This window comes from Semicossyphus pulcher, unplaced genomic scaffold (assembly GCF_022749685.1).
Source record: "Semicossyphus pulcher isolate SPU_LCO1_2020_fin unplaced genomic scaffold, fSemPul1.0.p SCAF_19, whole genome shotgun sequence".
Lineage (NCBI taxonomy): Eukaryota > Metazoa > Chordata > Actinopteri > Labriformes > Labridae > Semicossyphus > Semicossyphus pulcher.
This window is the reverse complement of record NW_027211692.1, coordinates 21,821,207-21,893,295: the sequence shown is the minus strand read 5'-3', so window position 1 is coordinate 21,893,295 and position 72,089 is coordinate 21,821,207. Positions and strand designations below refer to the sequence as shown.

Genomic DNA, 72,089 nt, shown 5'->3' with positions numbered 1-72,089 from the left:
GTTGTGTCTGTACTCAAGCAGAGATACCCAGATATGACTGAGGTGCATTTGGCAAAGAATGTGTCTTGCAATGGTATAAGTTACAGTGAGGGGATGCATATTGTGCATGGATCTGCAGATGGACTCCCTGCATTTCACAAGATCATTCAACTGTGCATTCTGAAGGAGCAGTTGTGTTTTCTTGTGAAAGATGAATGTGCCTGGTATAGGGAACATTTTGGTGCTTTTGAACTTTCTGCCTCAACCACTACAGATGTTGGCCTCATTCAGCTTGGTAACCTGAAGGACCCATATCCCCTTGTGGAGTATATGGTCAGGGGGTTGCGCATGCTAATGTTGAAAAGGTTCATCATTGTCAAAGGTTGGTGCCACTGTTTAAACTTAACTGTCTGAGCACTGTACGTCAGGGTCTTAGGAAATAGAATTTGAATACAAAACATTTAGGTAGCAGTTTATAGTATGGTAATAAGATGGTCAAAGTGGGTGATAGTGTAAAAACAAAGATGAATGGGTAATAACATGTAATTTCCAACGTAATATCTAGGTAATTGCTTGGTAATAACAATAGGTACATCTGCGTAATTACACTAAAATGTATTTAACAGGACAGTAATGGCCCTAAAAGTAAGGGTAATGATAAGAAAACAAATTTAAAGATGGACACAAGATGAAACTATTTGGTACAGTAATTATTTTGCTAACATGCTAACAATAAAATGTTTATATCAGTTAAATATTACTACCACAAGTGTTTCCAGGTAATCTCTGCACCTCTGGATGTTTGGTTTAATCTAATATTTCCATGAAATTAACTACAAACAGATATTTTGCAAAACTGACTCATGGTTATTACACTAAAACTATCACAATAAATTCCAGGTAAGAAGTCACAAGATTAAACATATGTTGTACAGTGTTGCACTGTAACAAAAGGGAACTTCTGGAACAATATTTGGATTCAAATATCATAATTAGGTGATACTGATATTATGACAACATAATGAGGTTAATAATAATGAGGCTACTATCAACTTAATACCATCTAAATTAGATGAAACCCTATTTTTATTCTCATCTGAAATATAACACACATTTATTGGTTTCTTCTCCCTTGTTTGTCCTCTAGATTAAAGGTCCATAATGGCAGCTTCTGCTATTCTGCGGATCATCTTTACTGATGAGTCTGACTCGAGGAAACTGCCATTGGTGACTGGAATTCCAGCCACACTTGAAGAACTGCATGCAACAATAAAGACATACTTTCAACTGGAAGAAGATTTTCGGTTACAATATATGGATACTGATTTCAATGCGTACATTAACCTAAGTTCAGTTTCTGAAATTCAAAACAAAAGCACACTAAAAGTAATATGCACCCCAATCCTGAAGAGCAGCGCATCACCTTGTATCCAGTAGACTTAACTGATGAAACCTCAAGTTTCACTGTCACAGATCCTCAAACAGTAACTTCATCCATTGCCTCATCCTGCAGTGATGACACCCTGTACACATCGACGCCACATTCATCCCCAGAAGTTCATCTCTCAGGATTGTCCTCCTGGCCTCTGATTTTTGTGGTCCCCAAGTTCACATACGAGGCAGAATATGAACTTCAGCAAAAAAATGAAGAGTCAGAAAAACGGGACATACTTCAACCCTGGTCCAAAACTGAAAACAGTCATTCTTGATGGCCTAGCTCAAGAGATAATGAAGTATACAAAATACCCTAAAGACTATCAATGTGAGGAAGTTGCAGAAGCTTTAACAAGGGCTCATCCTTGTTTGGGACAGCTGGGAACCAAGACAGGTTGTTGGGGTTGGAAACAATTATAACAATCAATACATGGCTTTTTTTTTTCTCAAAATATTTTCAAGGTGAATGAAGAGTTCATGCGGATCACCACAAAGCCTCTGCAAGCAAAGTTCTTGGCCCAGCTGGACCACTTCTCAGAGAAGCTCTTCCAAATTTTCAAGAGCAAAGGAGGAGTGACAGGACAGAAGATAAAGAAGATCCTGGCGATCAAAGATGAGGTTAGTTAAAATGCAAACACTATTTCATGGTGTTGGGAAGCTATTTTAAGGTTTTATTGTACATAGTTGCTCATATAAACATATTTGATAAATATTAAGATACAAACTTTGTTGCCATTATATGAACAAGCATACAACAAAATTGCAATCGATGTGCTTAATCATTGATCTACACACACAAACAGCCAACCACCTTGTAAACCAAGTGTAAGTGTGTTGAGGGCATTTGTAGGGTGTTGGTATCCTTCATAGTGGTACCTTGACAGATAAGACCCTCTGCTTTTCCACTCTACTTTCCTGTTCCACCATTGCACCCATATTTGGCTAAATGTTCTCCTGTTTTATGGCCTGTGTTTTAGTGTGACGACGTCGATATCAGGAGGGAGTGTGTCCTCAAAAGCCTGATCATATACCTCAATGAGGATCCAAACTCTCTCTTCAAGGAATACCTGGTAAGTTTCACTGTTTCCCATGTATTACAGAGCAGTGTTCCCAGTTACTTCCCCTGATAACACACTATTATGGAATCAGATGAGCTGCAATATTAACAAATGAAATATTTGCATGTATTTTGTGATTTATATGTAAATGACACTTAAATTGTTTCAGTGCTCATAAAATATTTCTCAGTATATATAAATGAAAAGAAAAAATAAATCAACATGCACAAAAGGTTAACAAATGCATTTCTAATGCACACAAAATTTCTGCTTTAAATGTGATAAAAAATATATTTGCATCTGTAATTGCCAAAAAAACTGGCCAAAAATTACTTAAAATACCACATCATGTAAAGAGGATCCTAATGAAGACCTCTTCAAGACTGGACCAATCAAAAAAAGGAAAACTATGTAAATGTATTCATTGGATATCCTTTTGCATGAATGACTGCATCAATGTGGCGTGGCATGAAGGAGGTCAGTCTGTGATCAGCCTTTTATCGAATGTGCAAGGAAATCATCTGTACATGAGTGAGCTGGCAAATGATACCACCGTCTTAGGTCTGGGACACACTGGCTACCTGAGCAGCATGCGTTGTTCACAGAACGTGTTGAAATTTTTTTTTTTCTTGGTGATCAAGAAGATGCAAGATTTCTAATTCTTAAAGTTTTATATATGGCCATCCACGATAGATTTATTTATAGATTCCAGTTAAAAAGGAAGTGAAATACTTAGGAGTGGTTATAACAAACTTTATATACGGTAAAGATGAGCTGAAAGTCACTATTAAAGCTATAGTTGGTAATCTTGTTCAGAAACACTTTTTGTTATACTGGGTGAAATGGTCCTTCTATCCTGAGAGTAGTCAATACATTATGTATTCAGAAAAAGGAACGAAAATAATCAGACCTCTGTGGCAGCTGCAGGACAGACAAAACTCTGACCAATCCAAGCCATTCGGCCCGAACGCAAAAAAACAATCAGATGCCTTCATGTCTAGTTCTGCCTACGCCCCCCTCTGTCCCTCCCTCCTCCGTGCGTGCACACTCATCGCGTTTCACCGTTGCCGGAAGTATTCAGCGCACTCCTCTGCAGAAATACTGAGTTACAGGAGAACAAGTTCACTTTGATTTTTTTCCCCCTCTCTTTGACTTTTTTTCTCCTCCCCAGACGGCTCTGTGCCGTGAGCACGAGAAAATGACCGAAGTGCGGCCGTTTTTCTCGTGCTCTCGGTCCGGTAGTTTGATCGATGCTGAAATGGCTAAGTCGGCTCTCCTCTGCCCTGCTGAGTCCCACTGTCAGATGCGTGTTCAAGTTTGTGGGGGCGTGGCTTTGGACGGAGCACTGACGGGGTGGGGAGGAGGGGGTGGAGCTTAGAGGAGGTGCCACTTTCAAATCTTGCTAGCTCTCTTGCTAGCTCTCCATGATTACCAACTATAGCTTTAAATCAACCTGAGCTTCCATAACAGCTCAGGAGTGCTGGTCAGACTGATCACTGATCTCCTCACACCACATTGATACAGTCATTCATGGTAAAGGAACCCAGCCAAGTGTAAAGTGCATAAATGAACATACTTTTCAGACGGTCAACATTTCTGTATTATATTGGTCTTATGCAGTATTAAAATTTTTTGAGAAACTAGATTGTTGATTCTCATCAGCTTTAAGCCACAATCACCAAAATTAAAACAAAACTCTACAGCATGGACCTCTGCAATATTCACTGTATTTATCATTATTCCAATGTTTGAGGGAGGTTTGTTATTTGCAACTTGGCTCTCTGCAAATAAATAGTGCTTTGTATGTAACATGAGTGTTGAATGTTTCTGTTTTTCAGCCATCTGCTGCTGAGGATGCAGAGAATGACATTGTCACCACAGTTATGGGCATTCACATAGTCCGAAGAGATGAGTTCGGGGAGCCAGATGACGTGGGGGTCGTCATTGAAGGCGTCAAAGTCCTCAACAATGTGGGAAGTCCCATAATGGCTTTCATCTTGCTCTTTGGGCTAATTTATGCGCTGGATCTTACTTTCCCAGACAACCTGAAATACACTTTTGAGTTTGTCCAGAAAATCCTTATGAATCTGGATGGACACAGGCTCAACACCAAAATACAGCAGCTGAAAATCAAGCTGTTCATGTAAAAGGAGGCACAGGTGACAAATAACACTGGGACCGGGGACTAGTTTTTGTTTTGTTGTTTTTGTTTTGTTGTTGTCTGAACGAGCTTTGACTCAACAGAACTTGGGCCACATTAAGCCAAACCAGGTCTGCACTGAACTGAATCTGAACTGAACCTGGTCTGCACTGAACTGAGTCTGAATCTGAATGTGAACTGAACCTGGTCTGCACTGAACTGAGTCTGAATCTGAATGTGAACTGAACCTGGTGTGCACTGAACTGAATGTGAACTGAAACAGGTCTGCACTGAACTGAATCTGAACTGAACCTGGTCTGCACTGAACTGAGTCTGAATCTGAATGTGAACTGAACCTGGTCTGCACTGAACTGAGTCTGAATCTGAATGTGAACTGAACCTGGTGTGCACTGAACTGAATGTGAACTGAACCTGGTGTGCACTGAACTGAATGTGAACTGAACCTGGTCTGCACTGAACTGAGTCTGAACTGAACCTGGTGTGCACTGAACTGAGTCTGAACTGAACAGACTCTGAACCTGGTCTGCACTGAACTGAATGTGAACTGAACCTGGTCTGCACTGAACTGAGTCTGAACTGAACAGACTCTGAACCTGGTGTGCACTGAACTGAATGTGAACTGAACCTGGTCTGCACTGAACTGAGTCTGAACTGAACCTGGTGTGCACTGAACTGAATCTGAACTGAACAGACTCTGAACCTGGTGTGCACTGAACTGAATGTGAACTGAACCTGGTCTGCACTGAACTGAGTCTGAACTGAACCTGGTGTGCACTGAACTGAATCTGAACTGAACAGACTCTGAACCTGGTCTGCACTGAACTCCCCCCTGATGTTTTGCTGCCTGGAGCCAGTTGTCTTAAGCCTGTGGAATTTAAAACTGCATTTGTAAAATAGGCAGTGTTTACCAAAAATGTTTATGCACTTTTATTGTTGAGTTTTTAATATTTTAACTGTACTTCAGTTAGTATTCCAATTTGTTAAAAAATTAAGGATTTGTTATGCATTTAATTGTGCCAATTGTGGTATCAAAACTGCCCAATGACATCCTATTTTGCGAATGGTGCAAAGCGCCAATCTCCATAGTATCACTGTTTGCAACTGTGGGGCATTTAGGATAATTGGGCTTGGGAAGTTTTGAAAATGTTGTGGCTGTACTGCCTATTTCCAAGGTAACACCCTTGCTAAAGTGTTCTTTTAAATCTATCTTCCTGTATTTAACTACAAAAGTTAATGTGTGTATCAGGGCACTGAAGTTTAATAAGGAATGTTTTTGACCTTACGGATTACATTTTGAGGTCTTGGTTCTAAAAAGTAATTTGTTAACTGCACTGTTGATCCTGTTGAGTTTCGACTGCTTTTAAATAAAAGCACCTCCACCAGGTACGGTCTCATGTGTGTCCTATTGGGGGGGGATTAATTATTAATCTCTTTAATTTCCAATTAATTATATATTTTTAGGTTGAACAAACACAAGTCATTTTAACTACATTAATGTAGTTACTTTACTTTAGCTCTCTTTGACACAAATGAGTAGATGTAACTCAATTAAATTATATTGCATAGATGTTTTTAGTTTGAGTTGGACCAACTTTTAAAAAGTGAGTTAAGTTGACTCAAATACATTATATTGCATATATGTACTTGTATTGAGTTGGGGCAACATATATTTATTGGATGGAAATTCTGTCCACAATTTAATTGAGTTTATCCAATGAGTTATTTTTTTGAGTGCAGGGCTGCAGTCTCAGTCCTACCCTCTTTAACATTTATACTGATGAACTGGTTAATTCACTGGAACAGTGTGATATCCCGGGTCTCACCCTGTCTGACACACAAATCAAATGCCTTCTGTTTGCAGATGATCTGATATTGTTGGCTCCATCAAAGGGGGCATTTCAACAGATCATCAACCTTCTGACAGTTAATTCAGACAAAGCAAGAATAATGATATTCCTGAAACGACCCAGGGGTCAGGGAAACCAGTATCAGTTTTTATTGGGCTCCACTGACATAGAATAATTTCCACTTTTAATTAGAATTTAAAAAAAAAAAAGAGCTATTAAATTTTATAAACCCCTCAAAACAAGTGACCCCAACTCGTACCATCACAAAGCTCTGCAGTGCCAAGAGGAGAACATGGAGACTATGTCAGCTCTGTCCACCCAGACAGTTGGAGACAAAGACACACTTCCTGCTACACTGCAGCAAACATGAACATATGCAGGCAGAGTTCTTCTCCAAAATGAAATACAAAGTCAATAAATTTGATTCTCTACCGGACCAAACCGAAATGCAACGTGCGTGGTGAATTCAAATTCAACAGCCGAAATGCAGCAAGATACAGTATATCCAAGCATGCATATGGACAGAAGTGCAGACGTGACATTAAAAAATGAAAGTCAATTAATCAAGAAGCCTGATGTAGCTCTGTATAACTCTCAGTTTCATCACTGAAGACAATGAGCACCATTACAGCCTGGAGTCCCTGTTAAGAGTGAAAAACATTGGCTGCTGTGTCATAAGCACGGGTCCTAACGCAAGTTGAAGAGGCATCCGTTCGATCCAATTATATTATTTTTTAAATCAAAATTATGGATGGGGACAATTCATCAGTAACTTCATACTGATAGGGAAATTTCCCGCGCACAAGCGCAAAAAAAGTGTTCCTGATGTTATAACGATAGATTAGCGACAGCATCGTTTCAGCAGGTCAATTAACAGCAGCACGGGAAAATAAATCATATTTAAACGCACTGTACACTGACGGACTGCTGGAGAGAGCGAGAGCGGGAGCGAGGGAGAGAGAGAGAGAGGGCTCATACCGGTACATATGAGAACAGAACTGCGGAAATAAGAGGAAAACTAGTCATGATGATGAAGCCTGATGTAGCTCTGTGTCACTCCCAGGTTTATCAATGAAGTGTTTGAACTAAACTGCAGCCTGGAGTCTCTGTTAACAGAGACAAACGGAGTGACAGTGTCAGACAATGTCCGCGTTTAATAATCGCCACGGTCACGGAACATATACGAACATGTCCAGTCTTACAAGCTCGGTTTTCTCTACTGCTCTCATTTTAGACCACGCCATGTCTACTTTTCTCTAACTTACATATTTCCTCCCACTGTGTCTCTTGTCGGCTGGCTCTTCAGCCTGTATCTGTATTCTCACACACCCACTGGGTCAGTCGCGATGTTAATCTGAGTGACAGATTTGATTGGCTGAGTAGCGTCACGTGTGATGAGTTACAACGAATGCATTGGTCTGCGAGTTTCTTGGACCCTTAAATCACTACCGCAAAGACAAAAAAGCTGCGCAAGTTAAAATAGATGCGCTTGTCAAAACTATAAATAGGTCCGGAGACGACGGCAGTTGGGTCCGGATCCGGACCGCGGTCCGCCGTTTGGGGACCGCTGGCCTGCACTTTCCAAGCCAATCAACACATTACCTCAGGAGCAAGGGAAGGAGGGGTGTAATATGATCGGCTGTTGAGCAAATACCTCAAATGACATCACAGAATTTTAACTTTATTGATTTTATAATGACATTTTTTTTTATTATTTTCAATTGTGCTAAAAATGTGCTATTTCCCAAAATACAGAAAGCAGACAGTGTTGGAGACAGGGCAGAAAGTGGGGATAGCAGGAATTGAACCAGATGAAGGTCTCAGACATCTGTTAATAAATTATCCACTGACCTAAACCAGCACACAACTATATCTTTCATTCCAGGGGTACCAGGATCACGATAGTCAGTCAGTAGGTGCTACTTTTATGCAGGTTGAAGCTTATCTTGAACAGCCTGCTCTGGAGTTTATAAGGGGGAATTGTTAGGCTTGTTAAATTACCTTGGTGATGTACCCCAGTTAAAAAAAGCACAACCGTCGTAGTACTGAGAATACCCTAGGTTAGATTGCTTAACCGCAAATGGCTGTCAAACAAGCCAGCTGCAAACAAAAGTATATTTGTAAAAGGGATTGTAGGAAGAAAAGACTCCAATGGTTAGAGCTATGACATAGTGTAGGGGTTAAGCTAACAGCCTCAGAGTTGGTGGGGCAGAGTTCAAGTCCTGAGGTGGACATCCCTTCTGTAAATAAATAAATGATGAAAATAGCTACTCCATATTTAATTAAGTAAAATTGTAGTGGAAAAATGTTAATTAATCCACAGCCAAGCCCTGCCCCATCACAGGTGTAATGCCTGACCATGTGACTGATGTAAGCCCCGCCCATGTCACGCGAACAGGCCACGCCCCCAAAATAAGCCCCGCCCATTTCACAGGGACAGGCCACGCCCCCGTTACAGGCATAAGCTCCGCCCCAAAACAAACCACGCCCATGTGACAGGATTAGGCCATCCATAATTTTGATTTAAAAAATAATATAATTGGATCGATCGGATGCCTCTTCAACTTGCGTTAGGACCCGTGCTTATGACACAGCAGCCAATGTTTTTCACTCTTAACAGGGACTCCAGGCTGTAATGGTGCTCATTGTCTTCAGTGATGAAACTGAGAGTTATACAGAGCTACATCAGGCTTCTTGATTAATTGACTTTCATTTTTTAATGTCACGTCTGCACTTCTGTCCATATGCATGCTTGGATATACTGTATCTTGCTGCATTTCGGCTGTTGAATTTGAATTCACCGCGCACGTTGCATTTCGGTTTGGTCCGGTAGAGAATCAAATTTATTGACTTTGTATTTCATTTTGGAGAAGAACTCTGCTTGCATATGTTCATGTTTGCTGCAGTGTAGCAGGAAGTGTGTCTTTGTCTCCAACTGTCTGGGTGGACAGAGCTGACATAGTCTCCATGTTCTCCTCTTGGCACGCCCCCGTAACGGGCCTAGACCACGCCCAAAAAACAAACCCCGGCAGGCATACGCCCCGCCCATGTGAAAGCTACAGGCCACGCCCCGTTACAGACATAAGCCCCGCCCATGTCACACGAACAGGCCACGCCCCTAAAACAAGCCCCGCCCATTTCACAGGGACAGCCCACGCTCCCAAAACAAGCCCGGCCCATTTAACAGCTACAGGCCACGCCCCGTTACAGACATAAGCCCCGCCCATGTGACAGGAATAGGCCACGCCCCCGTGACGGGCATAGACCACGCCCAAAAAACAAACCACGCCCATGTGACAGGATTAGGCCACGCCCCCGTTACGGGCATAGACCACGCCCAAAAAAAAAACACGCCCATGTGACAGGTACAAGCCACGCCCCCGTCACAGGCATAAGCCCCGCCCATGCGAAAGCTACAGGCCACGCCCCGTTACAGACATAAGCCCCGCCCATGTGACAGGAATAGGCCACGCCCCCGTCACAGGCATAAGCTCCGCCCCAAAACAAACCACGCCCATGTGACAGACACAGGCCACGACCCCGTGACAGGAATAGGCCATGCCCCCAAAAAAAGCCCCGCCCATTTAACAGCTACAGCTACAGGCCACGCCCTGTTACAGACATAAGCCCCGCCCATGTCACACGAACAGGCCACGCCCCCAAAACAAGCCGCACCCATGTGACAGGAATAGCCCACGCCCCGTCACAGGCATAAGCTCCGCCCAAAAACAAACCACGCCCCCGTGATAGGAATAGGCCACGCCCAAAAAACAAACCCCGGCAGGCATACGCCCCGCCCATGTGAAAGCTACAGGCCACGCCCCGTTACAGAAATAAGCCCCGCCCATGTCACACGAACAGGCCACGCCACTAATACAAGCCCCGCCCATTTCACAGGGACAGCCCACGCTCCCAAAACAAGCCCGGCCCATTTAACAGCTACAGGCCACGCCCCGTTACAGACATAAGCCCCGCCCATGTGACAGGAATAGGCCACGCCCCCGTCACAGGCATAAGCTCCGCCCCAAAAGAAACCACGCCCATGTGACAGGATTAGGCCACACCCCAGTTACAGGAATAGGCCACGCCCCCGTTACGGGCATAGACCATGCCCAAAAAACAAGCCCCGCCCATGTGACAGCTACAAGCCACGTCCTTGTAACACACATAGGCCAAGCCCTGAAAACAGGCCACGCCCCCGTGACAGGCATATGCCCCGCCCCGTCACAGGCATAAGCCCCTCCCAAAACAAGCCTGCCCATGTGACACGTACAGGCCAAGCCCCCGTCACAGACATAAGTCCCGCCCCGTGACAGGTAAAGGCCACGCCCATTCAGCACGCCCCGCCCCCGTGACAGGTATAACACCAATATATTAATAATAAATTTGCAAACAGCATGAATTTACAGCATTTGAATATGCATTGTGTAGTTATGGACTTGGCCGCAACCTCAGCTTTCCCTGTGTTTTCCTGTGTTTCCCCATCCCCCTTGTGTCTGTCTGTTCCTCCCTGTCTGTCTGTGTTTGTCTGTATGGCAGGTGTGGCTCATCACTCCAGTCCAGCAACGTGAGAGGCACCTACAAGGCTGCATCTTGGCCACATTTCGGACAGTCAGACCACATCTCATTGTTTCTCTATCCAGCCCACAGACAACTCCTTAAGTAAGCCCCCCTAGTAAGTAAGTGCAGAGGAGTGCGGGGACAACAACTAGCCAAGTCACACTACCAGAGGAGAACAAACCCACGCAAGGCAGCTGGTCCAGACAACATCCCCGGGCATGCACTCAGGGTCTGCTCATGTGGACTGGCTGATGTGCTGGCAGACATTTACAACCTGTCCCTCGCTCAGGTCTCTGTGCCTGCCTGCTTCAAGTCCACCATCATCGTACCCCTCCCAAAGAGCTTCTATGTACAGGCCATCAGACAGCTGAATAGCAGCATCAAACACTGCCCCCCTCTCCCTCCCATTCAATCACTCTCACTTTAACAGCATAATTGAACTGTAACTTGTTGGACTGTGGATTTACACCACTGTGAAATATTTTCATTACTATGCAAATTTACTGTGCAATATACTATCCATGTTTACTTGTACTTGCAATATTTGCATGATGCATAGTGCACTTTACTTTTAACATATTTTTATTTAAATTCTTTGTTTTTACTGTTGCGTGAAGGGAGACTGACAAAGTAAAAATTTCATTGTATGGTGAAACCACTGTGTTTTTACCATACATATGCAAATAAACTTTGTAGAATATCCCCCTTGTATCTAGCGCTTATTGTCCAAATCATGATAAATGTAACATCAGTCAAAAATACAATGTATCATTTGTCATTAAGATAATGTTAATAAGCTTACATCTAATCAGAACTTAGCATAATAAATCTGTTTTTCTGTTTGCTGTTTATCATTTGTTGATTGCTTTATGCAATAATTAGTGAACTTTACCAATCCTGTTATTCTGTGACACTAAAAATATAAAGTAACTACACATAGGACTTTTTCACACAGCTCTCATCCACTTGGAAAACCCTTATACCTACAGTATGTTGGGATGCTGTTGACTTGAGCTTAGCAGTTCATTCCATCATCACAGAGAGCCTAAACACTTTATTCCTGGTCAGGAAGGATCAGAAGTGCAAAACCCTCAGGTACAACAGACTCCATCAATAACCGTTATAAACTTCTATCACTGCACAACAGACCCCATTCTGACATACAGCTGCACAGTCTGGTAGTCCAGCAGCACCACGGCTTGCCCTTTCATATTCAAGGGATATGAAGGGGCTTGGTTCTTATTGTCCATATTAAAATGAATGTTAAAGTGGTCAAGGAGCGATGTATTACGTATTTGCCATTAAGATGAGGCTAATAAGCTTGCGTCTAATCAGAACATTGAGTAACAGTGAGACAGACAATATTGTATTTTTATAATAGAAATAAAATTGGGTGTACACAGAGTTATTTTAGTTTTCATTTTTTTCTCAATTTTCTTTCTCTTATTAAGGTTAAAGGAGAAAAAGGCCATCTCTGCTTGACCTTAGTTGCTATATACAGTATACCTTATTAGAGGTATTCAGTAGTTAAATTATAACTACCTTTAATATCATAATAATAATAATAATAATAATAGAGATAAATTCATTCAGAATTCTTCCACTTTTAAAAACTATTAATCATTAACTCAACAATACCCTTTGATAATAGAATAGATACTAATAAATCAAAGAATGTACCTCAACACTGATACTACATTATGACAGGATGCTACATTACAAATAGACATTGCATGAAGCAGAAATCAATGCCACTGCCGCAAACAAAAAAACAAACGTATGAAAACCTGTCACATTTACTTATGCGACCACCAAGAAATGCAAATGAACAAAAACAGCTCAACAAGGGTTCAACAGATTTCCCCAAAGATTCCAGCCAAGCAGATGGTCGCACACATGCCACAAAGCACATGCCAAGGTGTTTTCAGGACTTGGAATCTGACTTCATCAAGTCACAATAGTCAATAGCTTACAAAGATGAATACTGATTCATCTGTATTTATCTTTGTAAGCTAGACAGAAACAGAAAGAGTAGGAGTCGTACTTGGTTATTGGTTACATGCAATACCAGGTTATGCCTGTAGCTGCTCCCTCTACATTAGGCAGGTGATATGTACTGTACTATAATGTTGATGTATGAGACGTGTTTACAATTGCACTATGGCTGGAATGAAGTCAATAAGTCTCTGTTAAATTGCCTCCATTGTTGTGTTCAGTATATACTAAAAACCTTAATGTCAATCCCAGAACAGCGTTTCTTTAATTATTAACATTTGCTTGTTTCTATCATAAAAGTACAGAAAGCTAAACTGTAAAGGTGTTGGTTTACATAGTTATCTATAAATAAAGGCTCTAGATGACATGAAATTTTGGTCAGAAGTCTATCATAAATACAAAAAGCCTCAGCTTCCAGGGTCCCCCCTGTGGACTGTTTTTATGTCCCCACCAATGTCAAATTCTAAGCTACGCCCTTGTTTTGACATGTATGCCTTTTTCAATACATTCTGCGGATCTAAAATTATTATTATTATTATTATTATTATTATTATTTTACAAAAATAAGAATAACACAATTTCCCCCACCAATATTAAGGCACCGTTTCTCAAATAAAAGCACACCTTATAGAAATCAAATGTCTGCTGTAGTATCTAATAATGCTACTAAAGATTCTTTTTTGTATATGGTTGAATTTCTTTTAGATTTAAGGTATTGTACAAATTCAGAGCAAAAGTTTGTCTATTTTTGCAGACAGCTAGGCAACTATTCTAGTGGTAACTAGATTTTTATTATTTGAATTGAGTCAAAAGTATATTTTACTCAAATAGACTGATCAGCTGATCAGTCTCTAACCAAGCTTCAATGAAATGGTATAAGAAAGACATAAACAGATTAACACAATGAAATGTGGAGGTAATATTCAATACATGTTAAAAAAAGAGTTACAAGCAACATATTCGGTTTTTATTTCATACAAATTCATGATGATGATATAAAAAACACATGTATTTAATACACCCTTTAAAGTTTCAATTTTATATTTAAATTCAGTAAAATATGTCCATTGTCTAACAGAAATGTATATCAAAAGGTGCTTATATGGGGCCAATGTGGCTTGTAACACTGTTACATTTGCCCCCGATCACAGTGTTACAATTGCCCCCAACCCGGCAGCCATGATAAAATCTGGTACACTAGCAAGCAACACTCATGTTGGCACAGGTTGTTTATGTTGATTTTTAACCAATTGCCTATAGATTAAATGGATCTAAGTCTTAATTCACAGTCATCTAAACTTTAGACAGCAGAGGAAAAAATACTGTGCAACCAAAAAGTAACTTTGATACCTAAAAAAACATTTTTTTGTTAAAAAATTCTGCTGTCATGAAGTGATCCTGCTCCGTTTTAGTAGGCAGAGAGAGAATCCTAATGAGTATGTGCAGAGTAATTTCATCACTCTAGCTTGTTTCTAATTGGAGGAATTCAGTGTGTTACAATTGCCCCGTTAAAATTTCCCCGGTCACCCAAACGACCCTCACGCAGCAGAACCCACTAATCTGAAGTACAAAAAACAACCTTAAAGAGGGACAAACGAAAGCAAGGACGAATATCTGAGAGCTATCAAAACTCCAAACATTCAACCTCATCTTGAGCCTTCTCTTTCCACCTCATTTTCCTTGAGTAAAGACGGCCTGAAACAGGCTGTACAAGTCATTTACAACATATTTGATAATGTGGCTGAGCTCAGCACCACTCATCAAAGATATTAACCAATGAGGAGTGGTTCGACACACACTGCAGACATCTGAGGAAAACACTCAGAAGTTTATCAAATCAAAAACACAGACAACCCAACAACCCTGAGCTCTGCCTCCAGTACTGGGAAACACTAAAAATATACAGGACACAAAGAAGTAAAAAAAAAAAAAAAAAAGAACATCATGAGAGGCACCAACTAGATCTAATGGAAGAGTCCATGTCGTGAGAAAAATTTGGTCAAAAACTGAAGTCTGACATCGAATAAAATTCCACCTGAAATATGAAATTGAGAACCACTCCGGCCCTGTCGTGAGAAATCGGGGTCAAAAACTGAAGTCTGAAATCGAATAAAATTTCACCTGAAATCTGAATTTGAGAACCACTCCGGCCCTGTCGTGAGAAATCGGGGTCAAAAACTGATGTCTGAAATCGAATAAAATTCCAACTGAAATCTGAATTTGTCATGAAAAATCGGGTTAAAAAACTGAAGTCTGAAATCGAATAAAATTCCACCCGAAATCTGAATTTGAGAACCACTCCGGCCCTGTCGTGAGAAATCGGGGTCAAAAACTGATGTCTGAAATCGAATAAAATTCCACCTGAAATCTGAATTTGAGAACCACCCCGGCCCTGTCGTGAAAAATCGGGTTAAAAAACTGATGTCTGAAATCGAAAAAAATTCCACCTGAAATCTGAATTTGTCATGAAAAATCGGGTTAAAAAACTGATGTCTGAAATTGAATAAAATTCCACCCGAAATCTGAATTTGAGAACCACCCCGGCCCTGTCTTTAGAAATCGGGTTAAAAAACTGATGTCTGAAATCGAAAAAAATTTCACCCGAAACCTGTCATGAAAAATCGGGTTAAAAAACTGATGTCTGAAATCGAAAAAAATTTCACCCGAAACCTGTCATGAAAAATCGGGTTAAAAAACTGATGTCTGAAATCGAAAAAAATTCCACCTGAAATCTGAATTTGTCATGAAAAAACGGGTTAAAAAACTGAAGTCTGAAATCGAATAAAATTCCACCTGGAATCTGAATTTGAGAACCACCCCAGCCCTGTCGTGACATATTGGGTTTAAGAACTGATGTCTGAAAAAGAATAAAATTCCACATGAAATCTGAATTTGAGAAACACCCCTTGGCCCTGTCGTGACATATTGGGTTTAAAAACTGATGTCTGAAATCGAATAAAATTCCACCTGAAATCTGAATTTGAGAACCACCCCGGCCCTGTCGTGACATATTGGATTTAAAAACTGATGTCTGAAATCGAATAAAATTCCACCCGAAATCTGAATTTGTCATGAAAAATCGGGTCAAAAACTGAAGTCTGAAATCGAATAAAATTCCACCTGAAAATCTGAATTTGAGAACGACCCCGGCCCTGTCGTGAAAAATCAATTTAAAAACTGATGTCTGAAATCGAATAAATTCCACCTGAAATCTGAATTTGTCATGAAAAATCTGGTTAAAAAACTGAAGTCTGAAATCCAATAAAATTCCACCTGAAATCTGAATTTGTCATGAAAAATCAGTTGAAAAACTGAAGTCTGAAATCGAATAAATTCCACCTGAAATATGAATTTGTCATGAAGAATCTGGTTAAAAAACTGATGTCTGAAATCGAATAAAATTCCACCTGAAATCTGAATTTGTCGTGAAAAATTGGGTTGAAAAACTGATGTCTGAAATTTAATAAAATTCCACCCGAAATATGAATATGAGAACCACCCAAGCCCTGTCTTGAAAAATCGGGTCAAAAACTGAAGTCTGAAATCGAATAAAATTCCACCCGAAATCTGAATTTGAGAACCACCCCGACCCTGTCGTGAAAAATCGGGTTAAAAAACTGATGTCTGAAATCAAAAAAAATTCGACCTGAAATCTGAATTTGAGAACCCGGCCCTGTCTTGAGAAATCGGGATAAAAAACTGAAGTCTGAAAACGAATAAAATTCCACCCGAAATCTGAATTTGTCATGAAAAATCTGGTTAAAAAACTGATGTCTGACATCGAATAACATTCCACCCGAAATCTGAATTTGTCATGAAAAATCTGGTTAAAAAACTGAAGTCTGAAATCGAATAAAATTCCACCTGAAATCTGAATTTGAGAACCACCCCGGCCCTGTCTTGACATATTGGGTTTAAAAACTGATGTCTGAAAAAGACTAAAATTCCACCCGAAATCTGAATTTGTCATGAAAAATCGGGTTAAAAAACTGAAGTCTGAAATCGAATAAAATTCCACCCGAAATCTGAATTTGAGAACCACCCCGGCCCTGTCGTGAAAAATCGGGTCAAAAACTGATGTCTGAAATCGAAAAAAATTCCACCTGAAATCTGAATTTGTCATGAAAAATCGGGTTAAAAAACTGATGTCTGAAATTGAATAAAATTCCACCCGAAATCTGAATTTGAGAACCACCCCGGCCCTGTCTTTAGAAATCGGGTTAAAAAACTGATGTCTGAAATCGAAAAAAATTCCACCTGAAATCTGAATTTGTCATGAAAAATCTGGTTAAAAAACTGATGTCTGAAAAAGAATAAAATTCCACCTGAAATCTGAATTTGAGAACCAACCCCTGGCCCTGTTGTGAAAAATCAGGGTCAAAAGCTGAAGTCTGAAATCGAATAAAATTTCACCCGAAACCTGTCATGAAAAATCGGGTTAAAAAACTGATGTCTGAAATCGAAAAAAATTCCACCCGAAATCTGAATTTGTCATGAAAAAACGGGTTAAAAAACTGAAGTCTGAAATCGAATAAAATTCCACCTGAAATCTGAATTTGAGAACCACCCCAGCCCTGTCGTGACATATTGGGTTTAAGAACTGATGTCTGAAAAAGAATAAAATTCCACATGAAATCTGAATTTGAGAACCACCCGAGCCCTGTCTTGAAAAATCGGGTCAAAAACTGAAGTCTGAAATCGAATAAAATTCCACCTGAAAATCTGAATTTGAGAACGACCTGTCGTGAAAAATCAATTTAAAAACTGATGTCTGAAATCGAATAAATTCCACCTGAAATCTGAATTTGTCATGAAAAATCTGGTTAAAAAACTGAAGTCTGAAATCCAATAAAATTCCACCTGAAATCTGAATTTGTCATGAAAAATCTGGTTAAAAAACTGAAGTCTGAAATCGAATAAAATTCCACCTGAAAATCTGAATTTGAGAACCACCCCGGCCCTGTCGTGAAAAATCAGTTGAAAAACTGATGTCTGAAATCGAATAAATTCCACCTGAAATCTGAATTTGTCATGAAGAATCTGGTTAAAAAACTGAAGTCTGAAATCGAATAAAATTCCACCTGAAATCTGAATTTGAGAACCAACCCCTGGCCCTGTTGTGAAAAATCAGGGTCAAAAGCTGAAGTCTGAAATCGAATAAAATTTCACCCGAAACCTGTCATGAAAAATCGGGTTAAAAAACTGATGTCTGAAATCGAATAAAATTCCACCCGAAATCTGAATTTGAGAACCACCCCGGCCCTGTCGTGAAAAATCGGGTCAAAAACTGATGTCTGAAATCGAAAAAAATTCCACCTGAAATCTGAATTTGTCATGAAAAATCGGGTTAAAAAACTGATGTCTGAAATTGAATAAAATTCCACCCGAAATCTGAATTTGAGAACCACCCCGGCCCTGTCTTTAGAAATCGGGTTAAAAACCTGATGTCTGAAATGGAAAAAAATTCCACCTGAAATCTGAATTTGTCATGAAAAATCTGGTTAAAAAACTGATGTCTGAAAAAGAATAAAATTCCACCTGAAATCTGAATTTGAGAACCAACCCCTGGCCCTGTTGTGAAAAATCAGGGTCAAAAGCTGAAGTCTGAAATCGAATAAAATTTCACCCGAAACCTGTCATGAAAAATCGGGTTAAAAAACTGATGTCTGAAATCGAAAAAAATTCCACCCGAAATCTGAATTTGTCATGAAAAAACGGGTTAAAAAACTGAAGTCTGAAATCGAATAAAATTCCACCTGAAATCTGAATTTGAGAACCACCCCAGCCCTGTCGTGACATATTGGGTTTAAGAACTGATGTCTGAAAAAGAATAAAATTCCACATGAAATCTGAATTTGAGAACCACCCGAGCCCTGTCTTGAAAAATCGGGTCAAAAACTGAAGTCTGAAATCGAATAAAATTCCACCTGAAAATCTGAATTTGAGAACGACCTGTCGTGAAAAATCAATTTAAAAACTGATGTCTGAAATCGAATAAATTCCACCTGAAATCTGAATTTGTCATGAAAAATCTGGTTAAAAAACTGAAGTCTGAAATCCAATAAAATTCCACCTGAAATCTGAATTTTTCATGAAAAATCTGGTTAAAAAACTGAAGTCTGAAATCGAATAAAATTCCACCTGAAAATCTGAATTTGAGAACCACCCCGGCCCTGTCGTGAAAAATCAGTTGAAAAACTGATGTCTGAAATCGAATAAATTCCACCTGAAATCTGAATTTGTCATGAAGAATCTGGTTAAAAAACTGAAGTCTGAAATCGAATAGAATTCCAACCGGAATCTGAATTTGTCATGAAAAATCTGGTTAAAAAACTGAAGTCTGAAATCGAATAAAATTCCACCTGAAATCTGAATTTGTCGTGAAAAATTGGGTTGAAAAACTGATGTCTGAAATTTAATAAAATTCCACCCGAAATATGAATATGAGAACCACCCGAGCCCTGTCTTGAAAAATCGGGTCAAAAACTGAAGTCTGAAATCGAATAAAATTCCACCCGAAATCTGAATTTGAGAACCACCCCGACCCTGTCGTGACATATTGGGTTTAAAAACTGAAGTCTGAAATCGAATCAAGTTCCACCCGAAATCTGAATTTGAGAACAACCCCGGCCCTGTCTTGAGAAATCGGGATAAAAAACTGAAGTCTGAAAACGAATAAAATTCTACCCGAAATCTGAATTTGTCATGAAAAATCTGGTTAAAAAACTGATGTCTGAAATCGAATAAAATTCCACCCGAAATCTGAATTTGTCATGAAAAATCTGGTTAAAAAACTGATGTCAGAAATCGAATAAAATTCCACCCGAAATCTGAATTTGAGAACCACCCCAGCCCTGTCGTGAAAAATCGGGTCACAAACTGATGTCTGAAATCGAATAAAATTCAACCTGAAGATCTGAATTTGAGAACCACCCCAGCCCTGTCGTGAAAAATCGGGTCAAAAACTGATGTCTGAAATCGAATAAACTTCCACCCGAAATCTGAATTTGAGAACCACCTGTCGTGACATATTGGGTTTAAATACTGATGTCTGAAAACGAATAAAATTCCACCTGAAATCTGAATTTGACAACCACCCCGGCCCTGTCGTGACATATTGGATTTAAAAACTGATGTCTGAAATCGAATAAAATTCCACCCGAAATCTGAATTTGTCATGAAAAATCTGGTTAAAAAACTGATGTCTGAAATCGAATAAAATTCCACATGAAATCTGAATTTGAGAACCACCCGAGCCCTGTCGTGACATATTGGATTTAAAAACTGATGTCTGAAATCGAATAAAATTCCACCCGAAATCTGAATTTGTCATGAAAAATCTGGTTAAAAAACTGATGTCTGAAATCGAATAAAATTCCACATGAAATCTGAATTTGAGAACCACCCGAGCCCTGTCTTGAAAAATCAGGTCAAAAACTGAAGTCTGAAATCGAATAAAATTCCACCTGAAAATCTGAATTTGAGAACGACCCCGGCCCTGTCGTGAAAAATCAATTTAAAAACTGATGTCTGGAATCGAATAAATTCCACCTGAAATCTGAATTTGTCATGAAAAATCTGGTTAAAAAACTGAAGTCTGAAATCGAATAAAATTCCACCCGAAATCTGAATTTGAGAACCACCCCGGCCCTGTCGTGAAAAATCGGGTCAAAAACTGAAGTCTGAAATCGAATAAAATTTCACCTGAAAATCTGAATTTGAGAACCACCCCAGCCCTGTCGTGAAAAATCGGGTCAAAAACTGATGTCTGAAATCGAATAAATTACCACCCGAAATCTGAATTTGAGAACCACCTGTCGTGACATATTGGGTTTAAATACTGATGTCTGAAAACGACATCTGAAATCTGAATTTGTCATGAAAAATCTGGTTAAAAAACTGATGTCTGAAAACGAATAAAATTCCACCTGAAATCTGAATTTGAGAACCACCCCGGCCCTGTCGTGACATATTGGGTTTAAAAACTGATGTCTGAAATCGAATAAAATTCCACCCGAAATCTGAATTTGTCATGAAAAATCTGGTTAAAAAACTGATGTCAGAAATCAAATAAAATTCCACCCGAAATCTGAATTTGAGAACCACCCCAGCCCTGTCGTGAAAAATCGGGTCAAAAACTGATGTCTGAAATCGAATAAACTTCCACCTGAAATCTGAATTTGAGAACCACCTGTCGTGACATATTGGGTTTAAATACTGATGTCTGAAAACGAATAAAATTCCACCTGAAATCTGAATTTGAGAACCACCTGTCGTGACATATTGGGTTTAAATACTGATGTCTGAAAACGAATAAAATTCCACCTGAAATCTGAATTTGACAACCACCCCGGCCCTGTCGTGACATATTGGATTTAAAAACTGATGTCTGAAATCGAATAAAATTCCACCCGAAATCTGAATTTGTCATGAAAAATCTGGTTAAAAAACTGATGTCTGAAATCGAATAAAATTCCACCCGAAATCTGAATTTGAGAACCACCCGAGCCCTGTCTTGAAAAATCGGGTCAAAAACTGAAATCTGAAATCGAATAAAATTCCACCTGAAATCTGAATTTGAGAACCACCCCGGCCCTGTCGTGAGAAATCGGGGTCAAGAACTGAAGTCTGAAATCGAATAAAATTCCACCTGAAATCTGAATTTGAGAACCACCCCCCGGCCCTGTCTTGAGAAATCGGGGTCAAAAACTGAAGTCTGAAATCGAATAAAATTCCACCTGAAATCTGAATTTCAGAACCACCCTGACCCTGTCGTGAAAAATCGGGTTAAAAAACTGATGTCTGAAATCAAAAAAAATTCCACCTGAAATCTGAATTTGAGAACCACCCCGGCCCTGTCGTGACATATTGGGTTTAAAAACTGATGTCTGAAATCGAATAAAATTCCACCTGAAATCTGAATTTGAGAACCAACCCAGCCCTGTCTTGAAAAATCGGGTCAAAAACTGAAGTCTGAAATCGAATAAAATTCCACCTGAAATCTGAATTTGTCGTGAAAAATCGGGTCAAAAACTGAAGTCTGAAATCGAATAAAATTCCACCTGAAATCTGAATTTGTCGTGAAAAATCGGGTTAAAAATATGAAGTCTGAAATCGAATAAAATTCCACCTGAAATCTGAATTTGTCGTGAAAAATCGGGTTAAAAATATGAAGTCTGAAATCGAATAAAATTCCACCTGAAATCTGAATTTGTCGTGACATATTGGGTTTAAAAACTGATGTCTGAAATCGAATAAAATTCCAACCGGAATCTGAATTTGTCATGAAAAATCTGGTTAAAAAACTGATGTCAGAAATCGAATAAAATTCCACCCGAAATCAGAATTTGAGAACCACCCCAGCCCTGTCGTGAAAAATCGGGTCAAAAACTGATGTCTGAAATCGAATAAAATTCAACCTGGAGATCTGAATTTGAGAACCACCCCAGCCCTGTCGTGAAAAATCGGGTCAAGAACTGATGTCTGAAATCGAATAAACTTCCACCCGAAATCTGAATTTGAGAACCACCTGTCGTGACATATTGGGTTTAAATACTGATGTCTGAAAACGAATAAAATTCCACCTGAAATCTGAATTTGACAACCACCCCGGCCCTGTCGTGACATATTGGATTTAAAAACTGATGTCTGAAATCGAATAAAATTCCACATGAAATCTGAATTTGAGAACCACCCGATCCCTGTCTTGAAAGATCGGGTCAAAAACTGAGATCTGAAATCGAATAAAATTCCACCTGAAATCTGAATTTGAGATCCAACCCTGTCATGAAAAATCTGGTTAAAAAACTGAAGTCTGAAATCGAATAAAATTCCACCTGAAAATCTGAATTTGAGAACCACCCCGGCCCTGTCGTGAAAAATCAGTTTAAAAACTGATGTCTGAAATCGAATAAAATTCCACCTGAAATCTGAATTTGTCATGAAAAATCTGGTTAAAAAACTGATGTCGGAAAAAGAATAAAATTCCACCTGAAAATCTAAATTTGAGAACCACCACGGCCCTGTCGTGACATATTGGGTTTAAAAACTGAAGTCTGAAATCGAAAAAAATTCCACCCGAAATCTGAATTTGAGAACCAACCCCCGGCCCTGTTGTGAAAAATCAGGGTCAAAAACTGAAGTCTGAAATCTAATAAAATTCCACATGAAATCTGAATTTGTCATGAAAAATCTGGTTAAAAAACTGATGTCTGAAATCGAATAAAATTTCACCCGAAATCTGAATTTGAGAACCACCCCAGCCCTGTCTTGAAAAATCGGGTCAAAAACTGATGTCTGAAATCGAATAAAATTCCACCCGAAATCTGAATTTGAGAACCACTCCAGCCCTGTCGTGAAAAATCGGGTCAAAAACTGATGTCTGAAATCCAATAAAATTCCACCTGAAATCTGAATTTGAGAACCACCCCAGCCCTGTCGTGAAAAATCGGGTCAAAAGCTGATGTCTGAAATCGAATAAACTTCCACCCGAAATCTGAATTTGAGAACCACCTGTCGTGACATATTGGGTTTAAATACTGATGTCTGAAAACGACATCTGAAATCTGAATTTGTCATGAAAAATCTGGTTAAAAAACTGATGTCTGAAATCGAATAAACTTCCACCCGAAATCTGAATTTGAGAACCACCCTGGCCCTGTCGTGACATATTGGGTTAAAATACTGATGTCAGAAATCGAATAAAATTCCACCTGAAATCTGAATTTGAGAACCACCCCAGCCCTGTCGTGAAAAATCGGGTCAAAAACTGATGTCTGAAATCGAATAAAATTCAACCTGAAGATCTGAATTTGAGAACCACCCCAGCCCTGTCGTGAAAAATCGGGTCAAAAACTGATGTCTGAAATCGAATAAACTTCCACCCGAAATCTGAATTTGAGAACCACCTGTCGTGACATATTGGGTTTAAATACTGATGTCTGAAAACGAATAAAATTCCACCTGAAATCTGAATTTGACAACCACCCCTGCCCTGTCGTGACATATTGGATTTAAAAACTGATGTCTGAAATCGAATAAAATTCCACCCGAAATCTGAATTTGTCATGAAAAATCTGGTTAAAAAACTGATGTCTGAAATCGAATAAAATTCCACCTGAAATCTGAATTTGACAACCACCCCGGCCCTGTCGTGACATATTGGGTTTAAAAACTGATGTCTGAAAAAGAATAAAATTCCACCTGAAATCTGAATTAGAGAATCACCCCTTGGCCCTGTCGTGACATATTGCGTTTAAAAACTGATGTCTGAAATCGAATAAAATTCCACCTGAAATCTGAATTTGAGAACCACCCCACCCCTGTCGTGACATATTGGGTTTAAAAACTGATGTCTGAAATCGAATAAAATTCCACCTGAAATCTGAATTTGAGAACCACCCCCCGGCCCTGTCTTGAGAAATCGGGGTCAAAAACTGAAGTCTGAAATCGAATAAAATTCCACCTGAAATCTGAATTTCAGAACCACCCCGACCCTGTCGTGAAAAATCGGGTTAAAAAACTGATGTCTGAAATCAAGAAAAATTCCACCTGAAATCTGAATTTGAGAACCCGGCCCTGTCGTGAAAAATCTGGTTAAAAAACTGAAGTCTGAAATCGAATAAAATTCCACCCGAAATCTGAATTTGAGAACCACCCCGGCCCTGTCGTGACATATTGGGTTTAAATACTGATGTCTGAAATCGAATAAAATTCCACCCGAAATCTGAATTTGAGAACCACCCCAGCCCTGTCGTGTAAAATCGGGGTCAACAACTGAAGTCTGAAATTGAATAAAATTCCACCCGAAATCTGAATTTGAGAACCACCCCAGCCCTGTTTTGAAAAATCAGGGTCAAAACCTGAAGTCTGGAATCGAATAAACTTCCACCTGAAATCTGAATTTGAAAACCACCCCGGCCCTGTCGTGACATATCGGGTTTAAAAACTGATGTCTGAAATCGAATAAAATTCCACCCGAAATCTGAATTTGAGAACCACCCCCGCCCTGTTGTGAAAAATCGGGTTCAAAAACTGAAGTCAGACATCGACCAAAAATCGACCTGAAATCTGAATTTGAGAATTTTGGACCTTGTCGTTTTGAGAACCACCCCAGCCCTGTTGTGAAAAATCGGGGTCAAAAACTGATGTCAGAAATCGACCAAACATCGACCTGAAGTCTGCATTTGAGAACCACCCCGGTCCTGTCGTGAAAAATGGGGGTCAAAAACTGAAGTCAGAAATCGAATAAACTTCCACCCGAAATCTGAATTTGAGAACCACCTGTCGTGACATATTGGGTTTAAATACTGATGTCTGAAAACGACATCTGAAATCTGAATTTGTCATGAAAAATCTGGTTAAAAAACTGATGTCTGAAATCGAATAAACTTCCACCCGAAATCTGAATTTGAGAACCACCCTGGCCCTGTCGTGACATATTGGGTTAAAATACTGATGTCAGAAATCGAATAAAATTCCACCCGAAATCTGAATTTGAGAACCACCCCAGCCCTGTCGTGAAAAATCGGGTCAAAAACTGATGTCTGAAATCGAATAAAATTCAACCTGAAGATCTGAATTTGAGAACCACCCCAGCCCTGTCGTGAAAAATCGGGTCAAAAACTGATGTCTGAAATCGAATAAACTTCCACCCGAAATCTGAATTTGAGAACCACCTGTCGTGACATATTGGGTTTAAATACTGATGTCTGAAAACGAATAAAATTCCACCTGAAATCTGAATTTGAAAACCACCCCGGCCCTGTCGTGACATATTGGATTTAAAAACTGATGTCTGAAAACGACATCTGAAATCTGAATTTGTCATGAAAAATCTGGTTAAAAAACTGATGTCTGAAATCGAATAAACTTCCACCCGAAATCTGAATTTGAGAACCACCCTGGCCCTGTCGTGACATATTGGGTTAAAATACTGATGTCAGAAATCGAATAAAATTCCACCCGAAATCTGAATTTGAGAACCACCCCCCAGCCCTGTCGTGAAAAATCGGGTCAAAAACTGATGTCTGAAATCGAATAAAATTCAACCTGAAGATCTGAATTTGAGAACCACCCCAGCCCTGTCGTGAAAAATCGGGTCAAAAACTGATGTCTGAAATCGAATAAACTTCCACCCGAAATCTGAATTTGAGAACCACCTGTCGTGACATATTGGGTTTAAATACTGATGTCTGAAAACGAATAAAATTCCACCTGAAATCTGAATTTGACAACCACCCCTGCCCTGTCGTGACATATTGGATTTAAAAACTGATGTCTGAAATCGAATAAAATTCCACCCGAAATCTGAATTTGTCATGAAAAATCTGGTTAAAAAACTGATGTCTGAAATCGAATAAAATTCCACCCGAAATCTGAATTTGACAACCACCCCAGCCCTGTCTTGAAAAATCGGGTCAAAAACTGAAGTCTGAAATCGAATAAAATTCCACATGAAATCTGAATTTGAGAACCACCCCGGCCCTGTCGTGACATATTGGGTTTAAAAACTGATGTCTGAAAAAGAATAAAATTCCACCTGAAATCTGAATTAGAGAATCACCCCTTGGCCCTGTCGTGACATATTGCGTTTAAAAACTGATGTCTGAAATCGAATAAAATTCCACCTGAAATCTGAATTTGAGAACCACCCCACCCCTGTCGTGACATATTGGGTTTAAAAACTGATGTCTGAAATCGAATAAAATTCCACCTGAAATCTGAATTTGAGAACCACCCCCCGGCCCTGTCTTGAGAAATCGGGGTCAAAAACTGAAGTCTGAAATCGAATAAAATTCCACCTGAAATCTGAATTTCAGAACCACCCCGACCCTGTCGTGAAAAATCGGGTTAAAAAACTGATGTCTGAAATCAAGAAAAATTCCACCTGAAATCTGAATTTGAGAACCCGGCCCTGTCGTGAAAAATCTGGTTAAAAAACTGAAGTCTGAAATCGAATAAAATTCCACCCGAAATCTGAATTTGAGAACCACCCCGGCCCTGTCGTGACATATTGGGTTTAAAAACTGATGTCTGAAATCGAATAAAATTCCACCTGAAATCTGAATTTGAGAACCACCCCCCGGCCCTGTCTTGAGAAATCGGGGTCAAAAACTGAAGTCTGAAATCGAATAAAATTCCACCTGAAATCTGAATTTGAGAACCACCCCAGCCCTGTCGTGAAAAATCGGGTTAAATAACTGATGTCTGAAATCGAAGCAAAATTCCACCCGAAATCTGAATTTGAGAACCACCCCAGCCCTGTTTTGAAAAATCAGGGTCAAAACCTGAAGTCTGGAATCGAATAAACTTCCACCTGAAATCTGAATTTGAGAACCACCCCGGCCCTGTCGTGACATATCGGGTTTAAATACTGATGTCTGAAATCGAATAAAATTCCACCCGAAATCTGAATTTGAGAACCACCCCCGCCCTGTTGTGAAAAATCGGGTTCAAAAACTGAAGTCAGACATCGACCAAAAATCGACCTGAAATCTGAATTTGAGAATTTTGGACCTTGTCGTTTTGAGAACCACCCCAGCCCTGTTGTGAAAAATCGGGGTCAAAATCTGATGTCAGAAATCGACCAAACATCGACCTGAAGTCTGCATTTGAGAACCACCCCGGTCCTGTCGTGAAAAATGGGGGTCAAAAACTGAAGTCAGAAATCGACCAAACATCGACCTGAAATTTGAATTTAAGAACCACCCCCGGCCTTGTCGAGAAAAATCAGTGTCAAAAACGTGCTTGGACGTGCTAACTTATGTATTCGTGTCATATGCCGTATACTATTTTATACTTGTCAAAAGACGCTTAAATCAGCGAGAGAAAATCAAAACGTGCTTTGGCTGTTTCAATAAGTGCCTTTAAGACATATAAGACAGGTTTATCATATCTTTTAATAGTGTCCATCACTATCCATGTCTACAAATCCACAAAAACAGTGCTGCTACCGCTTACGCTCACAGGGTTTCATCACTTTGTCCACCCCATCTGTCCGTACTGAACTTGGTAGAAAGGCCTTTTCCTACTCTGCCCCATCAACCTGGAACACACAACAGCAGAATTTAAAGCTGTCCAATTCACCTAGGGAATTTTAAAATACTTCGAGACATGGAGGGAGCATCTGTGGGAACTTCCTCAAGTACCCTGTAACTTTTATGGACTCTTCTGCATTCATCACTTTAATGATTTTACTATTGCTTTGTATTTTTGTATCTCTGTATTGTTTGTTGATTATTGTCAGTCTGTAACTCTGTTGTTGAGCAGGTCCAAGCAGGCCTCTCTTGAGAAGGAGACCACGTGTCTCAATGAGATTAAATAAAGGCTAAATGAAATTAAATAAAAATTATGCAGCACAGGAACCCCCAAACTTTTCAGCCCGCGATCCCCAAAATCCCGCTGCCAGAGACTCACGACCCCCACTGTCCCTGGAGGTGTTTAAAACATAACGTTGCGCACAGCCGCGCACACGCTCTAATAGGCCCGTCCAAACCCCAGCACTAGAACAACACAAAGAACACAACAGACTTAAAGACCATAATATTATTTTATCGCAATTTAAGAAAGGCTATAGATGCAGAATACAGGTAATCTCCACGTCTTCTTTGCTTCAACCAGCACCACTTTTTTTTGACCGTGATGCATAACAATTGTATCTGAGTTGCCCGTTTTTGATGTGATGTGATGCATTTGACTGATGTCTGGTCCAAGTCAGTTTTTCTTTCTAGCTTGCAACATCCGTAGATAAATATTTTACTCAGTAACAGATGGATGTATAACTGTAGGACATTACTTTACCTCATTTAAAACATAGGCTACATAAGTAAAAGTAAAATTACTGACTTTGAAGAATACTCTTAAAAGAACAAGAACACGACAAAGCAACTCAATAACAGTTTTGTGAGTACTTGTAATGCCTTACTTCCACCACTGTGTATATGGTAGAGATGACAGCTTAATAGTCAAAAGACTCGTAACTCGGTGAAATGAGATCACAATTACCATACTAAGACGGCCTCGCAGCTACGGGCAGGTGTGGGATCAGCCCACCGTCATGTGGATCTGACCCCACAACCAGAAGTGGCCAAAAAAGTAGCAGAGATACGCTACCATTTGTAAGTTGTTATAATGGGAGTGCAAGCTCCAGCCCACCTCCAAGGCTTCTCCCTGTCCCCCTGTACCGCCTCCTTTCGTCTTGTTCAGGCAAAACAGCTGGTCTGCTCCAATTCTGCGTCCTCCTCACCGCCGCTTGCATGGCTCCGGACCTTTGAATATTCTCACCTGAGTTGAAACAGAACGTCGCGCGGGAAAATGTCAGTATTAAGTCATTGATGAATTGTCCCCGTCCATCATTTTGGAAAAAAATATATAAATAAATAAAATGATTGGATCAATTGATGCCTCTTCAACCTGCGCTAGGACCCGTGTTTATGACTCAGCTGCCAATCTGTTTTTTCACTGTTAACAGGGACTCCAGGCTGTAATGGTGCTCATTATCTTCAGTGATGAACCTGAGAGTTATACAGAGCTACATCAGGCTTCATGATTTAATGACATTTTCTTATGTCACGTTGCACTTCTGTCCATATGCATGCTCTCTCTCTCTCTCTCTCTCAATTTTAATTTCTTTGTGTGTGTGTGTGTGTGTGTGTGTGTGTGTAATTAATAGTGTGTAAATCAATAAAGCAACAGTTGATAACAGTAGAAAATAACAGGACATATCTTGCTGCAGCTCAGCTGCTGAATTTAAATTTCTCACACAGGACTCTGTCTCCAACTGTCTGTGTGGACAGAGCTGACACAGTCTGTCCTCCCTGGTCTATGGCAGTGGAGCCCAGTAAAAACTGACACTGGTTTTCCTGACCCTTGGGTCATTTTAGGAATATCATCATTCTTCTTTTCTCCAAATTAACTGTCAGGGCCTAGGTCTGACAGAAGGTTTGCAGATGAACCAGTTGCTCTTGAAATGCCCCCTTAGATGGAGCCAGCAATATCGGATCATCTGCAAACAGTAGGCATTTGATTTCAGACAGGGTAAGACCAGGGATATCAGACTGTTCCAGTGATTTAGAGGGTGGGGTTGAGATTGCAGCCCTGTTACACCCTTATACTTTGGGAAAATAATTTTCTTTCCATATTGACAATGTTTACAGCACATTTCTGATGTGTATACATACTTTTAATGATGTCATAAACTTTTCCTCCTACACCCTTCTCAATTAGTTTAAAGAACAGACCATAACTCCAAATCGAATCAAATGCTTTTTTGAAGTCTACAAAACAGGAGAAGATTTTGTTCTTGTTTTGGTGGGCGTGTTTTTTAATGAGGGTGTTGAGGTATAGTTCGATGTGTTGGTGTAAATCCAATCTGACGCTTGCTCAGGACATTATGCTCACTGAGAAAGTCTTGCAGTCTGCTGTTTCGGATGCTGCAGAGTAACTTTCCCAGGTTTCGGCTTACACATATGCCTCTGTTATTGTTTGGGTCAAATTTATTTCCATTTTTAAAGATTGGTCTGATAATTCCTTCGCTCCAGAGGTCAGGGAAATGTCCAATACTCAGAATGAGGTGAAACAATTTTGATATAGTAATGTTAAATGTATGGTCACTAAATTTCAGCATTTCATTTAAGCCACAATCAGGACCACTGGCTTTCCTCAGCTGTAGGGCCTGGATTTTAGCCAGTAGCTCAGATTCAGTTATGTGATAGTTTAAAGGGCTCTGATTGTTTGGGAGAGCGTGGGAAATTGCAACACACTGAATTCCTCCAATAAGAAACAAGCTAGAGTGATGAAAATTACTTTGCACTTACTCAGTAGGATTCTCTCTCTGCTTACTAAAAAGGAGCAGGATCACTTCACCACAGCAGAAGTTTTAACAAATAGCTGATTTTGAGGTATCAAAGTTACAAAAAAAGAATTTCCCTCTTGCTCTATTCTTTGACAAGAACCTTATGGGCCTAATTGCAGACAGGGTGAGACCAGGGATATCAGACTGTTCCAGTGATTTAGCTAATTCATCAGTATAAATGTTAAGGAGGGTGAGGTTGAGATTGCAGCCCTGTTTCACCCTTATACTTTGGGAAAATAATTTTCTTTCCATATTGACAATTTTTACAGCACGTTTCTGATGTGTATACATGCTTTTAATGATGTCATAAACTTTCCCTCCTACACCCTTCTCAATTAGTTTAAAGAACAGCCCATAACGCCAAATCGAATCAAATGCTTTTTTGAAGTCTACAAAACAGGAGAAGATTTTGTTCTTGTTTTGGTGGACGTGTTTTTTAATGAGGGTTTTGAGGGTATAGATGTGGTCTGTAGTTCGATGTGTTGGTGTAAATCCAATCTGACGCTTGCTCAGGATATTATGCTCACTGAGGAAGCCTTGCAGTCTGCTGTTTCGGATGCTGCAGAGTAACTTTCCTAGGTGTCGGCTTACACATATGCCTCTGTTATTGTTTGGGTCAAATTTATTTCCATTTTTAAAGATTGGTCTGATCATTCTTTCGCTCCAGAGGTCAGGGAAATGTCCAATACTCAGAATGAGTAATGTTAAATGTATGGTCATCTAAGCTACAATCAGGACCGCTGGCTTTCCTCAGCTGTAGGGCCTGGATTTTAGCCAGTAGCTCAGATTCGGTTATGTGATAGTTTAAAGGGCTCTGATCGTTTGGGAGAGCGTGGGAAATTGCAACACACTGAATTCCTCCAATAAGAAACAAGCTAGAGTGATGAAAATTACTCTGCACTTACTCAGTAGGATTCTCTCTCTCCTTACTCAAAAGGAGCAGGATCACTTCACCACAGCAGAAGTTTTAACAAATAGCTGATTTTGAGGTATCAAAGTTACAAAAAAAGAATTTCCCTCTTGCTCTATTCTTTGACAAGATCCTTATGGGCCTAATTGCCTACAACAGCAGTTTTCATCTCATAAAACATTCTGAAGGTTACTTATCTGACAGCAGTTAGGGTAGGTAGCACTTTTTTTGTTTGGATTTTTATTTAGCTCTTTTCCTTTCTTACATGGCTGAAGGAGAAGAAGAAAAGGATATACTGAAAAAGCCTTTTTGGAGGGATGGACTCGTTCGAAAGATGAGCAGCTTTGGTAAGTTTAACAGAATTTCACTTATCTTTGTAAGCTGTTGACTATTGTGACTTGATGAAGTCAGATTCCAAGTCCTGAACACGCCTTTGTGTGTGCATTGTGGCATGTGTGCGACCATCTGCTTGGCTGGAATCTTTGGGGAAACCTGTTGAACCCTGGTTGAGCTGTTTTTGTTCATTTGTATTTCTTGGTGGTCATATGAGAAAATGTGGCTTTCATACGTTTGTTCTTTTATTTGCTGCAGTGACATTGATTTCTGCTTCATGCAATGTCTATTTGTAATGTAGCATTCTGTCAAAATGTAGTATCAGTGTTGAGTTACGTTTTTTATTTTGTTAGTGTCTATGCTATTCTCCTAGGGTATGGATGAGTTAATGAGCAATAGTTTTTAAAAGTGGAAGAACTCTGACTGAAATTATATACAGTATATATATACATATATGTATGTATTAAATATTAATTACTGAGTACCTCTAATAAGGTATGCTGTATATAGCAACTAAGGTCAAGCAGTGATGACCTTTTTCTCCTTCAACTTTAATAAGAGAACGAAAAATAAGAAAATAAGAAAAACAAAATACCTCTGTGTACACCCAATAGTATTTCTATCTTAAAATACAATATTGTCTATGTCACTGTTACTAAATCTTCTTATTAGACGAAAGCTTATTAGCCTTATCTTAATGGCAAATACGTAATACATTGCGCCGGGACCACTTTAACATTTATTTTAATATGGACAATAAGAACCAAGCCCCTTCATATACCTTAAATATGAAAGGACAAGCCTTGGTGCTGCTGGACTACCAGACTGTGCAGGTGTATGTCAGAATGCTGTTTCTTGTGCAATGATAGAAGTTTATCACAGTTATTGAGGGAGTCCGTTGTACTCGAGGGTTCTGCACTGCTGAGCCTCCCTGACCAGGAATAAGGTGTTTAGGCTCTCTGAGTTGATGGAATGAAATGCTAAGCTGAAGTCAACAGCATCCCGACATACTGTAGGTATAAGGGTTTTCCAAGTGGGTGTGAGCTGTTTGAAAAAGATTAAGTCCTATGTGTAGTCACTATATATTTTTTATGTCACAAAATAACAGGATTGGTAAAGATCAGTGTTTGCAGCATTATTGCATTGTTAAAGCAATGAACAAATGATTTAAAGGTTAAAAACACAGCCATTACATTTATCACGATTTGGACAATGAACACCAGAAACCAGGGGGGTTCTACAAAGATTCAAGAAGTTTATTGTCATATGCACGGTAAAAACACAGCGGTTACATCATACAATGAAATTCTTACTTTGTCAGTCTCCCTTCACGCAACAGTAAAAACAAAGAATTTAAATAAAAATACAAGTTTTAAATATAAGTTGAAAGTAAAGTGCACTATGCATCATGCAAATATTGCAAATACAATTAAACATGAACAGTACTATTGCAGAGTAAATTTGCATAGTAATGAAAATATTGCACAGTAGAGCAGGGGCGAAAATCTGAAATCAAGTTTGGGGGGGTGGCATTTACATGAGAAATTCCTGAGGGGGACATCAAAACTAGTGCTGTAACACATAGGGGCCTAGCCTACACGTTGTAATATGTTAAATGTGGCTATAATTTCCATGTCAGTCTTTCTCATGAACATTATTGAACATTGTCTAGTAGAACTAGAGTCTTTCCTGCCATGTTCTACACACACACACCCACACACACACACACACACACACACACACAGAGCATGTAGGATATTTGCAGTAGAAGATGGGCTTCTATCAAAAAATGATATAAATGTAGCTTAGCGAAAGTTCAAGCAGGAAGACTGTTCTCATTCATTCATTCATTCATTCATCATTAACTTCATTCATGCTACACTCTCTCTTTCCCCTCTCTGTTCCTGTTTCGTGATCAGCTGATTATGGGCGTGTCCATTTAAGTATTAACCAACCAGAGTTAGACACGACGTCTGTGAACCAATCATCTTACTGCTGTCAAACTTTAAATCTGCTCCTCTCTCTTCCGCAGTCTTCTCATCGTTTCAGACGATTATTGCGAATGGAACATTTCCTACTCACCCTTTGTTGCATCTCGTTGTTTCATTTTCCTCAAATGTCCGACTCTGATCTCGATCAGCTCGCGGAGGATCCTGATCTCGGAGGCGATGTGTTGCCGGAAATAGCTTCCATCTCCCCGGACAGCCTGCGCAGGAGCGCTCGCCTTGCAGTTCGTGACAGTCCATCAAAAGGCGAGGCAGGATTCCTTATGTCTCAGCTTCATGGTCGTGGCATCACTCCAGCACCAGGTATTTCTCTCTCCCAGCTCCGCGAGTTGGCGGAATTATCAAATTACGAACAGGGAGAATGCTCATATTGCGCCGAGCAACCGGCTGCTTCCATCATTTCCTCTCCCGTACCAATTCGCGGTCGGAAAAGAACAAGGAAATCAGGTCCCTCGCAAGCTCCTCAGCCCAAGAGGAGAAATGTGTCTTGCCGGTCCCCCTCTCACGCAGAGCCGACTAATCCAAGACACTCATCCTCTGATAGTTTCTTATTCTCCACCTTACAGGATCTGAATAAATCTATGGGTAATATCGACGCACGCCTTCGTGCTCTGGAGAACGCTTCATTTGCCACTTCTTCCTCTGCTACAACTTCTGCAAATTCAGGCACTTCAATGTTGGATGTCACTACGCCAAGTCAGCCATCCACTATCACTCGGATTGAAGCTTCTGCACATTCACTCGCCACGGCTGTTCCAGCTCCTATTTTGGGTAGGCCTTACATTCCTCAATCAGTGTACAAATCTCCCCGGTTAAGGTCTAAAATCTTAGATGGCAAAGACATTAATCTAGTCAGCCATATCCTGCCTTCACCTGAGTGCGTTAATAGCGTCGCCACCGGCCGAAAATTTAACTGCCGTCTTTAAATCCACCGATCCCCGGCTTAATAATGATTTGAGTTTCGGGCAGTTCGTGGCAGCTTTCGGCATATACCGTGATGTTATATGCTCTGCTTTTCCCGAGAGAAGACAAGAACTCGATGCTTATTGGTCTCTCATCAGTGATCTCAATCTCAAGTATGGAAAAAACATATTCTTTCAGTACCACAAAGCTTTCTCGAGAAAAGCCGCTCTCATAGGTTCTCAAGATGGCGGCTTAAAGGGAAGTCGTGCTTTGTGGAGCTGGTGTACCATGTCGATAACTTCTACATTATAAAATTCAAAACCTACTCCTAAAATACATTGGAAGACATCACAACATTCAATGAGTACTAATAACTACTTTTTAAGGCACTCAAGCAACAAATCACAGAGAAAGCTTCAAGATATGGACATGCTGGATCATCCTCCTAGCCAACAAGCTAGCGAAGCTATGTCCGCAGCTAGCCCACTCGACTCTTCGCTTCGAGCTGCCGTGGCGGAGAGCATGTCTGAGTTCATGACTAAAGTCACGGCTGACTTGCGCAACATTGTCGCTGAGATAATGGACGAAAAGATGGCACCGCTAACCCAGATGCTGCAAGAGCACCGCGGCATGCTGGACAGTCACGGTGGTCCGATCGCCGAGGCGGAAACTCGGATCTCTTCGCTGGAGGATAGCACGGCCCCAGTCGGAGGCAGGCTTGAAGCGCTGGAGAAGCAAGTGCAAGGCTGGAGTGAGCAAATAGACGACCTGGAGAACAGAGGGAGAAGGAAGAATGGACTTGTTGGACTTCCAGAGGGGACTGAAGGAGGTAACCCGACTGAGTTTTTTGAGACCTGGCTACCTAAGATCCTGAATATCTGAACAAAATCAAGACGGATAAAATTGGAGAGGGCACATCGCTTGCTGGCACCCAAACCTCCCCCTAACCAGCGACCAAGGCCATTACTGGTGAGGTTTCATAATTTCCGGGACAAGCAGCTTGTGATGAGCGCATCGAGGGAGAAGGGGGCTAAGGATGAACCATTGAAGTGTGGAAAAGCCACGGTGATGATTTTCCAGGACTTCTTGGCCATTGTGCTTCGCAGACGCAAAAGATTTGACGAGGTAAAGAAACGCCTGAGAACCATCGGCGCGGAGTACAGCCAGCTATACCCAGCTTCTCTCAGGGTGACGTTCAGGGGATCTACTCAGACATTCCAGGACCCGGTGACTGCAGATCAGTACATTGACTCGTTGGATGTCACCTCCTTGGACAGTGGGTGAATCCCGGACAGTCCCAGCTTGATTTATAGGGTCATATACACTTAATGGGTGCAACAGATTGTGAGTATCCTCTGTTTACGCTTAAATCATATTTCTATAAGTAGGTTTTAAAGGCTAACATTGAGGTGTGGTCACTCTGCATTAAAGGCAGATTTTTTTTTTCTCTTTTGTGGTCAGGGAATCCTCTCTCTCTCTTTAGTTTTTGAGAGTGATAGTGTTTTGTTCTAATGCCAGTGTTGGGCAAATTGTATGTTCACTTTTCTGTTATGTGTTTTTTTTTCTGTGTATGGTTTTCAACTCGGCTGACTACTCATGTTAGGGAAGTGTTTACGTATAGGTGGGACTCAGGCAAACAAGGTTTTTTTCTTTATAACAAATGACTGTTTCAACATTAAAAATATGCACCTGGAATGTTAACGGTGTCCATACACCAGTAAAACGTAAAAAAATTCTGTCCTTTCTCAAAAATGAAAAAGTTGATATTGCCTTGCTTACGGAAACTCACCTGAAGGACAATGAACATTTAAAGTTGCAACAAGGAGGTTTCAGTTAAGTATATTTCTCATCTTTCACATCAAAGAGCAGAGGCGTGGCCATTTTATTGAAAAAAAACCTGCCTTTTAAACTTGTAAGTTGTATCAGGGACTCTAATGGACGCTATGTCATTGTAAAGGGTGTACTGTATGGAGAGGAGATTGTTATTATGAATGTATACTTCCCACCAGGTCACCCAAGTGACTTTTTGACTACTGCATTTTCTAAATTGTCGGACCTGAATGTCAGAAACTCGATTGTGGGAGGTGACTTTAACCGTCATCTAAATCCTAGTTTGGACAAGTTCCCCCAGGGTCAGGTGTCTCTTTCTTCTCAGGCCAAAAATGTTACCGCCCTCTGTGAAGACTTAGATTTTGTAGATGTATGGAGAGCTCAACACCCTCAAGACAAAGAATATACCTTCTTTTCAAACGTACATAAATGCTTTACTAGAATAGACTACTTCTTTGTTCCAAAGGTTTTACTACAAAGTATAGCTTATAGCTCTACAGGAAACATAGTGGTATCTGACCATGCTGCTGTCTTTTTACAGACCTTAGAAACTCTTTTACTCAGACGAGACACTGGCGGTTTAACCCCTTTATTTTGAAGGATCATAAATTCAATCCTTATTTCACTGAGGAGTTCAAATCATTTTTATCCATTAATGCTCCTTCTACTGATGATTCTTCATTGTTATGGGAAACCTGTAAAGCTTTTTCAAGCTTATCATTTCTTCATGTGTCCAGTAAGAGATGTGGACAGGCAGAGCAAACGGTCATATTAAACTCTAAACTTAAACTTGCTGAGGAAGCCTATGTCAAAAATCCATCTACCAAGAGGCTTAAGGAAATTTCTGCAATCCGCTCCTCCCTTGACTCTCTCTTAACAAGGCACGCAGAAGTGAAAGTGAGAATTGCTAAGCAGAAAATGTATGAACATGGTGATAAAGCGGGGAAATATCTGGCATACTTAACAAGGAAGAAAGCAGACTCCCAAACAATCTCGTCATTTACAGATGGCTTTGGCAAAGAGTGTTTGGATACACCGTCCATTAACAAGACATTCAAGAACTTTTATGAAAATCTGTATAAATCAGAACATCAGTCTGACAATACAGGGGTAATGAATAATTTCTTTTCCTCCCCGAACTTACCTGCTCTCGCAGATGACCAGAAATCTGTTCTAAATGCCCCTGTTTCTAGAGATGAGGTCAAGGCCGCTGTTAAAGGACTGCAATCTGGCAAGGCCCCAGGCCCTGATGGGCTTAGTTGCGAGTTTTATAAAGAGTTTCAAGAACTGCTAGTTGACCCACTGTTCAATATGTTTAACGACTCCTTTCAAAAAGGTGTTCTTCCTTTGTCGCTGAGGGAGGCAAATATCTCTTTAATTTTGAAGAAGGACAAGCGGCCCGAGGACTGTGCCTCCTACAGGCCAATCTCCTTGCTAAATGTGGATACCAAAATCCTTTCAAAAATACTTGCGACAAGGTTGGAGGGGCTGTTGCCCTTGCTCATAAATGGGGACCAAACTGGTTTCATTATGTCGTGTAACGACATGAGAAGGCTCCTGAATATAATCCAGTTAACTCAACAAAAGTCAACATGCGGTCTGGTCATTTCTCTTGATGCAGAAAAGGCCTTTGACCGGGTCGAATGGCCTTATCTTTTTTTCACCATAAATAAATGTGGTCTAGGCGAGCACTTTATCAGATGGGTGAAGTTACTTTATAACAAACCTCTAGCTGCGGTCTTTACTAATGGCATGCGCTCTTCCAACCAGCCATTGGCCGAAGCCGTTAGGACAGACCCAGAGATACAAGGTTTAATAACTGATAACTTGATCTTTATGACCAAGTCTCTGTGCCTGCACTTATTGAAGTTATTGGTCTGTTTAGTGCCTTTGCAGGATATAAAATAAATTACAACAAATCTGAGGCGATGCCTCTGGGCAGCCTCAAGAATGTACCGTTAACTCCCTCCCCATTCCCTTTTAAATGGTCTGAGACAGGTTTCACATATTTGGGCATATATATATCACCCACCTTTGATCAAATGTACAAAAATAACTTCTCTCCCCTGTTTGAACGCATCAGACTAGATATGGAAAGATGGAATGTCCTTCCCATCTCTTGGTTGGGACGGGTTGCTCTCTTAAAAATGAACATTCTTCCTAGGTTGCTGTATCCAATTCAGATGATTCCAATTTTTTTTCCACATAAAGCCATTAACAATCTGAATAGCTGGTTCTCTTCCTTTATATGGTCTAGGAAGAAGGCGCATATCAAAATGGCAACACTTTGTTTGTCCGTCTCTGAGGGCAGTCTTGACCTCCCGGACATCAGGAAATATCAACTTAGTGCTCACCTACATTTTATAGCTGACTGGGTGCGTAATGACCCATCGTCTCAATGGTTGGATATAGAATAGTCCATGTCAAAATTTCCACTGCCGAACTTGTTGTTTCTTAAAAGGCCTCAGTCTCTTAAGAGCTCATGTAACAATACTGTCAACACCATAAAGGCCTGGTGGATCATTAGAAGTTTAGAGGGTAGATCCAAAACTACATCTGTCTTCACTCCCATTTGTGATAACCCTGATTTTATACCTGGAACTACTGACCCTGGCTTTCGGGCTTGGGCAGCTAAAGGGCTATGTAACCTGTATAATTTATTTGATGTACCTGCTTTTATGTCCTTCAGTCAACTCTCTGAAAAATACTGCATCCCTAAACAGGATTTTTTTTTCGCTACCTACAGGTTAGAGATTATGTTTGGAAGGACACTACACTTCCTACCAGTCAAAGTATTTCTTGTGTAGAGAGGCAGGTTTTTCTACAACAGTTGAGTACCTCTACAAGCACTTTCTATAGCTTGCTGAAAGAGTATGACATCACAGGGACACTTCATGTGAAGGAAACATGGGAAAAAGAACTTAATATAGAGAGAACAGATGATGATTGGTCTAATGCCTGGAAGTGCGCCCGAACCCTGAGTGTCTGTAATAGAGTTAAATCAATTCAATTTAAGATTTTACATCAGGCATACATCTCCCCCTCTCAACGTAGTAAGTTCAATGCGGGCCTCTCTCCAGTATGCATAAAGTGCAAAACAGAAACAGGGAGTCTCACCCATTGCCTATGGTATTGCAGTAAAATACAGAGGTTTTGGGAGACTATAGCTAAAGAGATTAACAAGATCTTGGCAACTGACCTAAATACAGACCCTCGAAGTTTGCTACTCGGGATTCCGAGCAGACCTACTACTGATAAATATAAGGCAAAGCTATATGATATGTTGACGTTTTGTGCACGCAAGTGTATCTCTGAGAAGGCCCCATCCAAAACTCAGTGGCAGAACACTATTATCCAGTATGTGTCTCTGGACTATTTGACGTGCGTGGTCCAGTCTAAGACCCAAGGCCACCGCAGAATTTGGGAACCTTTCCTTTTGTATATGGGCCTCGATATTTCGGTTATTATCTCCAGGGGTTACACTTGAGCCCTATTTACCTTGTTTGCTTGCTTTTTTTTTTTTTTCATTTTCCTTTTTTTTATCTTGTACCTGTACCCTGCCAGTGCTGATGTTTGGGAGCCAAGTTGTGTGTTTTTTGTCCAGTGTAATGTAATGGATCTTTGTTTGCTGTCTTTTGCTGGTCTGTTTTTCTTTTGCTCTTTCTTTCTTTCTTTCTTTCTTTAATGTTGTGTATTTGTGATGTTTATGCAAAAAAAGAAAATCAATAAATATATTGTTAAAAAAAAAGAAAAGCCGCTCTGAACATTTCACAATACAACATCCGCCTGGACTGGTCCATTCTGGACACCAAGCTCCTAGTGATGTTCGCCGGAGGAAATCAAATCATTACCTGCAGCTCATGTGGGAATTCAGGTCATTCCGCCTCCCTGTGCCCCTCAGTGCCGTTTCAGCAGTCTCTCTTCAAGCCCCCACCTCCACCCACGCCTCTACCTCTCACCGACAAACGTGGCCGTCAGGTGCATCTCTTTAATAGCACGCCGATCTGCAACAATTTCAATGAAAATGTCTGCTCATTTCCCAATTGCCTTTTTCTTCACGTTTGCAGCAGTTGCAGGGATGCCCATCCCCGGTCCGTCTGCCCACGGCGCATCGTTCCGTCTCGGAATTTTGCAAGCCAAGAGAACCGACGTGGTTTAAAGACATTCTGAACTTTCACCCTTCTACACCAATAAATGATATATATAGCAGCTGAACTGTCATCTCATCCTGATTCAGTGTTCGTGGATCACCTTCTTACAGGGCTCTCTCAGGGTTTTCAGGTTGGAGTTTTAGCTTCTCCCTCAGTTACGTACGTAACAAAAAATCTCCAGTCTGCAGCGAAAGAGCCAGAAATAGTCTCGGAACTAATAGAGAAAGAGGTTAATAAAGGTTATGTCATAGGTCCATTCAAGTCTTCTCCCTTTTCAGTATTTCGCACTAGCCCCATAGTTGTAGCTACAAGGAAATATTCAGGGAAGAAAAGATTAATTTTCGACCTGTCCGCGCCACGCTCCGGCCCCTTTGCGAGCGTTTACAGTCTTATTCCACCTGAACCTTTTTCTCTTCACTACGCATCAGTCGATAAGGCCATCAAATTGATAAAGTTAGCAGGGCAAGGGGCGTGGCTCTCCAAAGCAGATATCACCGACGCATTCAAAATTGTCCCCATTCATGCTCAATGTCTCAATGGCCTCTTTTCGGCATCAGGTGGGATTCAAAGTATTACTTCGCTGTGCGCCTGACATTCGGGTGTAGAAGTAGCCCATGCATATTCAACCTTGTTTCTGAGGCGCTTTGCTGGATCCTGTTAAACCAATTCAGGGTTCCCTCCGTTCTTCATCTGCTTGATGACTTCCTCCTGATAGATCCTCCTCACGATGGCTCAGGCTCCTCTCTAGAAAAACTAAAACATTGCTTCCAGGTTCTTTGTGTACCTCTCTCAGAAGAGAAAACTGTAGGTCCCGACACACGTCTCGAGTTTCTTGGTATCACGCTGGATACTATCGAAATGAAAGCGTCGCTCCCAGACGAAAAACTTCAGCGCATTCGTGATATTTCAAAATCGTACTGCGCAGCTGAGTACATCACAAAGCAGCAGTTACTTTCCCTTCTAGGGCATCTTAACTTTGCCATGCCTGTATCCCTCAAGGGCGTTCTTTCATATCTCGTTTACTAGAGATGTCGTCATCAGTGAATAATTTACATGGGTGCCGCTCCGACATGAGTTTTTGGTCCCTGCTGCTCGAGCACTGGAATGGCATAACCTTCTTCTATGATGACCTGGTACATTCTTCTGATGCCGCTCCATCCGTGGGTTTTGGAGGGTTCTTTCAAGGCCAGTGGTTCGCTGATCACTGGCCTCCCGCTTTCTCCGAATTCGATCAGTCCTCAGCGCTGTACGAAATTTACCCCGTTGCAGTTGCATGTCACGTGTGGGGTCAGCATTGGAAACGCAAACGTATCTCAGTGCTTTGTGATAATCAAGCTGTCGTGAGCATGATCAACAGAGGGCGCTCCTCTTCTAAAGATATCATGCCATTCCTGAGAAGCATCACATGTTCGTCCATAACTCACAACTTCATAATCACGGCCCGTCACGTGCCCGGGCATTATAATAAATCAGCTAACTCTGTTCTAAATCATGGCCCCATGATTAGCTATTTAGAGTCTTCCAAATATTATATGAGGAAAGGTTTAGCCCCCTCCACTACATGGAGTACTTTTGCCTTGTTTTGCTCCTCAAAATCAATTTATCCCCCCAGCATTATTCAGGGCACTCTTTTAGAATAGGTGCTGCCACTACTGCTGCCAATCAAGGCATCTCATCATCCTCTCTGCAACAACTTGAGAGGTGGTCTTCCTCGGCCTACACATCTTATATTCGCCCTGATATCGGCACCGTTCTTGCAAATCAAAGATCTCTGAAACCCTGAATCCTGGTAAGCTTTTCATATAACTGGTGGTGATGGAATGTGCGGTGTTGCTATGGGTTGAGGTTCACCGTTGCGTCATGTCACAAGGTCTCATGGCGGGGGATGGCATGTACACGCACCATACACTTGGTTAAAACACGTAGATCATATAGGTTTCATCACGCACCTCACGTATGAGCTATTCGGCCACTGACAGCTTAGGGTCATATGACCTTTAACACTCAGCCTTAGCGGCTCGATCAGGTCATCGGACCAGCATACACCTCATATAGGTCTATCGTGACCTCACCATGCACGGCCAATCGCTGGTCCAGGTCTATCGTGACCCCATCATGCACGGCCAATCACTGGTCAAGGTCTATCGTGACCCCCTCATGCATGGTCAATCGCTGGCCAAGGTCTATCGTGACCTCATCATGCACGGTCAATCGCTGGCCAAGGTCTATCGTGACCTCATCATGCACGGTCAATCGCTGGCCAAGGTCTCATGACCTCACTCATGCACGGCCAATCGCTGGCTTCATGTCTTGTGATCTCACTCTTGCACGTCCAATTGCTGGCTATTAATGTGAATGTAAATGTCTAATTATTGTTTCATAATGCATATCAATTATTCACGCTCTCCGTGCTTAATTCTTTAACTCTTCTTAGAATCCCGTTACAACCCGGTAAGGTAAGGCCTGCTTCATCAAAAGTGAGTATATGCTTCCTGTTATTTCTTCTCATTGTTTTGGGGGGTATTCTATCCTGCTCTCAGCCTCTACACCCCTCCAGCACACGATGACATCACGATGGAGTCTAATCGCCAAAGACTTTGCACATTTCATTTCAACTTGTAAATAAATAATTGTTCAAACGTATTAAGTCTCTCCTGATTGAACTGTCTTTCTCAACAACAAACGTCCACTCACTACTTTTATTCAAAATCAATAGGCTATCAGAATCCCAATAGACATACAATAGACTGATACTATTAAAAATGTAGGCCTATAGCCATACAATTACAATTCAGCATATTTGAATAAAAATTCAATTAGGATATAGGGCTGACCAATCGACGGCAAAAATCTGTATTATTTTTTTTTTCCTTTTTAACCACAGATGTTTGGAGAGGAGCAGATATAACACATATCTGTGTGTTTGTCATGCTCTGTACCTGGCTCAAGAAGGTCGCAATCTGTCCGGATTTCCGCGCACAATTACTGTAAAGTGTAACTACATATCTCCACAAGCTGTGAATGACATGAGCAGGAGCTGTAACTTGCGATCAGGTGATCTTAATTTATAATAATGGACTATAGTCATTTAGGCAGGTCACTGTGCTCTTCTTTGGGAGGGGCACAATGATGGTGGACTTGAAGCAGGCAGGCACATAGGCCTGAGTGAGGGACAGGTTGTAAATGTCTGCCAGCACATCAGCCAGCTCTGTTGAGCAGACCCCTCTGTTGGTCGGTGTTGAGGGCCCCAAAGCGAGCATAGAACCTGTTCAGCTCCTCTGGTAGTGTGACTTGGCTGGTTGTGGTCCCCGCACTCCTCTGCTTGTAGTCTGTGATGTGCTGCCGACCTTGCCACATGTGCTGGGTGCAGTGGTGTAGTATCCCTCCAGCTTCAGCCTGTATTGTCTCTTGGCTTTGCTGATGGACTGACCCTGCAGTGGAGCAAGAGCGTAGCATAAATGTCATCCGGGTGTACAGTATCTTGCTTGCTGATGATATCATGCAGTAGCATAGCACAGAGTAGTATAATAAACTTTTGATAGGCTAATGGTTTATATACAGAGCATGGAATATATTATCAGAACATGAGAGGCAAATGCTGGACACAATTACCACTTATGTAACTTAATGGTCTATCTGACCGCATATGCTTTATAAAAATGGAGAAACGTCTGTTTAATTTTCCAAACCAACACTTTATTTTGATAATTCCCACAAGCCTTGTGACAACTTGTAATATCAGGCAAGGGCTGTGTTTCAGTAACAATGCTGAAGTTGTAAAACTATATAAAAATATTTAAGGTCTTCTCCCTGTTAAATGCATTACAGCTCCTCAATGTGCAAGATAAAAAGGGTTGTCAGATTTCCCCAAAAACACCCTAACAAATTTGAAATGACAATCAATACAATCACCCTTAATGGTGTGTTTTAAATACCATTTTTAAATAAGTAATCATGACAACTGTATAGTGTGACACACAATGTGGTTCCAAATAATAGTATACAGCCGCAAATATAACAGAAAGACAGTCTCGTATTAAAATCAGCTTGTTTTGCTGCAAACCCGACGGTCTTGTGGTTTGCGACTGGACTCACTTCCTGCTTAACTGGGAGTACAGCGCCAGTTGATAAGATACCAAAGCTGCTACTGACTCCTACTGGGGGAAATAATGATTGCATGCAGCCAGCCCAATGCTGTAATTCAGCAGTTGAAGGGAACCATTTTGCTTCTCTTTCTACGCATTTTCAGTGTGTTGCTACATGGGTCCGCAGCCAACATACGCCGTAGGATTCTGTGTCTAATATGTTACTTTCATGGGCAAAGACAACACAGAAAAAATACTTGCAGTATCTGTATCTATATATCGCGCTGCCGATCCTGTTGCCGGGGACAGCGAGGGCTGCTAGCTTCAAAAAGGCTCTTCATGGAAAGTCTGTATTTGTCCCAACTGTGCGCCACTGCGCTCTCCAAGGTACTGGGCAGCTCCCTCACCATCCCCGGCAGCGGCAGCAGCATCAGCACCTTGGAGAGTGAACAGATGTCAGATTGTAGTGAACACAAAAGAATAAAGCCCTTTGCTGTACTATGAGAAAGGACAACTGTGCAATATGTACCATCTTATACGTCACATGTATGACGTCAGTATTATTATTATTGTTATTATTATTATTATTATTATTATTATTACTACTACTTTCTTAACCTTATTTTTATTCCAGCTATTATAAAGTATTCGAATTATTCTAATTTTACTATTGTTATCCCTGTGAGCAGCGAGAGAAGATCAACGTGCTGTGAGCAGCGAGAGAAGATCAATGTGCTTTGCTGTTTAAATAAGTGCCTTTAGGACATGTAAGACATGTTTATCTACTAATCATATCTTTTATACCTTAACCTATTATAAGTGGTAAAAATGCACTTCTTTCCACTAGAGGAGTTGAAAAACAGCATATGCCCCTCTTTAGTAAAGAAGCAGTAATGAACCAAATGAAACCACGCTGAGTGTCATAATAATGAAGTTTAAATGTTATTTGGATGTGCTCAGTTATGTATTCGTGTCATATAGCGTGTACTATTCTGTTCTTGTCAAAAGACGCTTAAATCAGCGAGAGAAGATCAAAACGTGCTTTGCTGTTTCAATAAGTGCCTTTCAGACATATAAGACATGTTTCTCTTCTTAATCATCTCCATTAGTTATTCTGAAGTGTCAAAACATTTTTGCAGCATGGGGGAAGACATAGCACCTTAACCTATAATAAGTGGTAAAAATACCCTTCTCTCGACTAGAGGACATGAAAAACAACATATGCCCTCCTTTAGTAAAGAAGCAGTAATGAACCAAATGAAACCACGCCGAGTGTCATAATAATAAAGTTTAAATGCTATTTTTGAGGTGCTTAATAGTGGATTCATGTCATATAGCGTGTACTATTCTATACTTGTCAAAAGACGCTTAAAGCAGCGAGAGAAGTTCAAAATGTGCTTTGCTGTTTCAATAAGTGCCTTTAAAACATATAAGATACTGTTCTCTTCTTAATCATCTCTGTTAGTAATTCTGAAGAGGCAAAACATTTTTATAGCATGGGGGAGGACATAGCACCTTAACCTACAACAAGTGGTAAAAATGCACTTCTTTCAAAGAGAGAAGTCGAAAAAAACAACATATGCCCCTCTTTAGTGGAGATGTAGTAAAGTGCCAAATAAAACCACGCCGACTGTCATAATAATCAAGTTTAAATGTTAATTGGATGTGCTTAATAGTGGATTCATGTCATATAGCGTCTATACTTGTGAAAAGACGCTTAAAGCAGCGAGAGAAGATCAAAATGTGCTTTCTCAGGTGAAAACGACATTTCTCTCCATAAGATCTTTATTTATGTATTTACTGTACGATGGCAATATTAAAACTAAATGAATTGAAAGAAAACCTTGTAGATTCATTATTAATGTTTTCCTCAATCTAGTGCATCGTCAGATAAATCATGCCCTATGCTGTTTATTCCATCCAGCTTCGAAAGGCCACCATACTTAACAGACATTTAGGGTTGTCGATGATCTTTCAAAACTGCACGGAACAATACACTGTCTATGAAGGAGCAGACAAAGGCTTCATTTAGAGCCTTAATATGCTTTTGGGTTGTTTGACGCCCCCTGTGGCTGTTCTAGATAAATCAAGCCCAATCTCTTGAAAGGAGATATAGACTGAAATTGAAAGTACATCCCTCAGGCTTTTCAGGTATGGCTTTCTCGTGGGCCTTGCGGGCTGGGGAGCATATCTCTTTACAATATGTCAATATGTTCATCCCAGTTCCGATTTTCATAAAATTCTACTTTCTCTGCTCTAATTGTAGCAGCCAGTCATTCCTTCAGCGTGATCTTTGACTAAAGTTAAAGTCAGTCACTCAATCTTCCCCCACTGTGTCATGCTACTGTAACATAAAGGTTATTCCCTGTCGTCAAACTCCACCATTAATCTTCACTGAGTAGTATCCTGTTCCTGTATTTCCAGCACTTTTGAGTAATGCATTTCTTTTGGCTGTTTGCAACAACTCTGGGGAGATGGAAAAAATGGCCCAAAGTTAGCTGGTCTGCATTGGCAGATTTGGAAATAATTACAGTTTTTTTATCATTACTGAAATGGCAATCAGACATGAATAATAATGCAGTTAACTCATTGTCTAATAACAAAAAAGGGAACGGTTGGTATTTCTGTTTGAAAATTAACTATTGTCATTCAAGACTATACACAGGAGAAGTGCAGAGAGGAATTAAAATGTATTCCATCTGACTTGCTGTCATGCTTACCAAAAAAAAACAATTTAATTATATTATATATTTTGTTATTTGTTTCAGGCCCTCCCTTTTCTCTCTGTTTGGGGAGAGTGCACCTCAATAACAGTAACAGGCGACAGAGAATGCTGGAACCAGGAGGCCGGCTTCAAAAGGTAAGCTGTGATGTATGTTTCCGTGTTTCAGCAATTTATCTTCGCATTTTCTGCTTTTTTCATCCAGGTTGATGACTTAGAGGTCATTCACAAATACAGAAAATAAATTCAATGTACGGGGCCACCTTAAAAGTACCTGAAACAATGTGGTTAATTTACTGAGATTAACCCATAGACTTTGTTGGGGAAACCGATAGGAGTTAATTTATTCTAAAATGAAACTGGGCTTGCCTTATGGATTAATCTTTTATACAATGACCTGGACAACCTTTACACACACTGTAAAGTGCAAGTAGGAATAATTATGTTGTCATGTTAGGTTTTAGTAGTCATATACTTGACTTGGATTTATGCACGTTTTCATCAAATTGCTTTATTTCAAATGTTAGCTGATGAATGATGTTAATGTATCTTTTACAGGTATGTGATACTATCCTGGTGCATGCCAGCACCTTGTTAGCGCAACACTCTGTTGCATGGAGAATTGTTTCAACTACATTGTATGAGGTTTCCTGATGCAGCTCTTGAAAAAGAGTGGCACATGCTCCATGTTAAACGAGCCAGAGCTCAGAAGAGAATTATACCATACTTATGAGAACAGTGAATTCTGCAGCAGCAAAGCATTGCCTCTGCAGTGTTTTATGGACACTAACCAACAGAGCACTTTCTCAGAGTCTTCAACTAACAACAAAATGTGAGAGGTGCCTCTTTACTTTGAAAAGCATCAAGACCTTCCTAAAAACACCATGACACTTGGATTGTCTGAATGCTCTGGCTAATAATTCCTGACACCAATCAGAGGGTTATTGAGAGGTTTTTGGCTCTCAGAAATAGACCACAAATAGAAAAACATGCAGGGTTTCTCAGCACATTGTCTTTCCTGAAAATAGTTGTATTATTTCCTTTAAAGCAGCAATAAGCAACTTTGATATAACAACAGTGAAATCTGTAAACTTTCTATTAAAACTATCCATACACTTTGCATACAGCTAAAAGATTTGGGTGCTTTTGAATTGTAATTTTGTTGATAAAGACACAGATTGTGCCTCTGAGTAAGGTGAGAATTTTCTTGAATCTTAGGTTTGCTGGAGTTCACTATTTTTCACTTTAGAGCACTTGACTCCCATGCCTATATCAATTGAATTATTATTATTGCTTACTGCTTTCATGTTCACTACTATTTAATGGTTTGTAAAAAAATCTGCATGTTTGGGTTATAAAATGTACTGACATGGTTGAATAAAATAATATTTTGATATTTAACTACTGAGTACAATTTTTTTTTTTATACCTTTACTTTATTTTTTGCTTTAAATAACACTGCGGATGTTTGCTGAAGTTGCTTGATGTGGCACAGCCCCACCTAGGAAATTTGCCTCCAGCCATTCTAGCTGATACTGTAGGCTATGTTCTGTCTATGTGCAGGAGATAAGCTGTCCTTCACAAATAATACAACACAGATATAGGCCTAGTGAGGTCATGTTTAAAACCACATCCTGAGTCACCAAAATGCTTTTCTCTCAGGAGAACCCCAGCCTGCATTAGAAATGGGATTGAAGGCGAGTTTCATTCCTCTGACAACTCTGGGCAAAGCTGACTTTGAAGAAGACGCCGCTGGATCTGAATCAATCATAAAACCTCACCGCAGTCAGAAAAACATGTCTGGAGAAGAAAGGATACACTTCAACGATCATGCAAGCACTGAAAAGGTGAGGAAAAGCATTTAAAAACTATTTTTAAAACTTTGTTGATCACGTCGTTCTTGCTGAGGGTTTGCTGACTATGTTGCTTGTGATCACTTTCGTGTCAAGTGGCAGCTGAGCTGTGTGTGGGAGGGAATGACAGCTAAAGAGAAACTTGTTAAATGGTAATGGTAAATGGACTGTACTTATATTGTGCTTTTCTAGTCTTTGCGACCACTCAAAGCTGCTTTTACACTACATGTCAAGTTCACCCATTCACACACTGATGGCAGAGGCTGTTAAGGACACTTCGACATGTAGCCTGAGGGGGCTGGGGATCGAACCGATTGAAAGACGACCGACTCTACCACTGAGCCACAGCCGACCCTATGTTACTATCTGAATATTCATGAGGGAAAGTTGTGGTAGCAATTGAGTTGAGGGGCCGAGGACCACGCCATTTGGACGGCCTTGATAGTTTTAAGAGGCCATGTTTTAGCCTGCAGTGTACAGCAAACTTCATTTGACATGTCTTGACGGCTTGATAGTGTGATATGTTTTTAACATCGAAAAGAAAATGCATTTATTGCAAACGACCGGCTGGCAAACACGCCTCCGACAGGGTCGGCTCCACCCTCCCCGGACTTTCTTCTGTTGTCCTCCTCTCTGGATAAAGTTAAAACGTCATAACTGAATGTCACAATGTATGCCAAGATTAGTTTACTTATTAATTGACTGTAAGGGCTATTACGGTATAGTATAGCGCATGGATAGTGGCCATCACTATCCATGCGCACAACATTGCAGTGGTATAGCTTCATCTACAAATCCACATAAACAGTGCTGCTACAGCTTACGCTTACAAAATTTGATCACTTTGTCCCCCCCATCAGTCCGTACTGAACTCGGTTGAAAGGTCTTTTCCTACTCTGCCCCATCAACCTGGAACTCACTACAGAAGAATTTTAAGGTGTTCAGCTTAATTCTAGGGAATTTTAAAATAATTTTATAAGACATGGAGAGAGCGTCTGTGGGAATGTATCATAAAACTTTTATTGACTCTTCTGCATTCATCACTTTAATGACTTACTATTGCTTTGTATCTCTGTATTGATTTTGTAGATTATTGTTGAGTATTGATAATTGTCAGTCTGTAACTCTGTGTTGTTGTTGTTGCTGTTGTCCAAGCAGGTCTCTGACCACGTGTCTAAATGAGATTAAAGGCTAAATAAAATTAATAAAAAATTATGCAGCACAGGGGTTCCCAAACTTTCAGCCCGCGACCCTCAAAATAACGGTTACAGAGACTGGCGACCCCCACTGTCCCTGGAGGTGGTTAAAGCATAACGTTGCGCACAGCCGTGCACACGCTCCAGTAGGCCTATCCAAACCCATGCACTGGAACAACACGAAGAACACAACAGCCTATCAACTATAATATTATTTTATAGTAATTTAAGAAAGGCTAGATGGAGAATACAAGTAATTTACATGTATCACTGAATAAATTATTTTAAAAGGTGATGTCTGAAGAGCAGCAGACACCTACTGCAAAGGACCTCAATACACAGTGCAGTATGTGTTTAACTCATGTGTTCATAATATGTAATTCATGGTTTTATTTTGATATTTGTGGTTTTATTTTGATGTATTTCCTGTTATACCGGAAGTGAAGTGAAGCGGTGCAGCATAGACAAGGAAACGAGGAGAAAACGGGAGAGATAAAGTGATACACAAGTAAGATACACTGATCAAAGTGTAAAGATAAATGAAACAGTATTAAGGACGAACGGTGAGAGAAAGAAAGGAGTTTAGCGCCAGTCGAGAGTGCAACAAGCTAACTATTTCATTTGTAATTGGTAAATTTGAGTTTAAAATGGTATCTTCCTGGTGCTAACAGTAATGTATTGTCTTCCTTTCTGTTTGTTTAATTTCTGTTTTAACTCTCTTACGTTGGTCCATGTATGTTGTTAAGAAGATTGTCGCAAATAAACAGCATTAGACCATCAGTCCAGGCTTGCTTAATTCAGCTGGGAGCTACACCTACATTGTTGCTTTCATGTGCAAACATACATTTTAGAATTTATTTTACTCATTATTTCCACCTTAGACTCACCTAATGAGATGGATGGGCACAATGCATGGAGCAGAGCAAGTCTATGGATGATATGGACTTGTTCACTGTGTTAACTCTCGTGTTAACACATGGTGCATTTTCCTCCATGAAGTCTTCCATCTTATAGAAACCGTATGAATCATGCCCATTTCAATTTGCGCAGTCTGTGAATAATACAGTGTCTGAAACTTACGTGAGGTGCCACTTATAAGACTCTTGCGTCAGTCCTTTCTTCTTCCCTAAGCATTGCTCCAGCACTGTCTGTATACACACCAATGCAATCGTCCCAAAGTTTATTGAAAATGTCCTCACCTGTGCTCGTCCCCTCCAGCACTACAGTCAAGCCAGTCTCCACTTCGAATAACATTTTTTTGGAGTGCGCATATATGTTCGGCAGTATGGTAACCACGTGAAAGAACAGATTTCAAAATAAAAGCAATTTTTCTTTGTCTTGCACGCCACTTAATGTCGACATGCGATTATTTGAGGAGAACACTTCCATATTTAACCAGAGAGTCTACAGTTGAATCTTTTCGTCACGGCTGTAAGTCGTGATTGTCCTGGCTGCTGGTCACTTTCTGTTTTTATACTGTTTGCCTTCATCTGATTGTCGAATCTGTGTCTTTTTCTTTGGATTTTCACTTATTTTTTAAGTTGTATCTGTAATCATCGATCTTTTCTTTGTTTCTTAATCCATAGTAAATTATTGTTTACTTGCAACACTTAGTGAGAAGGGAAAAGCAGCCGCTTAGCTTCGCCTACCCTCTCTGGCAGACCAACCACTGCTGGCTGATGGAAAACGCGTCACTAACTGGGAGCAGCTTGATTTTTTTTTTAATGCAAATATCGCCACAGACACTCAGTCCATAATAATACTATATACTGTAAATGCAAAGGCTTTCATCAGTGGGCCATAGGCTGACTTGATTCTGATGTGGAATTTAAAAATTAGAGCCCTCTACAATGGCTTACATGAGCTAATTTCCCCTGATTTCAGATGAAGATTAAAAGGAAACCCTCTGTTATCACACACTAATTTCACTTCAGAGAGATAGTACAACACCCCAGGGTGTCACTCAGATAATATCAGAATATCACTCATAGAAAATCCCTTCACTCTATTATCAGTGATGTGATACATATTAGTGTCGTATGCATATTTCCATGTGGTGAATTCAATAGCTTGCTCATTAATGAATGTATTGACTCAAAACTGCTTGTATTGTGTCAATGGTATCCTCTCACAACATTCACAGTCATACATTTCTGGTAAAATCCCATAGAAAATCCCTTCACTCCCTTATTAGTGACTTCTTGTATTAAATATGCATATTTCCATGATTTCAATAGCTTGCTCATTGATGAATATATTGAATCCAAACTGCTTTTATTTTGTCTTTAACATCCTCTCATAACTTTCAGTTTTGAGAAAAACCCTACAAAAATCCCTCAACTGAAGGCTGGTGGGCAAAAACACTAGGGAAAAACGAGTATTAGACTTTAAAGAAACTTTAAAAAACAGAACAAGCAAAAACTTGAATTCACAATCGAAGCGGCCGACACTAACTACCACTGTTGGTGAGCAGAGGATCTGGCAAAGAGTGGAAGAAAGGCCAGAGTTTTGAAACACTGCAGGCTTGAGTGTGCATGGGAAGCAGGCGTGCAGCAAGGAGTAGGAGGTCGAGAGGCTTGACCGGCTAACAAGGAGGCAGGACTGGAGTGATGAACCACGCCTTCCACACAGACACCCTTCTCTCTGCCGTACCTGCAGACAGGCAGGGGAAGGGGGGTGAGACTGAGACAAAGGGATGTTGATTCAGCTAAGGACATCTATTAATGAATTCAGCAGAGTTGTGTGTCTGTGAATACATATATGCCCTACAAGTATATATGTATATATATATCTAAATAGATCCAAGTGTCACATTCACACGGAAATGCATAAAGACTGTGGAAGGTTGCTATGTGTTGATCTGGACATTATCATTAACTTGTACTTTTATTCTCAGGAAGCTGCCATGTAACCTCATTCTGTGTATTTTCATCCTGTGGTGTTTGGAGTCTATGTGCAGCTGAGGATCCAGAGGTAGTACATGTGGGGAGGTTAGATGGATAAGGATAACTACTTTGGGGTAAAAATAAGTAGTTTAATAAGTAGAAAAAGTCTCGGATATGAGGAGTGGTCAAACTCGCTGCCGGTGCCCGGACGCCCCCCCGGGGAGGGGAGACCCTTTAAATGAGAGGTGACAACTTCTCTCGTTCTCTTGTTTCTTCCCTTCTTGTGCTACACCCTGCGTCCCGGCCGCTGACGAGCGCCTCCGCCTCCCCCTTCCTCCGTAACTTCTTCCCTTTCCCCTTTTTAAGTTTTGCCCGCGAGTAGGCCCAGAACCTGCGTGCACTCCGCCGTGCTGAAGACCTCGCGTGTCCATATTGCTCCAGTATTAGATCTGACTGCTCAAAATACAGACTCTAGTTCTCCCGGTGCTCAAGCCCCGGTGCTCGGACAGAATCTCAGTCCCGAACCCAGAAGACGCATTCAGCCTCCATCCGGCTCAGGCCGCAACGTGGGACTGACCAGCACGTCATCATCCAGAGAGACCGAACCGGCCGTGCGGCGCCGCTCCGAGGGAACCCGGGTACAAGCCCCGGCATCAGAAGCTCCGAACCACTCCAACCTGACGCTCTCCACACGCCTCATCAGCAACGCGGTTGATCCTCCTCACCCTCCGAGTAGGTCTAACTTTGGTTTTACTGTATATTGGGGTTGATGCTTTAGTCACAGATTTGTTAGGAAGGTTAGGATAAGGTTTTGGGCGATATACCTCCTAATATCTCAGCTGCTACACTTCACTCCTTTGAACAGGTTTCAATCCATCTTTCATCATATTCATCCTGTTATAATCATTTCACGTTCATCACCATATTTAGTTATCTCATGTATGTTTAGTAGTATTAGTCAATAAATTCTTCATTTATAAAGTACTGATTCAAGTGTCTTTGTGTGTGTGAAGTACTAAGCCTCTGTACACCGCGAAACGAACTCAATTCTAAACTGTAGCAACCTTCAGATTATGAGACTGAATTAAACAATTAGGTAACTAATTATATGTTTTCCCTGTTTTGTCAAAATTGGGTGGTGCCCGTTAAATACCTATGATAGGTTAAGTCTTTTAATTAACTTTAAAGTTAACTTCTCGTCAATATAGAGTGCAGGCATTCTATGACGAGTTTAATTAGTTATTAAACAATTAATCAACCGATTTACGCTACACCTGTCATGGGGGCATGGCCTGTTTTGGGGGCGGGGCTTGTGTCTGTGACGGGGTGGGGCCTAAGCCTGTGATGGGGCGTGGCTTATACCTGTCACGGGGGCGTGGTATGTTTTGAGGGCATGGCTTATACTTGTGAGGGGGACGGGTCCTTATGCCTGTCACGGGGGCGTGGCTTATACCTGTTTTGGGGGCGTGGCCTGTTCGTATAACATGGGCGGGGCTTGTTTTGGGGGCTTGGCATTGTGACGGGGGCGGGGCCTTATACCTGTCACGGGGGCGTGGCCTGCTCGTGTCACATGGGCGGGGCATGTTTGGGGGCATGGCTTATACCTGTGACAGAGGTGGGGCTTATGCCTTTAACGGGGGCGTGGCCTTTGCCTCTCACAGGGGCGTGGCCTGTACGTGTCACAAGGGCGGGGCCTCATACCTGTCACAGGGGCGTGGCTTATGCCTGTTACAGGTTGGGGCTTATACCTGTCACGGGGGCGTGGCCTGTATCTGTCACATGCCTTATACCTGTGAGGAGGTGGGGTCTGGCTCTGGATTAATTAATATCCTTCCACTACAATTTTACTTAAATATGTAGTAACTATGAACATCATGTCCACATCAGGGCTTGAACCCTGGCTCCTCCAGGTCCTAGGCCAGGGCTGTCAAAGATACGGCCCGCGGGCCAGATGCGGCCCGCCAGGAGGTCTCATCAGGCCCGCGAGACATTTTGGGGGACAGGAGGAAAAAACCAAACCGACAAAACAAAAATATAAAAATAAAAATATATATATACATATAATGTGTGTGTGTGTATATATATATATATAGAGAGAGAGAGAGAGAGAGAGAGAGAGAGAGAGGGAGACCGGCAATTTGATGCTCTTTTATCTGATCACGATATTACCCACGGGCTGCCCTCACACTGATGTCCGCTGGTCGAGCCGAGGAGCGGTGCTCAAACGCTTCTTTCAATTACGCACAGAGATCACTCAATTCATGGAACAGAGAGGAAAACAAGTGGCAGAGTAAGATAAGCCAGACAGGGTTACAGGTCTTGCTTTTTCAGTGGACATTACACAACATTTGAATGTGATTAATGTTAACATGCAGAGCCGCAACAAACTCCTCACAGAGTACTACGGCAGCATTTGTGCTTTCCAAATGAAATGTGCTCTGTGGCAGGCGCAGCTGTCCCAGCACAACCCAGTCCACTTTCCGTGTCTAAAATCTCTACCTGTGGATTACGAAAGTAGGACACGTACAGGAACATACTGTTGGGGCTCATAGGCAAGTTTAAAAGTCGATTTACTGTCTTCACTTAGCTGGAGAGGGATTACGCACGTGAGAGAGGAACTCCGAATGGAGCTGATCAAACTGCAGTGTAGCGCACCGTTCAAGTACGAATCTACATCTGATCATTTGACATTACTTTATCAAAGACATAATTTGCATCAAAGATAGTCTGCAAATTCGGGACAACATATTCATGCAAGCAGGTATTAGTAATAGTACGTGAGAGACGAAATCCAAACTGCACAGTCGGCTGGCGCACGGACATCTGAGGGACATAATGAAAATCGCCACCGCTCAGAAACTAGTTCCTGACGTCGACAGGCTGGTAGAAGTCAAAAAGTGTCAGGTGACGACCAGCAAGTGCAAATGTGACTGTTCCTTTTCCTCAGTTTCAGTTTCACATATACTGCCAGCCACAAACCTGACTGATCCCAGGGCAGCTGGTTTAACCCCAATATCAGGTCGGACTTTCTGGACAATGGGTGGCTGTTTTATAGCCTTAACCAGCAATATTTAAAATGAATAATTAATGAATCACAATGAGATTTAAACACTAAATGTATTGTTGTTTAGGTTAGTGTTAATAGGACAAAGCACTTCCCTTCTGCGGTACTGTTGTACAGTATTATGTACTATTATTATTAACCTACATTCTTTCAAATGTATCTTTAGTGAATGACAAAGACATTCAAATTTGAAATGAATATGTTGCAAGGACTGCAAGATGCTTTCTTACATTTTTTGTTGTTTATGCAAAAACATTAAATGCTCACTTATTTACTTACTTATTTCCACAAGTATCTGTTGGCTCTTATTGCATGATTTCAAATAATAAAACTGTAGTAGCCGACATATATATATATATATATATATATATATGCGTTAAGACATCATGGTGTTGGCAAAAATATTCCAGCCCCTTTGAGGTCTCATCTGAACAAATCCGGCCCCCTACCTAATATTAGTTTGACACCCCTGTCCTAGGCTGTTAGCTTATCCCCTACACTGTGTCATAGCTATAACCAAGGGAGTCTTATCTTCCTACACTCCCTTTTACAAATATACTTCTGTTTGCAGCTGGCTTGTTTGACAGCCAAATTTGCAGTTTAGCAATGTAACCTAGGGGATTCTCAGTACCACGAAGGTTGTGCTTTTTTTAACCGGGGACATCACCAAGATAACTTAACACGCCCAACAATTCCCCCTTATAAACTCCAGAGCAGGCTGTTCAAGATAAGCCTCAACCTGCATAAAAGTACCACCAACTGACTGACTATCGTGATATTGGTACCCCTGGAATGAAAGATAAAATTGCGTACTGGTTTAGGTCAGTGGTTAGATCAGTGGATAATTTATTAAAGGAGGTCTGAGACCTTCATGCCAGTCGATCCTGGATTGATTCCTGCTATCCCCACTTTCTGCCCTGTTTCCAACACTGTCTGCTCTCTTTATTTTGGGGAAATAGCACATTTTTAGCACAATTAACAAAATAAAAGAATTTCATTATAAAATCAATGAAAGTTAAAATTCTGTGATGTCATTTGAGGTTTTTGCACAACAGCCAATCATATTACACCCCTCCTTTCCTTGCTCCTGAGGTAATGTGTTGATTGGCTTGGAAAGTGTAGGCCTAATTAAGCAGACAGTGTAATTGAGTGTAATTGAGCAGATAGAGTGGACAGCTAGAGGATCATAAGGAGATATTCATTGAATTTGACAAAAGGGTTTTGGATGACAATTGTGGACTACCCCTTTGAGTCAGAATGTTACATTAGAGTATATGTGTCAAACTCAAGGCCCGCAGGCCAAATGTGGCCCGCCACGTCATTTTATGTGGCCCGCGAGAACTTAAAAGGTCTGACTGTCTTAAAAATAAATAAGTCAAAAGCGTGCATTGACCACAAACTACATTTCCCACAATGCATGCCGATTATGTTACCCGCGAAGTGACGGCATCCCACCACTAGTTGCAGTGTATCCACATCAATGCGATTTTCCCAACAAGTGGAATTGAGAAATACAAATAATGATCCCAAAATGTCCAGGAAGAGAAAAATTGATGCAGATGGAAGGCAGTTTCATGAAAGATGGGAAGGCAAATACATGTTTGTGCTTCAAGGAGAAAAACCAGTATGTCTTTTGTGTTATGAGGCAGTGTCGGTTGTCAAAGAGTACAATCTCCGTCAGCATTTTGACACGAAACATGGAGCTAAGTATGCCAAAGTTAGCCTTCAAGAAAAACAACAAATTATCCAAGAATTAAAAGGCAAACTGCGATCGCAGCAGAATGTGTTCACGAAAGCCACAACCAAAAACAATGCGGCAGTGAAAGCTAGCTTTATTGTGGCTGAAGAAATCGCCCGAGCTTCAAAGTCTTTTTCAGAGGGCGCGTTTTTGAATCAGTGCATGCTGAAGGTCTGTGAGCAGGTGTGTCCCGACCAGATACAGGACCGAGTTAAGGAACTGGCAGGAAACCTGGCAACACAGCTGGCCGAAGAGACACGCAGCTACATAGCTTTTTCATTAGCTCTTGATGAAAGCACAGACAACACGGATACAGCGCAGCTATCCATTTTTATTAGAGGCGTGAAGTCGGACCTCTCTGTCACTGAGGAGCTGCTGGATGTAGCTGCCATGCATGGGACCACAACGGGACGGGACATTTTTGATGCGGTTGAGAAGTCCGTAAGTAAAAATCCATTGCCCTGGGAAAAGTTGGTGGGATTAACTACGGACGGTGCACCTGCAATGTGTGGAGGAAAAGTGGGCTTGGTTGGACTAATGAAGGAGAAAATGCAAAAAAGTAACTGTCACACGCCTCTGATAACGTATCATTGCATTATCCATCAAGAAGCTTTGTGTGGGAAGGTGCTGGGGATGGATGATATAGTGACCACGGTCATGAAAACAGTGAACTTCATTCGGGCGCGTGGCCTGAATCACCGTCAGTTCCAGCTGTTCTTGCAGGAGATGGGCTCGGAGCACGGAGATGTGCCGTACCATACAGAAGTACAGTGGCTGAGTAGGAGCAAAGTCCTCAAACGATTTTTTGAGCTTAGGGAAGACATTGCTCTTTTCATGCAGAGTAAAGGAAAACCCTTGTCTGAATTGTCTGATCCAAAATTGCTGTGTGACTTTGCAATGTTGTGTGACATAAGCGAGTATCTTGTCCAACTGAATCAGAAGCTTCACGGACGCAAACAAGTCATCACGCAGATGTCCGACATGATCACCGCTTTCCAGCGTAAACTTGACCTATGGATGTGCCAAGTGAAACAGGACAATCTTGCCCACTTTCCTGTTTGTCAGAGCATCTCAGCCTCATTTACCGGTACTTTCTCATGTGCTCAGTTGGCTACCAAAGTGAGCCGGTTAATGAATGAGTTTGACTGGCGCTTCTCTGACTTTAGAGCACAGCACTCAGGCTTTGCCATCTTTGCCAATCCTTTCACCACGGACGTCTGCACTGCAACCCAACACCTTCAGATGGAGTTAATAGAGCTTCAAAGCGAAAGTGGCCTGAGAGTAAAGTTCCAGGATGCTGCAATCCAGGACTTTTACTGTCTACTGCCCCCTGGTTTGATGCCACAGCTTCGACTTCATGCTGCTTGTGTTCTGTCTATGTTTGGGAGCACCTATCTGTGCGAACAGATGTTTTCAATAATGAATCTAAAAAAAACAAGCAGAGATCACGCATCACTGATGACAACCTCCACGCTGTTCTACGGATTGCCTCAGCACAAGACCTAAAACCAGACATTGACAAACTGGCCACGGAAAAACGGTGTCAGACATCCAGCCAGAAAACACATAGGTAAGCATTTTTAAAAACCTAATTAAAATATAATAGAATGTATTTCAACCAAGAAGAATAGTTAAACTGTGCAACTTGCATTTTGTTTTGTTTGTTATTTTCAGAACATGATCAATGGATGAGGATGGTAGAGAGGGGGATCCACTTGGTGTGTTCAAGGACAGGCAGCATCTCCTCATCAACTTCACCTAAAAACTTGACCAATATAGTTGTGAACTGAGTCTTGAGCACTTATTTTGAGTTTATTACATATACTACTTTATATGTGTAGCAATGTATTTAATGTTTACAGGTTTATGTGTTTATGCAGACAAATGTTTACTGTCATCAAACCATCTCTCATTAGTTGGATGTATGCCCCCTGCAAGGCTGTGTGCAGCCATTTGTTTTTGTAAAATGCTACATCTGTCACACATGTTCTTAGCAGCTCACAATTGTTGGTTGTACTGTTATTCTGCCCCCTTCAACTGTGACAAAAAAGTTTTGAACAAAGTAAATGTCAAAACTTGTGTTTGATGATATTTTTCTTTATTCACTTGGATAGTTTGATCATTGACTAATGGAGTAATGTGGGTTTCTTAACCTGACAAATTAAAAGGATTTATGTTTTAATAACAGAGCAACAAGCAAACATATTTTTTTTTTACATCAATGCAAATGTAATACTTGAATAAGTAATAAATTCAGAGTTATTTAACATTGAGGGGTAGTTACATTTATTTTACATTACATTTGGTTACATTTAGTTACATTTATACTGTCTTACAGTTACATCTGGCCCTTTGAGGGCAATCCTTATGCTGATGTGGCCCTCGGTGATAATGAGTTTGACACCCCTGCATTAGAGCATCCTGTACAGACACAGATGAATACCAATACACAAGTTAGACAATCTTAAATTAATTTGGGTTGTCACTGTTACTAAAAAAACATGGTTTGAGCAGGTGTTATCAGGCTCAGAATTACAATATTTTGCCAACGTTTGTATTGTTAATTTATACAGGGAGAAAGACTTAATAAACACTGACATACAAAAACTGGAGCAGGGAGACCAAATCCGTCCATTTCTTCCCAATCCAAAAATCCCCCCTCTCCATTTCTCTCCATTTCTTTTTCGACGAATCAGACGTTTTTTTACGGTAAGTAAATCAAGTACATCAAAAGTTCTTTCTATTATTAACCTTTTTCAGAACTGCAAATTGTCTGCTATTAAAAAGGCCTAATGTTCGGCTGATTTATTCATTTCTATACCGCCGTCTGTACGACGTGGTTCATTTTGCTAGCTAAAAGCACAGCTTACTGTTGAAATTCATTAACGTTTACGTTACTCACAACACCGGTAAATCTCATGTATTAAACTTGTTATATTATCATTTAATTAGGTCATTTATTAGTCTGCTATCCTTTGTTGTCGTTCACTTTGCTTGGCAGTAACATGAGCACGCACTGTATGTACAGTAGTTAAGTGAATACATTAATGCTGGCAGTGGCTGTGCAACAGTTAATGTTACAAATGTATCGTTGGATATTAGGCTGCTTTATATAAACTAACATTCACATTTTAAACAAACAATAATAAGCCTCATTAAAGCTTTAAGACCCTGTCATCACAAAATACAGAGAGTTTCCCAATAAGCAACATGTAGATGCGAGATAGAATATACACATCAATAATGTCATAGTAGAGTGGGAAATATATATTTATTTTATCTAATCTAATTCAATAGTAATGTCTTATTGTATATAATGATATAATGAGAGGACACCATTAAGTACCTAATCTTTACTTATCATTGTCCTGTTCTGTTTTAATCTCAGGTGGCATCCACACCTTAGAAGCCTCTTCTCCCTGCATGCAGCCCACAGCAGTCCCTGCCTCCACCTGGCCTGCAACCCCCCACTCTCTCCATCCAGACTGTGTCCACCTATACCTCAGCCTATATCCAGACTCTTCCTCTTTACTGCTACTAAGGAGAGCCGGTAAGGGGGCTTGAGCGGAAAATGATACCCAAAATGTAATGATCCTATTGTATGTACTTTACATAACAAGTGATTATTATTGTTGTCCTTTTGTAGGCTGCAGATGAACATGACATCCTGGGCATGGATCATGTGGAAAGAATAACAGACACTCTAGTGTGTCACAGTTCATCTCTGCCTCACCACTCTGCACCTGCCTGCTTCAATCTGCCAATCAGACACACCCCTCTCATCAAGCCAACTCCACTCACCTGTGCTCTCTGCTCTGCTCTGGCTGCATTTTAGCCCCAGCTCCACTCTCACTCATTGCCAGATTGTTCTCGATGCTTGCACCAGACTCTCCAGAGTTTCTCTGCCTGATCTCCCGGTTTCGACCCTGCTTGCCTCCGACCATCCTGCCTGACCGATCTCCTGGTAATCCTCTCAGCCTCCCGACCACGATCCTCGCCTGTCCCTTTCTGGATTCTGCCTGTCTGCTCCCTTGGCTATCCGGTGATTACCTGATTCAGCTCTACATAGTGAGTGTCACTCTCGTCTCCTCTGTGGCATCCTGCAGTTCTGTGACTCTGATTATCCCTTCACTGAGTGAGTACAAGACTGAGTTTCACGGACGTTACTCACCAGTATCCTGGTTTGGTTCGGCTGAACCTAATCTACAATCCCCACCAGAGACTGTTAAAGGCCAGCGGCCAGAAGACAGACTGTTTTGCCTACTGCCATTGATTCCTGCTCTTGTGTCAATAAAGTTTGTTACCAACGATACCTGCCTGTCTTTGTGCTGCTATTGGGTCCAAACCAAACCCTTTACATAGTGTGTCTGATGAAATATACTGGTTTCACATGGAGAAACCAAGAGCACCTGTTAGTGGGCTCCCTGCCTCTAACATCATCGAAAGTGTGAATATGTAATGTAAATCCTAATTATAAATAGTTTATGATATTTTTTTATAGTCAATGTTATGCATGTTGCTTTAAACAATAAGTTTGACATATTTTGTACAGAATTTATTACAGTAGTTGGTTTTCTTTTTGTATTGATTCTGTTTCCGAACAATAAACAGTCGTACAGTTTTGTTCTTAAGTTTGCTGTCAGTCAACAAAATATGAATTGAATAAGGTGTTTTTTCAAATCAGTACAATCAATCATTAAAGATGAAAGTGTCCAGCACTCGCATAAAAAAATACATTGTTTGAACACCAGTAAGATTAGGATTACTGCTGGTGGAAAAACATTTGTCTGGAATGTAATTTTCAGGCCTCACATATGCCTGTCATTCTTGAATTAATGAGGTAATGATTACAGTATTGTCCAGAATAATCAAATCTACAAATAAAACCTATATACCGAGCCTAATACTTGCCTTTATACTTGCATGTTTATGACCCTTCATGCTTTAGAGTAGAGAAGATAAATAAATCTAACAGAGTACTACCTTGATATCTTACACAAAAGAAAGATAGACAACTGAATAAATACCAAACTAACTCTCCATACTGACCAAATATAATAAGACCAATAAATGTATACTTAGTGCTAATTTAAATATACTATTTGTCTAAAGTCAATCTTAACTGTATGAAGAATATATAAATATAGCACAGCAACATTCTTACACGACAGGACAGATGTTGAGACTGCTTCTTTTAAATGTGTTAATACAAATCACTCTTCCATCACCTTCAGGGTTTTAGTACTAAGTGGGAATCGAACCTACAATCTTTGCATCCAAATCAATATTCCCTAATCCAGCAGAAATTGTAAAATTGTGGAAATTGGATGAAAATTTTAGGTAGTAGTAGTACTAGGTAGCGTCTTTGCAACAGTAAAACAAAGCATAGTTTTTGTGCCTCTCTGTTATTTTTCTCATTTTCTTTCCTTTTTCCTCTCTTTCTCCTCCCTTTCTCTCTTTCTTCTTCTTCCCCCCTTCTCCCCCTTTTTCCTCTTCTCTGGGCAGCCAGGTGCCTCTGTGTCTACCTGTGTCGATGGCCAGCATGTGTTCGCTGAGTCTGTTCCTGGTTAAAGTCTCATCAGTCACGGGGCCACTGTGGACTGTCTGTTTAGTGCTGAATAACACAGCAGTTTGCTCTTAGTGTTTGTGGTCTGACAGAAGGTTTGCAGATGATCCAGTTGCTGTTGAAATGCCCTCTTAGATGGAGCCAGCAATATCAGATCATCTGCAAACAGTAGGCATTTGATGTGTGTCAGATAGGGTGAGACCAGGGATATCAGACTGTTCCAGTGATTTAGCCTATTCATCAGTATACATGTTAAAGAGGGTGGGGCTGAGACTGCAGCCCTCACTCCTCTACTTTGGGAAAATAATTCTGTTTCCATATTGGCAATTTACTGCACGTTTCATATGTGTATACATGCTTTTAATGATGTCATAAACTTTCCCTCCTAGACCCTTCTCAATTAATTTTAAGAACAGAACATAATGCCAAATCGAATCAAATGCTTTTTTGAAGTCTACAAACTAATTGTTTTGGTGGGCGTGTTTTTTAATGAGGGTGTTGAGGGAATAGATGTGGTCTGTATTCCGATGTGTTGGTGTAAATCCAATCTGACTCAGGACATTGTGCTCTGAGGAAGTCTTGCATCGGCTGTTCAGGATGCTGCAGAATAACTTTCCCAGGTTGCAGCTGACACATATGTAATTGTTTGGGCCAAATATATTTCAATTTTTAAAGATTGGTCTGATAATTCCTTCGCTCCAGAGGTCAGGGAAACGTCAAATACTCAGAATGAGGTTGAACAATTTTAATATAGTAATGTTAAATATATGGTCACTAAATTCCAGCATTTAATTTAAGATACAATCAGGACCACTGGCTTTCCTCGGCTGCAGGGCCTGGATTTTAGCCAGTAGCTCAGATTCAGTTATGTGATAGTTTAAGGGTTCTGATTGTCTTTAACGACTGTTTATAACAGTTGTAGTTTATGAAGGAGATTATTTTGGAGCAAATTTATAATGGTACTCGATTTTCAAGACGTTTTTTTCAGATTTCACCACTGTGAATAGCCAATTCTTCTTTGAATGGTTTGGTCAAAGACTGTAATTTCTTCCAGAAGTAATTAGTCAACGAACTCTACGATTAGATCTAGTTGGTGCCTGTCATGCTGTTCTTTTTTACTTCTGAGTGTTCTTCTGTATGTTTTTAGTGTTTCCCAGTACTGGAGGCGGAGCTCAGGGTTGTTGGGTTGTCTGTGTTTTTGATTTGATAACCTTCTGTGTGTTTTCCTCAGATGTCTACAGTCTGTGTCGAACCACTCCTCATTGGTTCATGTTTTTGATGTGTGGTGTTCATGCTTTTTCAGACTTGATTAGTCTGCCACATTGTACAGCCTGTTTTAGGCCGTCTTTACTGAAGGTGGAAAGAAAATGCTCCCCATGTAAGCACCTTTTGATATACATTTCTGTTAGAAATTTGACATATTTTACTCAATTTAAATATGAAATAAAAATGTTAAAGCGTGTATTAAAATAAATGTGTATTTTCATCATAATTATTTATGAAATAAAAATCAAATATGTTGCTTGAAACTCTTTTTTTTTTAACATGTATTGAATATTACCTCCACATTTCATTGTGTTAATCTGTTAATGTCTGTTTATCTTTTAATAGAATCTTTTACCATTTCATTAAAGCTTGGTTAGAGACTCATCAGCTGATCAATCTATTTGAGTAAAATATACTTTTGACTCAATTCAAATAATGAAAATCTAGTTACCACTAGAATAGTTGACTATCTGTCTGCAAAAATAGACAAAGTTTGGCTTGGTGGGGGCAATTGTAAAATTATTGTAAAATAAAATAATAATAATAATTTGAGATCCGGAGAATGTATTGGAAAAGGCATACGTGTCAAAAAAAATAAAATACATACTCATTATTTTAAGATTAATTAATTAATTAATGTTTTCCTTTTACATACATAGAATTTTACCAGAAATTGGTGCATGGAAAATTTCATTATCCTGTTCTGTTCTCATTAACTTGTGATGGCCCAAGGTATATAACAGTGGAAAAAAAGGTATCTTGACCTTGCTCTTGGCCTGTAAGTTTTGATTGAGTGGGCAAGACGCACGTTTGGCTGGGCTGAGCCCGCCCCTGTACATCGCTTTGGGCAGCCCCATTTATCATAATTGTAACTGCGTGATATCCGGCGGAGGTTTATACGAGCCGACCAATGCTTTAGCTATGCTACCGTTTGCCTGCAGTACAGTTAACTACCGGAGTGAGTGAGTAGAAGAATGAGGGTGGAGGAGTGGCAGCGTGGCTTCTTTCAGGGTGGGTAGAGATGTGTTTATCCGCACTTAAGAACAGTAGGAAGAAGGGAGACCTCTCCGTTTGACTGGCCTTGACGGTTTTAGGTGCCGGTCTTTTAGCTGCAAGCTAACGGTACAGTGAATGAGTGGACTAGCAAGACAATGGGAGCGGAGGTCTATCTGTTGCTAGGTTGGACAGGGGTGCTGATCAGATGTGAGCTGGGTGAGTAGAATACAGTGGATGAAACTGTAGGTCTACATATTTATTGTGATCCACATTCTTTGTTAAAAATCAAATATGCAGTACGGGCAAAGCACAATTCCTGAATATTGTGCTGTTTAATATGATGCTGATAGTGATATTTTGTTAACATTCTTGGTAATGTCTTAGATTACAGCTCATTATAGCATAATGACTCTGGAGTTATGGTAAAATATTTTGTACAATCGATGTGCCAGAACAATACAATAGCGGGCCATCAGGGCCAGGAAAGAAGAATGAGAAAATTCAATCGTTATAATTTAAATTATATTTTAATGGTCCATTTCCCTAACGAAGTTCATTCTCATCCCACAGATTTTTTTTTCCTCTCAGACGTGGATTCTGGTTAGCTGATCACCAGACAGGAAGAACAGGGGGAACGAGAGAGAGAACGTGACAAGAATAAATGAAGTCTTCCTTCTTGAACTTATGCAGAGCTTTTTCCCCTGAGAGGGTGGTTTTCAGAGTATGAGGAATTCCCCTCTTGCTCTATTCTTTGACAAGAACCTTATGGGCCTAACTGCCTACAAAATCAGTAATATTGTGCATCTATTTGACATTATAGGCCAAAAAAAATGCTGAAAATCCATTTCTTCGTATTCTTATATCAAAATCCGATCATTTTTTCTTCCTGTAAAACAAAATGTCACGTGTACTTACGTAAGCTAGTACAAACCAATTTCCACAAATAATATCATGACATCCGACTGTCAGTCAATCTGCAACATTTAGCCGCAGAACACCAAGAACGCTCGGTCAGTTAGCTAGCTACTGCGCTGTGGAGAACGTCTGTCTACACCCACTTCTCAACGATCAAATCAAATCCCTCTAATGGTATGTCCCACCTGCACGTCCTGTTTCACTCGGAAATATGTCACGATACAGAAGCTAGATACACTCGAAATCCCTGGTTATGATTTGGCGCTATACAAATAAAATTTGATTGATTGATTGATTGATTGAAATGCCGTTTCATCTCGACTTTTTCTTGGATTTTTATTTAGCTCTGTTCCTTTTTTACATGGCTGAAGGAGAAGAAGAAACGGATATACTGTGGGTTAGTAATGTTAATGGCACAAGAAGATACATAGTTAATAAGATGCATTAATATAAGAGAGAGACACACACAGAGAGACAGAGAGAGAGAGAAGCTTGTTGTGTCAGATCCCGACGCCCGACAGTCTAAACCTATAGCAGCATAACTATGGGCTGGTTCAAGCCTGAGCCAGCCCTAACTATAAGCTTTATCAAAGAGAAAGTTTTAAGCCTACTCTTAAATATACAGAGGGTGTCTGCCTTCCGGACCCTGACTGGTAGATTATTCCAGAGGAGGGGGGCCTGATAACTGAAGACTCCACCTCCTATACTACTCTTAGAGACTTTAGGTATCACAAGCCTGCATCCTGGCAGTGCAATGTTCTAGAGGGGTAATATGGCACTATGAGCTCTTTAAGATAATACCAAGTAATCATGATAACTGTATGGTGTGACACACACTGAATGATGACAATGTGGTTCCAAATAATACAGTCACTGTAAACATAACAGAAAGTCTCGTATTAAAATCAGATTGTTTTGCTGCTTACCCGACGGTCTTGTGCTTTACGACTGCACTCACTTCCTGCTTAACTGGGAGTACAGCGCCAGTTGATAATATACCAAAGCTGCTACTGACACCTACTGGAGAAAATAATTATTGCATGCAACAAGCACAATGCGTCAGATTCAGCAGTTAAAGGGAACCTTTTTGCTTCTCTTCCTACGCATTTTCGGTGTGTTGCTACACGGGTCCGCAGCCAACGCCGTAGGATTCTGTGTCTAATATGTGACTCTCAGTCCGTTACCGGCCAAAATGTAAGAAATACTGAACAAAGACAACACAGAAAAAAAATACTTGCAGTATCTGTATCTACATATTGCAGAAAATTGTTTTTGTTAAATATTGTGCAATTGAGTTTGTCAATATACCGTTTTATCTCTGGTAGTCATAATCCTTTGACATATTAAAATATAGCTTTCTTCTTTTCAGCCTATTACAGGCATTATGAAGTGTCTGAGCACAAATAGTGGCACCATTTTTTCTCCTCCTATGGCGAGAGTATCATAGTATGACTGTTTTTCTCTGTCTTCATTAGGCCTCCTTGACGATAGCTCTTACTAGGCCTTACTAGCCTACGACAGCATTTTTCATGTTGGTATTTAAATTGAGGTTCATTCATATCTTTTAGATTTTAAGACGTAGTGTGTTGATTTTTATTTAACTCTGTCCCTTTTTTGCAGATGTGCTTTTATTTTATTTGATATTTGATAATTGTTTGCTCCTGGTTTCAATGATGAGTTGTGATGAAGTGCAAACAAATCAGTTTATTTCACTTGATAAATGTTACTGCCAAAGACAATATTTGGTCGCCATGCGCCATGTTGAGGTTATTTTTAGACATGTAGGTGCATATAACAATAACAATAACAATAACAATAACTTTATTGATCCCCAAAGGGAAATTCACTTCTCATCATGGCATCTCATCTACCATTTACTATATTACTATATCCGAACTAAACAGCCACAAACACACACACACACACACACTCACACACACACACACACACACACACACACACACACACACACACACGCACACACACACACACACACACACATGACTCATGTGATTCATAAAAGTTTGAGTTTGAACTACGTACACACTTTCAGCACTGCTCCCTCCGGGATTTTAATGACATTTTTCTGAGTGCACTGATTCATGTATTCTTTCAACAGTAGCGTGAAGTTGTGAGCCTTCAGATTCACAAATTCAAGCAACGTTTTTTTTTTTATGGATAGCTTCAAAAAGGCTCTTTATGGAAAGTCTGTATTGTCACGACTGTGCGCTGCTGCGCTGTACCGGACAACTCCCTCCACTGTCCCCGGCAGCAGCAGCAGCACCTTGGAGAGTGAACAGCTGTCAGATTGTAGTGAACATCAAAGAATAAAGCCCTTTACTGCACTGTGAGAAAGGACATTTTGTGTTTTCAAAGGGTGATAGAAATTTATGGAAATAGCTACAACTGTGCTATATGTACCATCTTATATATCACATGTATGATGGCAGTATTTCCTACTACTATTGTTATTATTATTATTATTACTTTCTTAACCTTATTTTTATTCTAGCTATTATAAATTATTCTATCTCTTCTATTTTTACTATTGTTATCCCTGTGTTTCTGTATTCTATATTTCATGTATATAGTTCTTTGGTAAAGATGCAGCAATGTGCCAAATGAAACCACGCCAGCGTCATAATAATGTAGTTTAAATGTTATTTGGATATGCTTAATGGAGTATTCGTGTTATATAGCGTGTACTATTCTATACTTGTCAAAAGACGCTTAAATCAACGACAGAAGATCAAAACGTGCTTTGCTGTTTCAATAAGTGCATTTAAGACATATGAGACAGTATTCTCTTCTTCATCATCTGTTTTAGTAATTCTGAAGTAGGAAAACATTTTCCTAGCATGGGGGAAGACATAGTACCGTAACCTATAATAAGTGGTAAAAATGCACTTCTCTCGACTAGAGGAATCCAAAATCCACTCAGAGTCCAAAATTGAAAAAACGACAAAACCAATTTAAAAGAAATGGTCCAAATTTGTTTTTTTGTACATTTATTATTTAGATTTTTATCGCAATTAATAAAGGAATAAATTTGGACTGTCACGTGACACGGAAGTAATAGTTAAAATGTCAAAATAAAAGCCCTAAAGAACGCTAGCTGACAGACAGACAGAAGGACAGATAGATAAACAGACACAGGTAGATTACAATTTAACTTAAATCTACATTCTTATATAATTTCATGATTTTTTTTTATTTCAAAGAATCCAGAACATTTTTTGCAAGTCTGCAAAACATTTTGTTTCATCTTAACTGCAAATTAACCTTTTGGCAACCAAAGGCAATATTGGGCCTTACAGGGTAAAGGCTAAACCTTCTGTGATCTCCAATCATTGCACCTGCGCTTCTCATCTGTACATGCAAGACCTGGTTTTAGTTTGACCACTGCATTCTGCACCTGCGATGATGGAAATAACTGTACAATTTCTACAAGTACTCTCACTTTTATCTTTTAAATGTCCCACCGTAACCAAAGACGCCAGGGCTTGATGGAGAGAGAGAAATAGAAAGGCTTGTATCAGACCTCACAGAGTTCTCTTTGGAGCCACATCGGGCTTATTACATTTTTTCCACACAAAAATACTCCCTAAGACCTGTAAACTGACTTTCATGTGTATAAAAGATTTCAGCTATTTGTATAGTTACAGGTGCCCTTCACATGTTGGAAAGGAGCCTCTCTGTCTGAAACCTATGGTGCTCTCAGGTTTAAAAAAAAAAAAAGGCACAAATTTTGCATTCATTCAACATACATGTTTAGTTTTTTTCAGGTGGTTTGAGCAAGACCGGGCGATCCTAGCCGCATTTTAACTGTATAATTTTTTGTTACAGTTGTTTTATTTTGTAGATGACAAAGGCCATGTTTTAGACGAATATCCTAAATATTCAAGCAGGTTCACATCATATTGGAGTAATCTGATCACAATCTAGTGCTACTGAAACCACACTACAAACCACGGATCCAGACACCAAGATCCAAGTGGTCTCCTGAGGCATAGGAGGCTCTGAGGGACTGCTTTGGGTCTACTGACTAGAGTGTCCTGCAAGAGCCACACAGTGAGGACATCGAGGGGGTCACAGTCTGCATCACTGACTACTTGAACTTCTGTATAGATGTTGTGGCTCCTATAAAAACTGTGCGCTGCTTCCCTAACAACAAGCCCTGGATTACCAGCAATGACAAGGACATCCTTAACAGGAAAAAGAGGGCATTCAAAGAGGGAGACCGGGAAGGGCTGAAGGGCGTGCAGGGCGAGCTCAAGGACCGACTGAGAGAGGCTGAGGAGGAATACAGAAGGAAAGTGGAACAGGAGCTGCAGGACAACAACATGAGTGAGGTCTGGGACGGCATGAAAACCATCACAGGCTGCAAGAAGAAGGACAGCAACACAGCAGAGGGGGGGGGCTATTGCAGCCAGGAGCTGCCCACTCAGCTCCTCCCTCATTGATGTTGATGTATCCAAACAACATTGAAATTCATCTGAAAGATCTGAATTGAGCTGTTAATGTGTTAACATGTCAGTTCATTGAAGGAGTAAAGACAAATAGTACAAATTCACACCAGAATATTTTAAGTGCATCATTGTATTAATTGAACCAAGTATATTCAAACTTTTTTTCCCCCTACTGTATAACTATGTTAAGCTTTATCAGTAAATGTATCTTAAGTAAATAAAGGTTTATGTATGACGTGAAAAAATGACCATGCCAAAAGACTTGCGAGTCACTGTTTATTAAGGTACTGAAGTCTGTGTTTATATGAGTATA

At 40.5% G+C, this 72,089-nt stretch overlaps 2 pseudogenes; both read left to right on the top strand.

Annotated features, from left to right (window-relative positions):
* The first annotated feature begins 36,045 nt into the window (after window positions 1-36,045).
* On the top strand, window positions 36,046-43,295 carry LOC138597455 (uncharacterized; annotated as a pseudogene).
* A 15,062-nt stretch (window positions 43,296-58,357) lies between these two features.
* LOC138597453 (general transcription factor II-I repeat domain-containing protein 2-like) lies at window positions 58,358-71,770 on the top strand (annotated as a pseudogene).
* Window positions 71,771-72,089: the final 319 nt, after the last annotated feature.